The sequence below is a fragment of the Leptodactylus fuscus genome, chromosome 1 (assembly GCF_031893055.1).
Source record: "Leptodactylus fuscus isolate aLepFus1 chromosome 1, aLepFus1.hap2, whole genome shotgun sequence".
NCBI lineage: Eukaryota > Metazoa > Chordata > Amphibia > Anura > Leptodactylidae > Leptodactylus > Leptodactylus fuscus.
This window is the reverse complement of record NC_134265.1, coordinates 16,456,412-16,517,359: the sequence shown is the minus strand read 5'-3', so window position 1 is coordinate 16,517,359 and position 60,948 is coordinate 16,456,412. Positions and strand designations below refer to the sequence as shown.

General features: G+C 45.3%; 1 protein-coding gene across 1 annotated transcript; it reads left to right on the top strand.

The window, feature by feature from the left end:
• The first annotated feature begins 666 nt into the window (after positions 1-666).
• PLCXD3 (phosphatidylinositol specific phospholipase C X domain containing 3) lies at positions 667-48,268 on the top strand. Its single transcript, XM_075262354.1, has 3 exons — positions 667-801; positions 32,395-33,103; positions 47,365-48,268. The coding sequence occupies exons 1-3, from the start codon at positions 699-701 to the stop codon at positions 47,516-47,518; spliced, it is 966 nt and encodes a 321-aa protein (XP_075118455.1). The 5' UTR covers positions 667-698; the 3' UTR covers positions 47,519-48,268.
• Positions 48,269-60,948: the final 12,680 nt, after the last annotated feature.

The following is a 60,948-nucleotide window of genomic DNA, read 5'->3' as shown; positions in this document are numbered from 1 at the left end:
ATAGGTATGAGATAGATAGATAGATAGATGATAGATAGATAGATAGATAGATAGATAGATAGATAGGAGATAGATAGATAGATAGATAGATAGATAGATAGATAGATAGGAGATAGATAGATAGATAATGACATATGTAGATAATTCTGTAGATAGATATTTCTTATATGATTGATGGGGTTTTGTTATCTACCCTCACATGATATACAGTACACTATATACACTATATACAGGGGGTCTCACTCCCATATATAAATCTGCTGAGCTGTTTCCATACCTTCCAGACTTCACCCCCTGCCCCCTCCTAGTCTCCCCTGTACCCCACCACTGCTGGCACTTTCTTTGGGTTGGGGTCTCCATTCTCCTGTTTTCTGGGACAGGAGAATGGAGACCCCGATATGGGAGTATGGGGGGGGGATCAGTCAGGTAAACCCTATACATTATACACGTGATTATCCTATACTGTCCTATGGTTGTCCCCCACATTTAACCCTTCCCACTCCTCCTCCCCAGCCCCAGTCTTTAGCCCTGGTACCCGGGGCCCCAGTGTCCCCCATGTCCAGGGCAGGGGCTGCAGTCAGTGTGTGCGCCATCGTGTGGGTGTGGTGCGCCTGTGTGTGCGCACTCTCCAGCGCAGGAGCAAGCAGAAGCCACTCATCAGCCAGGCAGGCAGGCAGCAGGCAGCACAGGACAGCAGCATGGCTTCATCTCAAGGGAAGAGCGACCTGCAGTTTGCAGAATGGATGGCCAATCTGCCCGAGAGGATCCACAGGGTGCCCCTGACAAGTTTAGCCATCCCAGGTAGGTACTGCCTCCCTACCCACAACTTTCTACAGGGCACCTGGGATCTGTGCACTAACTGCCCTCATACCCATCCATGTAAATAAGGCTCTAGCACACATGCGTTATGGTAGCGTTTTCTGTGTATTCCAGATCTATAGATACAGACACGTGGAGGGAGCATGCAGCACTAACAGGTGGCTGGTATATAGCATCCACACTTAAAGGGGAAGGAAAGTCAGCCTATAGAGACCCTTGTAAATCCTTCCACTGGAGGGTCTCACCAAACCTATTAGGGGATGGGGGGATACATATTCATCCCATTGAAGGACAGAATTTAGGTAAAGGATCCCTTTAAGAGCCCTGGGTGCTTTGTCCTCAGATCAAGGTCTTTGCACCACTTGGGTCCTTGAATGTCTGGGCTGGAGAGGAAGGGTTTGCTGTGGGGTGGGACACTAAGGGTTAAACATGTGAACGAATCTGCTGAGGAGTAACATTGTATCTGTGTATAAAATGCTTGTGTGAACAGTGCCATAGGTGCCCCCTGCACCTGGCGCCATCCTATGGGTCACTATGGGACTGCTCCGCACCTTGGCTGGACGGTTAAAGGTTAAATATCTGAATGTTGTGTTTTGTTACAATGTATCTGCTGAGGAACAACATTGTATCGTATATCATATCACACATAACGATCGCAACCAATATATCAGCTCTCCTTACAAAACACGTGTGTGAACAGTGCCATATATGTACCCGCAGCACCTGGCGCCCTCTTATGGGGCACTGTGAGGGGGGTGCTGGCGTCCCTGCATGAAGGAGATGAAGGGTTTGCTGTATGGTGTTACACTAAGGGTTAAATATCGGAATGTTAGATTTTGCTACAATGTATCTGCTGAGGACTAACATTGTATCTTATATTATACATAGCTGATCAGCCCTCCTTACAAAACACGTGTGTGAACAGTGCCATATATGTAACCACAGCACCTGGCGCCCTCCTATGGGTGTCCCTGCTGTAGGATGTTACACTAAGGGTTAAATATCTGAATGTTAGATTTTGCTACAATGTATCTGCTGAGGAACAACATTGTATCTAATATTATATGTAGCTGATCAGCCCTCCTTACTAAACACGTGTGCCACATATGTACCCCCAGCACCTGGCGTCCTCCTATGGGGCACTATGGGGTTCCTGGGATCCCTGGAGAAAGGACTATGCTATAGGATGGCACACTAAGGGTTAAATCTCTGACTGCTATATTATGCTGCAATGTATGTGCTGAGGAGTAACCTTGTATCTTATATTATATCCCACGTGCCATATCTGTACCCCCTCCTATGGGGCACCACGAGGTGCCATATCTGTACCCCCTTCTATGGGGCACCACGAGGCTGCGCCCCCATCACACGGCCCAGGATCATTAATATTCTCCTCCAGTCTCTGCTATATGGAAGTTTCATCTGAGAAGAGGCTGCAGCACAGGAGAGGCGGCTGGGGGGCAGATACGGGGCAGGGGGCTACACTTGGGGGGCAGATACCAGGTAGGGGCTGCACTGGTGGGCATTGACCCCACCAGGGGGTAGGAAATGCTGCCTAATGTGTACAAGGAGCAGGAGACGTCTGAGAATTAATGAGATGTGAATCTATCGCCTGGAGGAGGGGGGGGGGGGGGGGCACGGTTTAACCCTTCACAGGACGCAGGGGATTGCTGACTAATTTGTAGGGAAGTGAAGGTTAACGGGGATTAGTCGCTTAAGCCTCAGTGGATAACTAGTCAGCGACTATTGATTGGGATATAATGGGCTGTAATGTGTGTGTGTTTTTTAACGCATAGATTATACATGGCGGGGGGGGGGGTGTCACTTTTAGGTAGGTTTTATTATGTCGCCTTTATTTTCCATCGCCTGCTCCTTGTATAAGGTTCCTTATAGGGTTATAACGCACCAGGGGGCTCCTATATAAGTCCTATACGCCCTACTATTACCCTACATGTGCCCTATTATTACAGCCCTATATGTGCCCTATTATTACAACCCTATATGTTCCATATTATTACAGCCCTATATGTGTCCTATTATTACAGCCCTATATGTGCCCTATTATTGCAACCCTATATGTTCCCTACTATTACAACCCTATATGTTCCATATTATTACAACCCTATATGTGCCTTATTATTACAGCCCTATATGTGCCCTATTATTACAACCCTATATGTGCCCTATTATTACAGCCCTATATGTGCCCTATTATTACAGCCCTATATGTGCCCTATTATTACAGCCCTATATGTGCCCTATTATTACAGCCCTATATGTGCCCTATTATTACAGCGCTATATGTGCCCTATTATTACAGCCCTATATGTGCCCTATTATTACAGCCCTATATGTGCCCTATTATTACAGCGCTATATGTGCCCTATTATTACAGCCCTATATGTGCCCTATTATTACAGCCCTATATGTGCCCTATTATTACAGCGCTATATGTGCCCTATTATTACAGCCCTATATGTGCCCTATTATTACAGCCCTATATGTGCCCTATTATTACAGCGCTATATGTGCCCTATTATTACAGCCCTATATGTGCCCTATTATTACAGCCCTATATGTGTCCTATTATTGGATCAATATTCTCACCTCCATTTCTATAAAATAAATGTAATCTGAAAAAGGCTGAGCTTGCATTGGGGACATGTGGACTGTCATGTGGCCATGCCCAGCTAAGTGAATGAGTGCCTTGTGTACAGATCAGACTGGGAGTGGGGGGAAGGGTGGGGTGTGTGTGTGTGTGTGGGGTGTCTGTGTATACTTGTATGGTGTTTGGTGACTGGGTGATCAGAAGCTGCGAAGGAAGAAGAACAGCTCTGGAGCACAAAGTGTTATTCCAAGCCTATGGAAATATTACTATATGATTAGACTGCTGCTTGTTATTATTATACTATTAGACTGCTACTATATACTATTATACTATTATACTGCTACTATATACTATTAGACTGCTACTATTTACTATTATACTATGAGACTTCTACTATATACTATTATACTATGAGACTGCTACTATATACTATTATACTATTAGACTGCTATTATATACTATTATACTATTAGACTGCTACTATATACTATTATACTATGAGACTGCTACTATATACTATTATACTATTAGACTGCTATTATATACTATTATACTATTATACTGTTACTATATACTATTATACTATGAGACTGCTACTATATACTATTATACTATGAGACTGCTACTATATACTATTATACCATGAGACTGCTACTAGATACTATTATACTATGAGACTGCTACTATATACTATATACTATTAGACTGCTACTATATACTATTGTACTATTAGATTATTGTTTGATACTATTATAACATAAGCTCCTCAGTAATACATCTATTTTTGCTCTGTTCGCCCTCACCTGCACGCCACTACTTTGCACCTAGAACATACTAAGGACTTAAAGGGAACCTTCCACCTTCTCCACCAACTCCATCTCTTTACATCCTTCAGTAGCCGCCCCTGTACAGATTTTGGCGCAGTTGGAATTTTTTCTCTAGCTCCCTCAGATCCTGAGCAATCAAGTGTTTAGTTTCAGCGCCTGATAAGCTGACTAGGCTTTCTACTGTTAGGTGGGCGGGTCCAAGCAGAGGCAGGTAGTCTGAGACCGCCCACCTTACAGTAGAGACCCTAATTAGCACATCAAGTACTCAAAGTAATAGCGCGATTGCTCAGGGACAGAGGGGGCTAGAGAAAAAATTCCAACTGCGACAAAATCCATGGATCGGCACCTATTGAAGAATGCAAAGAGATCGAGATAAAAGGTAAAAGGTCTTCTTTGACCCCTTAGTTAAAGAGGCCTGTTTTAGGACTTTATGACCAAACCTTTTTTTCGTTTTTCTGTTATCACATGCCAAGTCCTACAACTTTTGTTTTATTTTTCCCTTAATTTAACAGTATGAGGACTTGTTTTTTGTGGGACAAGTTGCAGTGTTCAATGACACTATTATGGGGTAGATATATCATGTACCATAAATTTCATGCCTTTTACCAAGTGGCTTAACTAACTTGATCAATTTTGTTTCGAAGACCCATAACCTAATTTTTTTTTTTTTTTGTTTAATTGTGTGAAGGTTTATTTTTTGCGGGAGGACCTTACGTTTTTATTACGCCATTTTGAAGAACATTGTACTTCCATTTTATGAAAGGCATTATATTACAGTAGGCAATGCCTTTGGCAGGGCCTAATTGGATTATACCTAGACAGTCCTAGGGGTCTTCATTAGGCCCCTAGTTGCCATGTTAAGGCATCAGTCCCATGTGACCTTGGAGTGAGCCCCCTTCCTCCAGAACTCTTTAGAAGCTGCAGTCACTATTAACAGCAGCATCTAAGGGGATCGATGGTTTGCTGAGTTTGGGCGTAAGGAGGAGGTGGATGACCTGGCATTGTCCAGGCGCAACTGACGTAGAAAGTCAATTGTGGTGGAATTCTGCCGACAAACCGCCGGGTATTAAAGCCACAAACATTTAACACTTATTCCCTGGATAGGCGTCAGATTGTTGGGGGTCCAACCACTAGGACTGCCACAGTCCTCCATTCCCACCCAGCCACATAAACATGGCGTGGTTCGGCCAACAAACCTGAGCAATTCTATAATGACTGATAAAACATATATCAGCTATCCAGTAGGTAAGTGATACATTTTTGTGGGTAAAACTCCCCTTTAAGGAGGACCATTCTCCAACTCCATCTCTCTGCATCCCCCCATAGCTTCTACTCCTTTGTAGTTAGATTTTTTTCTCTAGCTCCCACCGTTCCTGAGCAACAAATTCTTAGTTTCAACACCCAATATTAAATGTATCTTGCCTACTGTCATATGGACGGTCCTACACTCTGCTCCCACCCAACCACACCCTTATTGAGTGTTCAGAGTAACTGCACTGATCGCTCAGGATCATTGGGGGCTGTACGGTGCCAAAATCAGTGGAGGATGCAAAGAGCGGGAGGCGGTGGATATGGTGAAAGCTCCTCTTTAATGAATGCTTAAAGGGATTGTCCACTTTGGGAAATCGTAACAATAAATGAACTAATCTGTAGCAAGTTGATCCCTAGTGTTCAGTTTACCTACAGCGCCTCTGCAGGAGGATTAAAGCATTGCACTCCTCCTATTAAAACCAATGGACAGTCTATGTGATCCATAGCTAGATTGGGTCCTCCAAAGATAAAAAGGAGGATCTCTGGAGGACCCAACATCTTTGTATGGATAATAATTAGCTTTACGTTGGGTTTTCTCCACTAGACATCCCCTTTAAGAGAATTTATTACGCAGTTCGCAGAGCAGGTGGCGGCACGGGCCGATAGCGACAGAGGGTATTATTGTCGTCGTGTGCCTTGGCATCTGCTATGGAACTCTAGGACATTGCCAGGGACAATGGGAGCCGGCGCCGCACAGACCCTGCCGAGGGAGCCGGAACGTGGAACGTATATTACACATGTAGGATATCGCAGTCTGTCTTGTATATACGTCTGGGCCGCGATATAATACATAAGGCCGATTTCCCAAATATGCTAATTTGTCCATAACTTTCTGTTCCCTTTCGATCCACATTATATGCGTCATTTTTTTATCATTATTTTGATATTTTTGCCGTTTTTTTGGCGCCGGTGCCAGATGTACGTAATAAGGGAAGAAAAGCGAAGGATGGCGGGGAGCGTAATCTATTCCTTTTATTTTATTCCTGTATTCACGGAAGGATAATTGCTGTTTATTAAATATATGGTAATAAGGCTGATAAGCGCCGAGCCTGGAATTACCGCCAACAGCTGGAAGGTGCAGCTGCCGATTTATTTATTTGCCGTAATGTTTCTTTACGGAAAAAAAAAAAGATGCAGATTTGTTTCTGGCTCCATCTTACATGGAAACCTATTATTCCATGTGTCACTGACAGCTGAGCGACTCCGCAATATTCTGTGGACATTTTTAATCAGATAGGGAAAAACATTGTGAAACGCGTCGAGGAGGAGAAATGGAGACGTTTGGGGAACTTAGCGGAGGGGGTTTGGCGACTTTTACCCCTAGAAAATTGGGAAAACACCGGCACGGAGCCATAAGAACCGATTGATAATATTTTGTATTATTGTAGCAAGCGGAGATCTAGAAAATGGAAAGGAATTGAAACATAAAGGGGAAGTGTATGGAGCCATGGAGTTGGGAGGCCGAACCTCTGACTACGACGACAACGACGGCGACTTTGTAAGGCAAAACAGCAAAGCTCCTCTAGTTGATTGATTCCTATGGAAGTGAATATGTAACACAATATGTATCTAATGAATTCCAATAGAGTTGAGCGATTGGAAAAGACCGGATTCCGATCGGCGATCGAGTAAATTTCATGATCGGGATACGGCTGGAAAATGATCGAAAATCGGATTTTAAAAACGATCCTGAAATCTCAAGATCAGCACCAGAGAGAGGAAGAAAACATGAAGTGTCTTAGAGAGGGTCAGACCCTTAGTACATAGAGCCTTCGGCTATGGCTGTGCGGTGGAAGGTCCCTTTAAGAGCCACCAGATCCCTCACAAATCACAGTTGACTGCTCACCCTGGTTTGCAGGGAGTCTCCCAGTTTTGTCACCCGGTCACCCTATCGGTCACACTTCTCGCCAAGGCTCCTGACAGTTATTACTCAGATAACGGCAGAACTAGTCTGAGACCAAAGTGACGGCAGGAGGAGCGAGGACAAGTGGAGACAGTAAGGCTGGTCTTACACGACCGTAGTGGTTTTGCGGTCCGCAATTTGCTGATCAGCAACACTAAATTTCAGTCCAAAAAGTCATTCCGCAGACGTCTGTGTCCATCGGCACACGCCCGTAGAGTTCTATGGGACAGTCCGTGCCGTGCCGTGATGTCCGTGACTTTGTGGACCTGCGATATTCAGTGCGGAACCGATGTAATTAGGAAGTCAGATGCTGCCTCATTGTTGCAAACCAATAGAGGGCGCTCACTGGAATGTGCAAGCCTATCTTCCCTGATGTAATTGGAAAGACAGAATTCCAGTGAAATAACCCAATAAAGGCTGCTCCCTTTTGCATCATGCACGACCTTCCAAGAGGCCTTTGTTTTGCAATGACGCTGGGATTATTACCAGGTATAGTCTCTCAATCGAGGACAGCTGTTTCGATATACTTGCATCTCTTCAGCTCGATGTAGAGAGGACTATAACCTAGTAGAGGTGAGAAGCTTAGACAGGGTTAAGGGGATATTGTCATTCCTTGGGGAGAGACCACCATCACCTCTACTAGGTTATAGTCCTCTCTACATCGAGCTGAAGAGATGCAAGTACATCGAAACAGCCGTCCTCGATTGAGAGACTATACCTGGTAATAATCCCAGCGTCATTGCAAAACAAAGGCCTCTTGGAAGGTCGAGCATGATGCAAAAGGGAGCAGCCTTCATTGGGCCATATCACTGAGATTATGTCTTCCCAATTACATCAGGGAAGACAGGCTTGCACATTCCAGTGAGCGCCCTCTATTGGTTTGCAACAATGAGGCAGCATCTGACTTCCTAATTACATCATGGAAGACAGATTTGCATATTCTTCCCATGGTCCTTTGCAAAGTGGAGTGCTAAAGGCTTAATGAGTCTCCACACACCTATATGGTGGTCTCTCCCCAAGGAGTGACAATATCCCCTTAACCCTGTAAGACCAGCCTAAGAGATGAGAAGGGGTTTATATAGAAGTTAGTGAACCCCTGCCTGCTGTACAAGGGGTTAATACAATGTATAGGGAGACACAGGGGATAATACAATATATAGAGATACACAGGGGATAATACAATCTATAGGGATACATAGGGGATAATGCAAGCTATAGGCAGACACAGGGGATAATACAATGTATAGGAAGGCAATGGGTTTAATATAAATTTTTAGGATTTTTGCAGGAAGGAGATTTTTCCACTTTGATGTGAATTTATTATGATATGTGATTTGGGGATTCATGTTTTTGCCTTTGGCCACTCCCTTTTATATTAACCACACCCCTTATATAGACCGCACCTATGCAGATATTACCCTATAACACAATCTGCCCCTGTAAATTCTGTTATATTATCCATGACGGGCGCCATATTGGAAAGCTGACGGGTCCCAGTATAACCAACAGGATCTCTTTATGTGCCCCAATAATAGACTAAAGCTTCAGTAATTGCCCCCCAGCGCCCGTCTAGTCGCCCCCGGTAATATCTGTGACTTCTGATGGATCCGTACGTCTTCTGCTCCTCTTTTGTGCCCTGGTTGTTTTTCGCCGCCGCTCCCGCTTGCTCAGAGAGTGCGCAGGGATGAAAGGAGTGAATGGAGCGCAATATGTATCTCTTTCATGTAATATCACGCAGGATTCCTCTTACAAATGGAAATTGAAAATTGGCGTTCTGCCTGTATTTCTTGCTAATTTCGGAATTGATAACGGTAATGTTTAATGGATTGGCTTCTACCGATCCCGCCAGACACAATCGCTGCCATTCACCACTTAATGAGCTTTTCTTATCCTTCTCTGAAAAAGAAATGAAAAACAGGAAAAAAAAGAGAATTTCAATTAGAAATAAAACAGAGAAGGTAATTATTAGGATTAACCCCGCGTGAACCTCCCCCGCTCGGGATGACATGGTGTTGACCCCATTTCCACTGACGACCCCCATCTCTATGTCAGGGCGGACACCCTCCCTGCACCCAGACCACGACACAGGTCATTTAGCATGCCCACAACACGGGCTATCTAGGGGCCATGTGGCTGCTGTAAAGCAAACCTCTAGATCTAGAGCGCAGGCAAGATGGCTGCCGTCACGATCACAGGCCGAAATTAGAAACGAGAAAAAATTTGAATCAGGAAGTGAAAACAAACTAGAAATAAGAATACGTGTCACTATCTGGTGGAAATTAGTTAAAATAATAAGTGACATTCCCTTTAAGGGCAACGTTTCCAAAAGGAAATTTCTGCCCACTCTTAGAATCTGGGCTGGGATCCTGTTCTCGCCTACGGGAGTCCTTGTAGTATTGGGTTTCCCTTGTTCTGTTTTGTTGGTTTGAGTCTTTATCGCTGCTGTCTCATTCTGACCATAATACAGGGGAGTAAATATGGCAGCTGCCACGGGGCCCTGCAAGGAAGGAAAGGTAGAGGCAAGATGACTATGGGTAAGAGAGAGTGGAAAAATCAGTCAGTGACCAAGGAAAAACATGGAGGGCAATGAACTCTCTACTCATGGTTGGTGAGGGTGTGACAGCTCAGACCACCATCGGTCCCATGAAGAGCATCTGGTCTCCTCGTCCCAATGGTGCAGTTATCTCCGGTGCTCCCATACAGAAGGTATGAAGTGGCAGGGGCATGCTCGGCCTATTTCTCCATCAGGGTGAGGGAACCAGTCCAGAGTCCAAGTGACTGGCCGCCATCGGTCTTTCAGTTATTCTTTAGTCTACCAATAGGGGATACGTTATAAAATTGGTACAACCCCTTTAATGTTACCCCCTATGTTAGATGATTCTAATTTTAAGAATAGTAAATAAATCTCCATGTCTCCGAGAGGTTCTAGAACTTTCCCCATGTACTAGATCTCTGCTTGCTGTCAGTGATAACCCTGCTATAGCCCTGCCCATTAAGATGTCTCTGTTGCCCCTTCCCACTCTCATACACAGTCTGGGGCAAAGAATGTCAGACGATCTCCCTCCCCCTCCCCTCTGACAACACACAAAGTCATTAGAGAAGAAACCATCTGCACCTGCATCCCCCTCCTCTCCCTTCTCCCTGAATATTATGATGACTGAGGATAATGGTGAACATTTATAGAGAACCTGCAGACAGGTTAAGGTAAAGCTGAGTGTCACCAGAACCAGCATATCACCCCAGCCCTGCAGATAGATAGGTTAGTGTCACCAGAACCAGCATATCACCCCAGCCCTGCAGATAGATAGGTTACTGTCACCAGACCCAGCATATCACCCCAGCCCTGCAGATAGATAGGTTAGTGTCACCAGAACCAGCATATCACCCCAGCCCTGCAGATAGATAGGTTACTTTCAACAGAACCAGCATATCACCCCAGTCCTGCAGATAGTTAGGTTACTGTCACCAGACCCAGTATATCACCCCAGCCCTGCAGATAGATAGGTTAGTGTCACCAGAACCAGCATATCACCCCAGCCCTGCAGATAGATAGGTTAGTGTCACCAGAACCAGCATATCACCCCAGCCCTGCAGATAGATAGGTTAGTGTCACCAGAACCAGCATATCACCCCAGTCCTGCAGATAGATAGGTTAGTGTCACCAGACCCAGCATATCACCCCAGCCCTGCAGATAGATAGGTTAGTGTCACCAGAACCAGCATATCACCCCAGCCCTGCAGATAGATAGGTTAGTGTCACCAGAACCAGCATATCACCCCAGTCCTGCAGATAGATAGGTTAGTGTCACCAGACCCAGCATATCACCCCAGCCCTGCAGATAGATAGGTTACTGTCACCAGAACCAGCATATCAACCCAGTCCTGCAGATAGATAGGTTAGTGTCACCAGAACCAGCATATCACCCCAGCCCTGCAGATAGATAGGTTAGTGTGACCAGAACCAGCATATCACCCCAGCCCTGCAGATAGATAGGTTAGTGTCACCAGAACCAGCATATCAACCCAGTCCTGCAGATAGATAGGTTAGTGTCACCAGAACCAGCATATCACCCCAGCCCTGCAGATAGATAGGTTAGTGTGACCAGAACCAGCATATCACCCCAGCCCTGCAGATAGATAGGTTAGTGTCACCAGACCCAGTATATCACCCCAGCCCGGCAGATAGATAGGTTAGTGTCACCAGAATCAGCATATCACCCCAGCCCTGCAGATAGATAGGTTACTGTCACCAGAACCAGGATATCACCCCAGCCCTGCAGATAGATAGGTTAGTGTCACCAGACCCAGCATATCACCCCAGCCCTGCAGATAGATCGGTTACTGTCACCAGAACCAGCATATCACCCCAGCCCTGCAGATGGATAGGATAGTGTCACTGTAACCAGCATATCACCCCAGCCCTGCAGATAGATAGGTTATTGTCACTAGACCCAGCATATCACCCCAGCCCTGCAGATAGATCGGTTAGTGTCACCAGACCCAGTATATCACCCCAGCCCTGCAGATAGATAGGTTATTGTCACTAGAACCAGCATATCACCCCAGCCCTGCAGATAGATCGGTTAGTGTCACCAGACCCAGCATATCACCCCAGTCCTGCAGATAGATAGGCTACTGTCACCAGAACCAGCATATCACCCCAGCCCTGCAGATAGATAGGTTACTGTCACCAGAACCAGCATATCACCGCAGTCCTGCAGATAGATAGGTTAGTGCCACCAGAACCAGCATATCACCTCAGCCCTGCAGATAGATAGGTTAGTGTCCCCAGAACCAGCATATCACCCCAGCCCTGCAGATAGATAGGTTACTGTCACCAGAACCAGCACATCACCCCAGCACTGCAGATAGATAGGTTAGTGTCACCAGACCCAGCATATCACCCCAGCCCTGCAGATAGATAGGTTAGTGTCACCAGAACCAGCATATCACCCCAGCCCTGCAGATAGATAGGTTACTGTCACCAGAACCAGCATACCACCCCAGCCCTGCAGATAGATAGGTTAGTGTCACCAGACCCAGCATATCACCCAGCCCTGCAGATAGATAAGTTAGTGTCACCAGAACCAGCATATCACCCCAGCCCTGCAGATAGATAGGTTAGTGTGACCAGACCCAGCATATCACCCCAGCCCTGCAGATAGATAGGTTAGTATCACCAGAACCAGCATATCACCCCAGTCCTGCAGATAGATAGGTTAGTGCCACCAGAACCAGCATATCACCTCAGCCCTGCAGATAGATAGGTTAGTGTCCCCAGAACCAGCATATCACCCCAGCGCTGCAGATAGATAGGTTAGTGTCACCAGAACCAGCACATCACCCCAGCCCCGCAGATAGATAGGTTACTGTCACCAGAACCAGCATATCACCCCAGCCCTGCAGATAGATCGGTTAGTGTCACCAGACCCAGCATATCACCCCCAGCCCTGCAGATAGATAGGCTACTGTCACCAGAACCAGCATATCACCCCAGCCCTGCAGATAGATAGGTTACTGTCACCAGAACCAGCATATCACCCCAGTCCTGCAGATAGATAGGTTAGTGCCACCAGAACCAGCATATCACCTCAGCCCTGCAGATAGATAGGTTAGTGTCCCCAGAACCAGCATATCACCCCAGCCCTGCAGATAGATAGGTTAGTGTCACCAGAACCAGCATATCACCCCAGCCCTGCAGATAGATAGGTTACTGTCACCAGAACCAGCACATCACCCCAGCACTGCAGATAGATAGGTTAGTGTCACCAGACCCAGCATATCACCCCAGCCCTGCAGATAGATAGGTTAGTGTCACCAGAACCAGCATATCACCCCAGCCCTGCAGATAGATAGGTTACTGTCACCAGAACCAGCATACCACCCCAGCCCTGCAGATAGATAGGTTAGTGTCACCAGACCCAGCATATCACCCAGCCCTGCAGATAGATAGGTTAGTGTCACCAGAACCAGCATATCACCCCAGCCCTGCAGATAGATAGGTTAGTGTGACCAGACCCAGCATATCACCCCAGCCCTGCAGATAGATAGGTTACTGTCACCAGAACCAGCATATCACCCCAGCCCTGCAGATAGATAGGTTACTGTCACCAGAACCAGCATACCACCCCAGCCCTGCAGATAGATAGGTTAGTGTCACCAGACCCAGCATATCACCCAGCCCTGCAGATAGATAGGTTACTGTCACCAGAACCAGCATACCACCCCAGCCCTGCAGATAGATAGGTTAGTGTCACCAGACCCAGCATATCACCCAGCCCTGCAGATAGATAGGTTACTGTCACCAGAACCAGCATACCACCCCAGCCCTGCAGATAGATAGGTTAGTGTCACCAGACCCAGCATATCACCCAGCCCTGCAGATAGATAGGTTAGTGTCACCAGAACCAGCATATCACCCCAGCCCTGCAGATAGATAGGTTACTGTCACCAGAACCAGCATACCACCCCAGCCCTGCAGATAGATAGGTTAGTGTCACCAGACCCAGCATATCACCCAGCCCTGCAGATAGATAGGTTAGTGTCACCAGAACCAGCATATCACCCCAGCCCTGCAGATAGATAGGTTAGTGTGACCAGACCCAGCATATCACCCCAGCCCTGCAGATAGATAGGTTACTGTCACCAGAACCAGCATATCACCCCAGTCCTGCAGATAGATAGGTTAGTGCCACCAGAACCAGCATATCACCTCAGCCCTGCAGATAGATAGGTTAGTGTCCCCAGAACCAGCATATCACCCCAGCGCTGCAGATAGATAGGTTAGTGTCACCAGAACCAGCATATCACCCCAGCCCTGCAGATAGATAGGTTAGTGCCTCCAGAACCAGCATATCACCTCAGCCCTGCAGATAGATAGGTTAGTGTCCCCAGAACCAGCATATCACCCCAGCCCTGCAGATAGATAGGTTAGTGTCACCAGAACCAGCATATCACCCCAGCCCTGCAGATAGATAGGTTACTGTCACCAGAACCAGCATACCACCCCAGCCCTGCAGATAGATAGGTTAGTGTCACCAGACCAAGCATATCACCCCAGTCCTGCAGATAGATAGGTTACTGTCACCAGAACCAGCATATCACCCCAGCCCTGCAGATAGATAGGTTAGTGCCTCCAGAACCAGCATATCACCTCAGCCCTGCAGATAGATAGGTTAGTGTCCCCAGAACCAGCATATCACCCCAGCCCTGCAGATAGATAGGTTAGTGTCACCAGAACCAGCATATCACCCCAGCCCTGCAGATAGATAGGTTACTGTCACCAGAACCAGCATACCACCCCAGCCCTGCAGATAGATAGGTTAGTGTCACCAGACCAAGCATATCACCCCAGTCCTGCAGATAGATAGGTTACTGTCACCAGAACCAGCATATCACCCCAGCCCTGCAGATAGATAGGTTAGTGTCACCAGAACCACCATATCACCCCAGCCCTGCAGATAGATAGGTTAATGTCACCAGAACCAGTATATCACCCCAGCCCTGCAGATAGATAGGTTAGTGTCACCAGAACCAGCATATCACCCCAGCCCTGCAGATAGATAGGTTACTGTCACCAGAACCCAGTAAATCAACCCAGTGACCCCATAATACATTTTGTGCATGGACCCCTGTAGACTTTGGTCTGGGTATGGCTTCCAGGCAAAATCTTTAGCAGTTACTATTGGGTATTGGTGAATTCACTGTTACTGTGTTTAACCCTGTAGCTTCAGAACTATTTCCTTGGGAGGGTTTACAGTAGGAAATTGTTGCTCGTGGTGCATTTGTCGGGATCCTCCATCCCCTGTAATAGAGATAGTTGATTTCGTGTATATCAAAGCCTAATCTTTCTTGGCGTCTCTCATTACCGCAATAAGTTCGGTGACTTTTCGGAGTTGAGTCTATGACATTATAGCTGAGAACTTCATGGAGCAAATCATTGGCGCGCCCGACCCTATAATCATCCATTTGTGTTCCTATGTGGGATGCGTCCTACTCTATATTTATTAGGCTCAAGCAGCTAAAGCCTCTATAATTTGGAGCCGCACATCGCCGTAAATTCTCTCTGCCTGTCACTATAAAGCGGCGGCGGAGTGAAGGGATGATGGGAGTTAAGTCGGCTCCTCCTTTCATATTCAGAATTATGCATTTCCTACCAAGAACAAAGGATCAAGGCGAGCGGCTTTTTGTTATAACGCCGTGTTTTTTATTCAACACGTACAGAGATCCCGGCAAAGAATGCAAATATATTATAAGTTTCGGGTTGCCGTAGCAACAGTCAGACTTCAAATAACATTAACAAATGATTGGTAAAGCGCTATTTAAGAAAACGGTGAATTTCATACATTAGGCTCCGGTTGTAGTAACCCTTTCACCACCTCGTAGCGTAAAAACAGAACGTGAAAATGTAAAATTTGAAAATAAATTATATTTTATCTGTATCTGTAAGTGAACACAGGGCACATTGAGAAAGTGCCAACAGGCACAGTGGGTACCCTTGTCGATCGCGCAGTGGATGGCACTGTTTATGGCTCACTGTCTATTACTGTTGGTGTCTCTGTAGTTGGCCCTGTTAGTGGCTCAGTGGTTAGCGCTGTTGGTGGCTCAGTGGTTAGCACTGTTGGTTGCTCAGTAGTTAGCACTGTTAGTGGCTCAGTGGTTAGCGTTGTTGGTTGCTCAGTGGTTGGCACTGTTAGTGGTTCAGTGGTTAGCGCTGTTGGTGGCTCAGTGGTTAGCATTGTTGGTGGCTCAGTGGTTGGCATGGTTTGTGGCTCACTAGATAGCACTGTTTATGGCTTAGTGTCTATTACTGTTGGTGCTCAGTGGTTAGGATTGTTGGTGTCTCAGTGGTTACCATTATCAATGGCTTAGTTATTAGCACTGTTAGTGGCTCAGTGGTTAGTGCCGTTGGTGGCTCAGTGGTTGGCATTGTTTGTCGCTCAGTGATTAGCACTGTTGGTGGCTCAGTGGTTGGCGTGGTTTGTGGCTCACTAGATAGCACTGTTTATGACTTAGTGTCTATTACTGTTGGTGCTCAGTGGTTAGGATTGTTGGTGTCTCAGTGGTTACCATTATCAATGGCTTAGTTATTAGCACTGTTAGTGGCTCAGTGGTTAGCGCCGTTGGTGGCTCAGTGGTTGGCATTGTTTGTCGCTCAGTGATTAGCACTGTTGGTGGCTCAGTGGTTGGCGTGGTTTGTGGCTCACTAGATAGCACTATTTATGACTTAGTGTCTATTACTGTTGGTGCTCAGTGGTTAGGATTGTTGGTGTCTCAGTGGTTAGCATTATCCATGGCTTACTTATTAGCACTGTTGGTGGCTCAGTGGTTAGCACGGTTTATGGCTTAATGTCTATAATTGTTGGTGTCTCAGTGGTTAGGATTGTTGTTGTCTCAGTGGTTAGCATTATCAATAGCTTAGTTATTAGCACTGTTGGTGGCTCAGTGGTTAGCACTGTTTATGGCTTAATATCTATAACTGTTGGTGTCTCAGTGGTTAGGATTGTTGGTGTCTCAGTGGTTACCATTATCAATGGCTTAGTTATTAGCACTGTTAGTGGCTCAGTGGTTAGCACCGTTGGTGGCTCAGTGGTTGGCATTGTTTGTCGCTCAGTGATTAGCACCGTTGGTGGCTCAGTGGTTGGCATGGTTTGTGGCTCACTAGATAGCACTGTTTATGGCTTAGTGTCTATTACTGTTGGTGCTCAGTGGTTAGGATTGTTGGTGTCTCAGTGGTTACCATTATCAATGGCTTAGTTATTAGCACTGTTAGTGGCTCAGTGGTTAGCGCCGTTGGTGGCTCAGTGGTTGGCATTGTTTGTCACTCAGTGATTAGCACTGTTGGTGGCTCAGTGGTTGGCGTGGTTTGTGGCTCACTAGATAGCACTGTTTATGACTTAGTGTCTAATACTGTTGGTGCTCAGTGGTTAGGATTGTTGGTGTCTCAGTGGTTACCATTATTAATGGCTTAGTTATTAGCACTGTTAGTGGCTCAGTGGTTAGCGCCGTTGGTGGCTCAGTGGTTGGCATTGTTTGTCGCTCAGTGATTAGCACTGTTGGTGGCTCAGTGGTTGGCGTGGTTTGTGGCTCACTAGATAGCACTGTTTATGACTTAGTGTCTATTACTGTTGGTGCTCAGTGGTTAGGATTGTTGGTGTCTCAGTGGTTAGCATTATCCATGGCTTACTTATTAGCACTGTTGGTGGCTCAGTGGTTAGCACTGTTTATGGCTTAATGTCTATAACTGTTGGTGTCTCAGTGGTTAGGATTGTTGTTGTCTCAGTGGTTAGCATTATCAATAGCTTAGTTATTAGCACTGTTGGTGGCTCAGTGGTTAGCACTGTTTATGGCTTAATATCTATAACTGTTGGTGTCTCAGTGGTTAGGATTGTTGGTGTCTCAGTGGTTACCATTATCAATGGCTTAGTTATTCGCACTGTTAATGGCTCAGTGGTTAGCACCGTTGGTGGCTCAGTGGTTGGCATTGTTTGTCGCTCAGTGATTAGCACCGTTGGTGGCTCAGTGGTTGGCATGGTTTGTGGCTCACTAGATAGCACTGTTTATGGCTTAGTGTCTATTACTGTTGGTGCTCAGTGGTTAGGATTGTTGGTGTCTCAGTGGTTAGCATTATCCATGGCTTAGTTATTAGCACTGTTGGTGGCTCACTGGTTAGCACTGAAGTCATTGGGAATAGTACCATAGAGATGACAATATCTGGGTGTAATCGGTAGAAGCTGATAACATGAAGAAAAGTTCCTGTACATTTAAGACTATACAGAGGGAAAAATGGCAGCAATTGTCTCTGATTGGTAAAAGGGCGCCATAACATGAAGAGACATTTCTGTATATATCCCCCTGGAGTCACTGGGTGATATTCAGAAGCAGAGAGGTTTTTTAAATGTTTTTTTTCCCAGAATCACAGTAGGTTAAATGGGTAATAACATATAGAAAACTTCCTTAGTAGCTCACTGGTTAGCCCTGTTGGTGACTCAGTGGCTATTACAGTTGGTGACTCAGTGGCTATCACTGTCAGTGCTCATTGGTTTTCATTGTCGGTGCTCATTAGTTATTATTGTTGGTGGTTCAGTGGTTAACACATTTGGTGGCTCAGTAGTTAGCACTTTTGGCTCAGTGGTACACAGTGTTGGTGGCTCAGTAGCTATCACTGTAGGTACTCGTTGATTATCATTGTTGGTGGTTCAGTGGTTAGCACAGTTGGCGGCTCAGTGGTTTGCACGGTTGACGGCTCAGTGGTTAGCACGGTTAGTGGCTCAGTAGTTAGCACTTTTGGCTCAATGGTAAACAGTGTTGGTGGCTCAATGGCTATCACTATCGGTGATCATTGGTTATCATCGTCGGTAGTTAGCACTGTTGGTGGCTCACTGATTAGCACGGTTGGTGGATCAGTAGTTAGCACTTTTGGCTCAGTGGTAAACAGTGTTGGTGGCTCAGTGGCTATAACTGTCCGTGCTGATTGATTATCATTGTCAGTTGTTCAGTGGTTAGCACTGTTGATGGCTCAGTGGTTAGCATGGTTGGTGGATCAGTAGTTAGCACTTTTGGCTCAGTGGTAAACAGTGTTGGTGGCTCAGTGACTATAACTGTCAGTGCTCATTGATTATCATTGTCAGTGGTTCAGTGGTTAGCGCTGTTGGTGGCTCAGTGGTTAGCACTTTTGGCTGAGTGGTAAACAGTGTTGGCTCAGTGGCTAGCATTATCTGAGTTCATGGATTATGATTGCAAAAGTTTGCAATTTTTGTGCAAACCCCCCGCCCCCAGTGATTCTGATTCTGATTTTCTGTAACAACCTGGAAAGCAAATAAAAGACAAAATAAAATGCACAAAGTTAATCATTCTATTTTTTTAGAGTTTTTTCACTCATCGCCAGCTGCGGTTTTGTAAGTCCCCGCCTGGTCCTAATGACAGTTATTTCCAGCCTTTTAGTAGTAATCCTATTTCTCAGCAGAAAAGGATAAATCTTGGCAAGGAAAGAAGTAACTTGACATTTTCCAATGGCTTCTTGTAACGCTGTGTGATCTCTGGACGCTGTCGGGCGAGTTCGATGTAGCAAAGAACTGCTAATAAAAAAAAAAAACATCCCCCTAACAAAAAAAAATCACTAATTTGGAACATATGGTCCATTAGACTAATGACTAAGTAGGTAAATAAGGTTTTCTCCAAGAGGCAGAAGGTCGTGAATGTCTGAGGGCGGCCGCTTGGCCGTTACTTTTCATTAGCTCCACAATTAGTTCTACATATGGAATGGAAGTAACTGGGCTCAGCTGCAATACATGGGCAGGAGGGGGGGGAGGGGACCTGTCGTGTCGGGAAAACCTGGTGAGATGCAGGTATGAAATCTTTTAATGCAGAAATAAGATGGCGCTCCAAAATCAACTAATTAGATGGCGCCCCAAAATGAAAAATTAGAGGATACTATAAAATAAAAAATAATATGGCACTAAAATAAATGGTGGAGCTCCAAAATAAAAAAAAAGCAAAAAAACATGAAACTCCAAAATAAAAATAAACTGGAGCTCCAAGATAAAAAAAAAAATTAGATGGCGCCCAAAAAATGAAAAATTAGAGGATACTCTAAAATTAAAAAAACAATATGGCACTCATGTAAATATTAAGGTGGAGCTCCAAAGTCAACAAATTAGATAGAAATTAAATGAAATTAGAAGTAAAAAGTAAATTGAAGAAAAAGAAATAAAAATAAATTAGAAATTAGAAAAAATAAATTAGAAATGAAAAATAAAGGTATACTCGAAAATAAAAAAAATATGAGACTCAAAAATAAAAATAAACCGGAGCTCCAAAATAAAAAATAAATAAATAAGATGTCAATCCAAAATAAAAATAAAAAAATTACATTCCCAAACAAAAAATAAGATTGAGCTCTAAAATAATAAAAAAAAAGGCTCACCCAAAAAAATAAAGATGGCTCTCCGGAATAAAAAAAAAAAAATGACACTCAAAAATAAAAATAAACGGGAGCTCCAACATAAAAAAAAAAAAAAAAAATGAGATAGCACTCCAAAATAAAATAAACTCCAGAATAAAAAAAATATGACTCTCCCAAAAAAATTCAGGTGGAGCTCTAAAATAAAACTGGTATAATAAGATAAGAAAAAAATTAGATGGACCACCGAAATAAAAAAAAAGAAGATAACTCACCAGAATAAAAAATAAGATGGAGCTCCAAAATTAAAATAAAAAATGGAGGCCTAAAGTATAAAAAAAAATGTCTCACCTGAAAAAATAAAGATGGCTCTCCGGAATAAAAAAAAAAAAAAAAAATTACACTCAAAAATAAAAATAAGTGGGAGCTCCAACATAAAAAAAAAATTGAGATAGCACTCCAAAATAAAATAAATACGATGAAGCTCCAGAATAAAAAAAAATATGACTCTTCCGAATAAAAATTCAGGTAGAGCTCTGGTATAATGAGATAAGAAAAAATTAGATGGACCGCTGAAATAAAAAAAAAAAAGATAACTCACCAGAATAAAAAATAAGGTGGAGCCCCAAAATAAAAAATAAAAAATGGAGGCCTAAAGTAAAAAATTAGATGGCTCACCAGAATCAAAAATTTAAAAAAAACGGAGCTTTAAAATAAAAATTTAGATGGCTCGCCAGAATTTTAAAAATCCTGTATTCTGTGTATTGGTACTCGGTAGTCCCTGTAGGTTCTCTTTGCTTGGAAGGTGCAGTTTTTGACATGGAGCTGGATGTTGTCCGTGACTACAAGCAGGACCTTGCATTTGGCCACAAGTGGACGCCCCAAAGATGTAAAAGTCAGGAAGCAAAATCAGGTCTCCATGGCCGATTTGTCATCTTCTTCGGTGACCGAGATCTGGATTTGGTTCAGGGTTTCCGAGCTACAATTGGAAATGCTTCTTTGCATAGACTAAATAGCGCAGAGATGACAACTGATGACACTTCCTCCATCTCAGCAGCTTCTAGTCAATTATTAAGTAAAACTCTATTATCGTGCGGTGCAGCGTACGGCGTAGTCATTACTTAGTCGCCATTATAGCGCCAGTCACACTAGAAGAATTCCTCATCATTTAAGGGTCAGAATTTCCCATAATGAACGTTTTCGATCTTCAGCAGAATATTTCTATCTCAGAATAATCCAGACTTCTTGGAAATGATGTGACACAATTGCTGATGGCACGAAAAGAAATCTGCCGAGGAGAAAATCATTAGGTTTATAGTAATAGAAATGAAGGCAAAATAGAAAATTTTCTTCCCCTGATGGAGAAAACTAACAATCTGTGGAGACCGAAATGTAACATAATATCAGCAGAAATAGGAAGAGCGATGAGCAGCGGGGCCCGATAATAAGAGGAATAATCCAAAAAGAAAATCAAAAAGTTTCCCAGGAAGTGTCCACCGGCCATGTGTTATTTTAGGCCTTGCCAGGAGGGATCCGTCACTACCAAACTTGGAGGCTTTATACTAAGAACAGCGCCCCACCTGCTCAGAACTGGTGGCACTAAGGGACAATGTCAAGTCTGGCAATTCTTGCCTACTGACCAAGGTTCATCCGAGCATTTTGTCTAACATTTTGACTTTGACCTTAACCTTGTCTCCAGACCTTATCTTGTTTGTGGATTGCATTTGTTGCCTAGCACTTGTTGTTTGATCTCCCAATCTTGCTACCTGGACCATCCTCTTATAACATGTTCACCTGATCTTCTGGCCTTCATCTTGCTCCTTTGGATTTGTTGCCTAACACTTGTTGTTTGACCTCCTGGTCTTGCCCCTGGACCATCCTCTGGCTTTCATCTTGCTCCTTTGAATTTGCTGTCTAGCATTAACCTCCTGGTCTTGACCCCTGGACCATCATCTTATCACATGTTCACCTCATCTTCTGGCCTTCACCTCGCTCCTTTGGATTTGTTTCCCAGCACTTGGTGTTTGACATCCCGATCTTGACCCCAACACCATCCTCTTACCACACATTCACCTGATCTTCCGGCCTGTAGAATCGTCTTTCAGTGGTGACCTCAGGCTTTGTTCCGGACTTCGCTCTTGCCTCTACTCCAGATGTTCCTATCAGTGTACCCACCTTTAACTAATGACTACGCCAGGGACCCTGACCCAAAATGTCCAGTCCAACTTGTAAATGTTAAGGATGAAGAACTTGATTCACCTGTTCACCTGATCTTCTGGCCTGTTGACTCATCTATCAGTGGTGACCTCAGGCTTTGTTCCTGACTTCGCTCTTGCCTCTACTCCAGATGTTCCTATCAGTGTACCCACCAACAACTAATGACTATGCCAAGGACTATGACCTAAAAAGTCCAGTCCAACTTGTAAATGTTAAGGATGAAGAACTTGATTCACCTGTTCACCTGATCTTCTGGCCTGTTGACTCATCTATCAATGGTGACCTCAGGCTTTGTTCCTGACTTCGCTCTTGCCTCTACTCCAGATGTTCCTAGCAGTGTACCCACCAACAACTAATGACTATGCCAAGGACTATGACCCAAAAAGTCCAGTCCAACTTGTAAATGTTAAGGATGAAGAACTTGATTCACCTGTTCACCTGATCTTCTGGCCTGTTGACTCATCTATCAGTGGTGACCTCAGGCTTTGTTCCTGACTTCACTCTTGCCTCTACTCCAGATGTTCCTATCAGTGTACCCACCAACAACTAATGACTATGCCAAGGACTATGACCCAAAAAGTCCAGTCCAACTTGTAAATGTTAAGGATGAAGAACTTGATTCACCTGTTAACCTGATCTTCTGGCTTGTTGACTCGTCTATCAGTCGTGACCTCAGCCTTTGTTTCTGACTTCGCTCTTGCCTCTACTTAAGATGTTCCTACTAATGTACCCACCAACAACTAATGACTACACCAAGGACCAGGACCCAAAAAGTCCAGTCCAACTTGTAAATGTTAAGGATGAAGAACTCGATTCACCTGTTCACCTGATCTTCTGGCCTGTTGACTCGTCTATCAGTGGTGACCTCAGGCTTTGTTCCTGACTTTGCTCTTCAGATGTTCCTAGTAATGTACCCACCAACAATTAATGACTACGCCAAGGACCCTGACCCAAAAAGTCCAGACCAACCTGTAAATGATATGGTGAAGAATTAGATTTTTGAACTTGGTATCTTTGTTTACTTGCGCCAAACCAAACACATCTTAGAAGATCCACTTCTCTGGTGAGAACCGTAACCCTTCCGCAGCTCGTTTCGCCTACGCACACCCTTAGAACTGTAAAACCCTGTTGTTTATGGGCTGAACAGAAAATATCATTGCAGCTTTTAGTTGTTTTTATCATTATTTTCCTATTTACAATATAAGTTATCTTCTTGTGACTCGGCTTCTCCCCTTTTCTGAATATTTGGGTTTAAATACAGTATTTAGAGTCTGGCAGAGTGTGTGGGTGGTGACATGTACGCCACTTATTATAGGCTTCTAGTAACTATGATTGAGCGCTACTTCTAGCTGAAAGCATTCGAGAGCCAGCTGGATTTTCCAAATTATAATTCTCTAAGTTTTGACGTTTCGGGCAACGACTTCCCAAGTGTTATTTCTACTAAATATTTGGCTGTAAAGAAATTTAAGAAGCATTCAAGTAAACTTTTTTCTACTCCCTCTCTTTGAAATTGAGCCTGCATAGGGTATAATTCTATTGAATAGCTTAGGGAAAGCTTTAGTTTTAAGTTAGGTGCTCTCCTCTGGAGCATTGACCTGCTCCTCTGTTAGATCCTTGGTCTGACTTCCATAGACCTACAAGGAATTTGACTCCTGTTGTATACAGGAAACATTGTGTTCTTCAGAGGAACAGAGAAGAGGTCAGTGCTCCAGAAGGGAGCACATAAATTTATAATAAAGCAGTCAGTAAGTCACTCTTCAGCTCGATAAAGTGTGTGATTGGGCCTGGGGCACACGATGTCACCCAGTAGGTCAGCAGAGGACCCACTGGGAGTCCCAAAAGAGATGACAGAAGGTGAGTATAAATATTTGTTATCTTTTCACACCTCCACCTACTATACTCTCAGCCTGAAGAGATCGTAGAGTATATAGTAATAATATCACTTCCAGTTCATGGGTAAAGAACCTAAAACTTTTGGGAAAATTGTGTTGATTCCGGTTCTATCTGAACCAGTTTGTCCTTCCATACACCTGAGCCTTTTATATCAGGTCTTCATAGGATGAGGGTTCTTTACGGTAACAGAAGTACCGTATAATACAATAGTACAATATTATAGTCAGGTCTGTAGTATGCCCCACAGTGGCCCCTTCACACAGTATTATGTCCCATAGTGTCCCCTGCACACAGTATTATGTCCCATAGTGGCCCCTGCACACAGTATTATGTCCCATAGTGGCCCCTGCACACAGTATTATGCCCCACAGTGGCCCCTTCACACAGTATTATGTCCCATAGTGGCCCCTACACACAGTATTATGTCCCATAGTGGCCCCTGCACACAGTATTATCCCCCATAGTGGCCCCTGCACACAGTATTATGCCCCATAGTGGCCTCTGCACACAGTATTATGTCCCATAGTGGCCCCTGCATACAGTATTAGCCCCATAGTGGCCCCTTCACACAGTATTATGCCCCATAGTGGCCCTTGCACACAGTATTATGTCCCATAGTGGCCCCTGCACACAGTATTATGTCCCATAGTGTCCCCTGCACACAGTATTATGTCCCATAGTGGCCCCTGCACACAGTATTATCCTCCATAGTGCCCCCTGCACACAGTATTATGTCCCCATAGTGGCCCCTGCACACAGTATTATGCCCCATAGTGGCCCCTGCACACAGTATTATGTCCCATAGTGGCCCCTGCACACAGTATTATGCCCCACAGTGGCCCCTTCACACAGTATTATGTCCCATAGTGGCCCCTGCACACAGTATTATGTCGCATAGTAGCCCCTGCACACAGTATTATCCCCCATAGTGACCCCTGCACACAGTATTATCCCCCATAGTGGCCCCTGCACACAATATTATGTCCCATAGTGACCCCTGCACACAGTATTATCCCCCATAGTGGCCCCTGCACACAGTATTATGCCCCATAGTGGCCCCTGCACACAGTATTATGTCCTATAGTGGCCCCTGCACAGTATTATGTCCCCATAGTGACCGACCCCTGCACACAGTATTATGTCCCATAGTGGCCCCTGCACACAGTATTATGTTCCATAGTGGCCCCTGCACACAGTATTATGCCCCATAGTGGCCCCTGCACACAGTATTATGTCCCATAGTGGCCCCTGCACACAGTATTATGTCCCATAGTGGCCCCTGCACACAGTATTATGCCCCATAGTGGCCCCTGCACACAGTATTATGTCCCATAGTGGCCCCTGCACACAGTATTATGTCCCATAGTGGCCCCTGCACACAGTATTATGTCCCATAGTGGCCCCTGCACACAGTATTATGTCCCATAGTGTCCCCTGCACACAGTATTATGTCCCATAGTGGCCCCTGTACACAGTATTATGTCCCATAGTAGCCCCTGCACACAGTATTATACCCCATAGTGGCCCCTGCACACAGTATTATGTCCCATAGTAGCCCCTGCACACAGTATTATCCCCCATAGTGGCCCCTGCACACAGTATTATCCCCCATAGTGTCCCCTGCACACAGTATTATCCCCCATAGTGTCCCCTGCACACAGTATTATCCCCATAGTGGCCCCTGCACACAGTATTATGCCCCATAGTGTCCCCTGCACACAGTATTATGTCCCCATAGTGGTCCCTGTACACAGTATTATGTCCCATTGTGACCCCTGCACACAGTATTATCCCCCATAGTGGCCCCTGCACACAGTATTATGTCCCCATAGTGGCCCCTGCACACAGTATTATGCCCCATAGTGGCCCCTGCACACAGTATTATCCCCCATAGTGGCCCCTGCACACAGTATTATCCCCCATAGTGGCCCCTGCACACAGTATTATGCCCCATAGTGGCCCCTGCACACAGTATTATGTCCCATAGTGGCCCCTGCACACAGTATTATGTCCCATAGTGGCCCCTGCACACAGTATTATCCCCCATAGTGGCCCCTGCACACAGTATTATGCCCCATAGTGACCCTTGCACACAGTATTATGCCCCATAGTGGCCCCTGCACACAGTATTATCCCCCATAGTGACCCTTGCACACGTATTATCCCCCATAGTGGCCCCTGCACACAGTATTATGCCCCATAGTGACCCTTGCACACAGTATTATCCCCCATAGTGGCCCCTGCACACAGTATTATGCCTCAAAGTGAACCACCCATAAAGAGTTATTATACTCTGGGGGGGGGGGGGGGGGGGTTCTGACACCAGAGTATAATATTTGGAGACCCATGTGGGGGATACCAACATAAAAAACACTGTTACTTACCTCCCCCTGGCTCCAGCGCATTCCCCGCAGATGTCAGCCATCTTCAATGATGTACGGGACGTCACCTGAGCAGGAGCCTGCGTCACGACACATAAGGACGTGAGCCCCGGCCCATACGGTATAAAGAATTGTGTCTGATATAATTAAAATTACAAATTATCCTTCAGCGTTCCGGCCCAATTCTCTCATTCCTCTCCTATACTATTCTATACAGTTACTTCTTGTTCCATAGATTTCCGAACATTAAGTTTTCGCTCTCTCCCCGTCCCTTAGGAGCTGCGGAGAGGAGAACATTATGTAGACGACAAGCAGAAGGTTTGGGATAATTCAATTACGTCTCATGTTTTATTTCATTAGATGGACAGTAACATCCAGAACATTGACAGGCCTTATGTACAACTAATATACAGCGGAGGGGAGGGGGATACACGTCTAGTGACAGTGACAAATCGCACAATACGAGATCGACGACCGCGCTGTGTAAGCAAATCCCAACTCCATCGAGTTTAACCAGTGAGGGTGAAGTTTTCGGTGAGGTAGCAGAGCTGGGTATGACCTCTGGTACGACTCAGTGTCATATAACTGGACATTTACATGGGACTGCAGGTAAACCTTACGCATGGCGATACCGATAATAGTATACACCGCATTTTTGCTAATAGTTCCGGCTTTTTTTGAGGTATACGGCTATTCTTACAGTCAGATACTAGTATGATAGAAACCTGATGGATAAGTCAGTTGGATCAGCGCTTTGCTCCTCACTGCAGGACCTTCACCCCTCCGGATCAGCGCCCACACTGTGTTCTCATAGCTCTGCATTGTATTGATGGGGCATTGATTTTGGTTACGACTACCTACCTGGGGAGCGCAGATGGCCGTCATCCAGACCACACTCTGCCATGTCCCAGGCTCTGGTTACACATTAGATAGAGCTCTACAGAGAGGACGAAAACTCCATCAACTTCTGGCTCTTATAATGAAAGATCAAATCTGCAGAATGAGGCAAGTAAGTTAATTACAGGAGCCGTGTCCTCCGAGCGGCCATGTCTGCAGCCATGCTCCTAACTCAATGTAAAGCTTTGTAAGAGGTTTTCTGTAGAAGACGTGTAGAGATCTGACTGCTGCCTCCCCCCTCCCACGATCACTAGAACAAGATGGTGGACATAATATCACGTCTCTCCTTCCAATGTTTTCTCTTCCTGGGGATTTAGTTCTCTTTCATCTTCATACTTTCTTCTTCTTCCTCTTCTTTAGCTCTTCACCCTCTTCCTTACTTCTTCCCTTCCCCTCTCCACTCATCTGTCCCTTTTCTTTCTTCCTTCACTTTTCCATTCACCTTCTTCCCTTCTCCCCCCCTGTTCCATCTCTTCTCTTTTTCCTTCTTCCTATTCTATCTGCCCCTTTCGCTTCTCCACCCCTTCCCTCTCTTTCCCTTCCTACCTTTTCCTTCCCTTTGCTTCTGTCCCTACTTGTTCCTTCATTTTATTTCTCCATCCATTTTCTTCTTCCTCTGTTACCAATCCCTCTGGTTTTTTCCTCCCTTCTCCCTCCTTTTTCCTTATCTCTCCGCCATCTCCATTTCTTTTGCTTTTCCCACATTTTTTCTTTCTTCTTCCACTCTTCCTTTCTTTGTTTATCCTTCTTCTTTCTTTCCTTTTGTTCTCCCTTCTCTTTCCTCTAATTCCATCCTCCTCTGACTTACCGTCACTTCCCCCTTCCTTTACATTTCATTTCATTCACTTCCCTTCTTCTTCTCCTTTCTTTTTACTTCCTTTTCCTCTCCCTTCCTCTCTTCCTTTTACATCACCATCTTTTCCTCTCCTTTCCCCCCCTTCCTCTGTATTCCTTTTGGTTTCTCTCCTTTCTTCCCTCCTTCCCCTTTCTTCTTTCACTCTATCCTTTTTCTTTCTTCTTCTTTTTCTTCCCCCCTTCTTTTATCCCCCCTCTCTTTCCTTCCTTCCTTCCTCCTTCCTTCCTTCCTCCCTCCCTCCTTCCTCCCTCCCTCCCTCCCTCCCTTCTTCCTTCCTTCCTTCCTTCCTTCCTCCCTTCCTTCATTCCTTCCTCCCTTCCTGACTTCCTCCCTTCCTCCCTCCCTCCCTCCCTTCCTTCCTTCCTCCCTCCCTCCCTCCCTTACCTCCCTCCTTCCTTCCTTCCCTCCTTCCTTCCTTCCTCTCATTCCTTCCTTCCCTCCCTCCTTCCTTCCTCCCTCCCTCCTTCCTTCCTCCCTCCCTTCCTTCCTTCCTTCCTCCCTTCCTTCCTTCCTTCCTGACTTCCTCCCTTCCTTCTTTCCTTCCTTCCTTCCTTACTCCCTTACCTCCCTCCTTCCTTCCTTCCATCCCTCCTTCCTTCCTCCCTCCTTCCTTCCTCCCTTCCTTCCTTCCTTCCTTCCTTCCTTCCTTCCTCCCTTCCTTCCTTCCTTCCTTCCTTCCTCCCTTCCTTCCTGACTTCCTCCCTTCCTTCTTTCCTTCCTTCCTTACTCACTTACCTCCCTCCTTCCTTCCTTCCATCCCTCCTTCCTTCCTCCCTCCTTCCTTCCTTCCTTCCTTCCTTCCTTCCTCCTTCCTTCCTTCCTTCCTCCTTCTCCTTCCTTCCCTCCCTCCTTCCTTCCTTCCTTCCTTCCCTCCCTCCTTCCTTCCTCCCTCTCCTCCTTCCTTCCTTCTTTCCTTCCTTCTTTCCTTCCTTCCTTCCTCTCCTCCCTCTGCTTCCTTCCTTCCTTCCTTCCTTCCTCCCTCCTTCCTTCCTTCCCTCCCTCCTTCCTTCCTTCCTTCCTTCCTTCCTCTCCTTCCTTCCTTCCTTCCTTCCTTCCCTCCATCCCTCCTTCCTTCCTTCCTTCCTCCTTCCTTCCGTTCTTCCTTCCTTCCCTCCTTCCTTCCTTCCCTCCATCCCTCCTTCCTTCCTTCCTTCCTTCCTTCCTCCCTCCTTCCTTCTGTTCTTCCTTCCTTCCCTCCTTCCTTCCTTCCTTCCTTCCTTCCTTCCCTCTTTCCTTCCTTCCTTTTTTCCTTCCTTCCCTCCCTCCTTCCTTCCTTCCCTCCTTCCTTCCTTCCTTCCTCCCTCTCCTTCCTTCCGTTCTTCCTTCCTTCCCTCCTTCCTTCCTTCCTTCCTTCCTTCCCTCCTTCCTTCCTTCCTGCCTTCCTTCCTCCCTCTGCTTCCTTCCTTCCTTCCTTCCTTTCCTTCCTTCCCTCCTTCCCTGGTTACTTCCGCTCCCTCTCCATTCTCTTTCCCTTCCTACTCTTCCTTTTGCTTCCCCTTCATCTCTTTTCATTTGTCTCCCTTCCTTTTTCTTGTCTTTCTCTCCTCCATTTTCTTCCCCTTTTCACCTCCTTCCCTTTTATTTCTCACCTCGTCTTCTCTCTTCCCTTCTCCTCCAGTTATCACACTTATCTTCTCTTCCCTTTGTCCCCGTCCTCTCCCTTTCCTTCCCTTCATCCCCTTCCTCTCCCTGCCCCTATATTTCAGCGTCTCCCCCAGATCACCGTCGTCTTCCCCTCCATGTTCTTCCTCTCTCGCGCACTCGCTCCTTGAGCCTCTTGCAGACCTGGTTGCTATTTCTGTTCTAGTTCCTCTTACTATCCACCGCTCCCTCGTTCTGATGATGAGAACAATAGTCTTCTTGCTCTGTCAGAGATCTGTCAGCTCCTGCAGGGTGAGATAGGAATAGACAGTAATAAGCAGGATTTTGCTGATATCATTTAGAAGTGTTGGGCTCGGAGCACGATATGGCTTTCATGCAGTAAGGGTCGCTTTTTCTTTATCCTCTAAATAACTGGGCTCTTGGATTGTCAGACGTGCGGCGCTGCTGAGGATTACTATCACAGTACTGGAGGCTGCGCACTTCACTACATAGATATAACCTGGATGGTGAGATAAAGCATAGCATTAAACCTACTAGAAACTCCGCCCACATGACACATATCCGCAGTGAAATCTGGGAACCCCTTTCATTGGTGTAGTCTGATCCTGTAGTCATCTCTTCCATCAGTCCCTGTTTTACTGGCTCTAGAGCATATAAAAAATACCAGGAAGATGACTTATCACGGCTCGTGCACTTGAAAACTGGTCTACAAACCATGAAAAAGTCACAGTTTTTTATTGCAGGTCAGAATTTTTGCAAAATTTTTGCAAGATTTACACCCTGAACACTTTCTTCAAAGGGGGCAGATAGAGTCATCATCATATATATGCAAGGTTTTAGGTACAAACTTAGGTAGTGCAGGATCATCTAGATCGGAGTGGAAATCAGAACAGTAAGTCATCTGCAGAGTGTGACTACGTGCAGTTTGTAGTCTACAACCATGATGACACCGGAGTCTGTCTCCAACCATGATGACACCGGAGTCTGTCTCCAACCATGATGACACCGGAGTCTGTCTACAACCATGATGACACCGGAGTCTGTCTACAACCATGATGACACCGGAGTCTGTCTCCAACCATGATGACACCGGAGTCTGTCTCGAACCATGACGACACCGGAGTCTGTCTAGGACTCGTATACACAACGAGGCAGGATTTTTTTTAAACACTGTTTTTGAAAAGTTCCTCATTCTTCCGATGCTTTGGAACACTTTCATTGAGATTGCGACACCTTCCCTTACATGTGATGTTTTTGTGTACGCGCCATAAACCGTTCTCACCGAAAACAATGGGATGAGAAAGGTATAATCAGGAGGCCGCGAAGACAAGGCTTGTAGATCTGACAGTCGCACATTACCCTGTTGACGCCTGTCACCTTCCCTCTAATGATCGCCCATTGTAACGCATATGGAGATACTTACCAGTGCCGAGTAATTGTCGCCCCAGCAGGTCGCCCCTTTACATTTGCTGCGGCAGGTGGAGGTGGGGATGTCACTGTCACCGCCGCTGATCACCGACTTGGGATCGCTGTTGTTCTCCGCGCACTGACAGATCATTAGTCAGGCTGGAGATAACGGATGCGCTGAAAAGCCGAGCCAGAACTCCAGACTGACAATGAAGACTTACAAAAAAAAGTAGAAATCTTGTAATTTATTGTTGTTGACAAAAAAGTGCAACTTTTTACTGCAGAGGAGAACGGAGTCGGGGGGAAGTTGGAGGCTGGGGATGAGAAATGGAAAAACGCTTCGTGGGGGATTGTTGGGTAAAAGTGACATGGAAAACGTGGATGTAGTCACTAGTGTCAGGAGGCTGCTGCAAAGGTAAGAGGGGGCATAAACGGGAACATGGGCGTATGGAGTGCTGGGGCAGATGTGCCAATATTCGGCACCCTAGAACTAGACTCCACATGATGTATTTTCCCTATTGTGTCCGAGAAGAGCTCGATCTTGTAGGATGGCTTCTTGGCCATCAGGTTCCTTGCCCCGTTTCCCTAACCGTGAAGAATTTTTGGTGGTAGACTATTTAAAGAATTCCAAATAACCGCGACAGAATCCAGACAAACCCATCATGGTTCACTCGAAGCCAGTGGGGTTTGTCAGGTTCTTCAAAAACATTGTTGCGCCATAGTGTCATGGCTTCCGTTAACCGTACTGATTTCAGAATTCCTTGTATTCCAGGCTCACACGACTCCTTCAGCTTCTACATCGACGAAGCTTCTCCCGTTGGACCAGAACAACCGGAAACTGTCCAGAACTTTGTCTCCGTTTTTGGAACGGTTGCCAAAAAACTCATGAGGAAATGGTTGGCCACTCAGACCATGAACTTCACGAGCCAGATGGAGTCCGGCATAAGGTATTTCGATCTTCGGATTTCAACAAAACCCAGAGACCCCGATAATGAGTTGTACTTCGCTCATGGATTATTTAGTGCCAAAGTCAACGAAGGTCTTGAGGAGATCAACTCCTACCTGTGCGACCACAAGAAGGAGGTGGTGTTTTTGGACTTCAACCATTTTTATGGCATGCAAAAATCCCATCACGAAATGCTGGTGCAAATGCTCAAGGACATATTTGGGAACAAGACTTGCCCGGCCATCTTTGCCCAGGAAGTAAGTCTCCAGTACCTTTGGGAACGGAATTACCAGATCTTGGTGTTCTACCACAGTCCCGTCGCTCTCGAGGTTCCTTTCCTCTGGCCCGGGCAGATGATGCCAGCTCCTTGGGCCAATACGACAGACACAGAAAAATTAATTCAGTTCCTACAGTCCTCCATTACCGAACGCAGGAAGAAAGGCTCATTTTTTATATCTCAAGTGGTATTAACGCCAAAAGCTAGTACTGTGGTCAAAGGGGTCACCAGCGGGCTGAGAGAAACCATCACAGAACGGTAAGAGAAAGTCTATAATGTTCATATTATTTTCCCCTCTGCAGGCCCTATCTACAATATCAGTTCTCCCTGAGCCGGGGAGTGTAGACTACCATAAACAGCACAAGGAGGAGATCCTGCTCCTTAAAGGAGTTTTCCTGAGACTGTAGCATTAATTTACGTGGCCTCTTCACTACTTACTAAGCACAGTGCCATGCATTGTATAGTGGCTTTATTTGGTATTGCAACTCAGCATATGGGACAGTATAGAAAAATGCTGAGCCATACTGATGGGGGGAGACTGAAAACTTACTATTGCTGCAGCTCCTCCCACTCCCCTCTCCATAGACTTCTATGGGCAGCTGTAATCGGATCTATCTTGAGAGGACACTCTCTCAAAATGGATTCTGTGAAGATTTCAGAGTCAGAACACAAGGCCGATAATTGGAGAAAGAAGCATTTTTCACCGATAAGATAGATTTTCTTGTACTATTGGCAAAGTTTGTAGTAACCCTTTAAGGGCAACTGAACCATAAGAAAAGTCAGATAGTCAGGCCTGACGTTAATAAAATGTGTTTTTTCTGCTTCTACATGGCCAGGCTTTTTTTATGATATGCTAATGAGCTGTTTGGTGCAACGAGGACGTCACCATTGCTCTCATTCCACCATAAAAGCTGTGCTTTCCAGACCCCAATCCCTCCATCCTCGCCCATGACTGCCACGTACACTCTCAGCCCTGTCAAACGCTATGGTGTGAAGAGCACAGACCATAAAAATGATACGTTAGTTTTGCAATTCTGACTGTTGTCCAATTTTACACAGCTCCCCCTTTCTCTGCACATGGTGTTGTCCGTCATCTGTTGTCTATTTCTGTGCACAGTGTTGTGGGAATCAAAGCACTTGTGTCTAGGTTAGGATATTATGAATGCATGCTTTATATAGTTAAGGCAAGGAACAGGTATGGTGTAGCAATTCTGATTGGAAGCGACGCTTATAAGGCATCATTCCTATTGGATAGGACATAGTTGGCTTGTAAGGCCTGATACTATCAAATAAGCCATTGCTGTGAAGTCATTATGATCGATTTCTGTGTCTGTCGTCTTGTTCTGCCAAACATTTTCCCTTTCCTTAAAAGGATTCTACCATTAAAGCAACTTTTTTTTCTAATTACCACGTCGGAATAGCCTTAAGAAAGGCTATTCGTCTCCTACCTTTAGATGTGGTCTCCGTCGCACCGATCCTTAGAAATACCGGTACTTACCGGTATGCTAATGAGGTCTCGGCAGCAATGCCTCCTCCCCTTGTCTGTCGTCTTCTTTCTTCATCATGTCTGAAGCCTGCGCAGTTGGCTGCAATTGCACGCATGCGCAGTACGCTCCTCACATCTTCGCCGAACAGAGTGTACTGCACATGCTCAGTAAGGTCCGTACAGCCCTCCGACGCCTGGATGATTTCACTCGCGCGTCGGAGGGCTGTACGGACCTTACTGAGCATGCGCAGTACACTCTGTTCAGCGAAGATGTGAGGAGCGTACTGCGCATGCGCGCAATTGCAGCCGACTGCGCAGGTGTCAGACATGACGAAAAAAGAAGACGACAGACAAGGGGAGGAAGCAGATGAAGAAGAAGGACGCCCCCATTGCTTCCGAGACCTCATTAGCATACCGGTAAGTACCGGTATTTCTAAGGAACGGCGCGACGGAGACCACATCTGAAGGTAGGAGACGAATAGCTTTTCTTAAGGCTATTCCGACGTGGTAATTAGAAAAAAAGTTGCTTTAATGGTAGAATCCCTTTAAAGGTCACTTACCATTGAAAAGTTCGTAGACAATAAGGTGAGATCCCTAATTTTGGGATCATAATAAAATTCTACAGTCGTCGCAGGAGGGTTTTTCTCCGATGTAACGAGAGCCGGATTCTTTCCATTCCATTCCAATTCCAACTTACTTGTATTGCCCCATTCAGTATGGAGTTGTCACACTGGACACCTATGGACTCCATACTGTCTATACATAAGGTGGCATTTACCTAAAATGGAAGGTATCTCCGTACACACAGAACTGTGCAAAACTTTTAGGCACAATGCTGCAAAGTAAGAATGCTTTTGAATGTAAAACTTGCGGTTTACGTTCTCCTCTGAATTGCTTGATCTGTTCTTCAGGTCCGTTGTAGGATCAGAACGTCTTAAGCAGTGAGGACTGTAATGAGGTCCTTCGGGTGTCTGTTGTTTAATCCTTGACATTGCCCAAGGAGAAACAAATAAGCATCAGTTCTTCTCGGGACCTGCAGACAGTTTTCGTTAGCACAGATCTCCTGTGGGTGTTGCTTGCTCCAATCCGTCTCTCTCTTCATGTCCTCCAAGACAGACTGGATGATGATGAGATCAGGGCTATATCTTCGGGGACCAAAGGTCAAACCAAATATTGATGGGATTTACATTTCCCTTTTGTTCATTGACAACAATAACCTATTAACCCTTCTATTTCTGGAATCATTGTTATAGTGCAGCATTGTACCCCACACCTACCTAAAACTTTTGCACAGGACGGTGCGTTGTCTGATCCCTTGACCTTGGAAGGTTATCGTTCCCCTTTCCGTCTGGCCCACGTACGTGCGCAGGGAATGTTATTTATGTTTTCGCCCGTCTCCGTGGATTATTACTATCCGCTAATTCGCTATTTGGCACCATCGTACGGATTTCACGCCGCGCGGGTTTTAATTTGTTTGTACAGCGGCTAAAATCTATTTTCTGCGATGGCAGCTGAGGGAAAACAGGGAGAAGCGTCCAAAAGCGACTCGACACAGGCGGCAGGTGAAAAATAAACCGGCGCTATAGCAGGCGCAGGGACGGAGCAGGAGTTTTTCTCTTTTTATTCTGTAGAATTCCATAATTCATGAGCAGAATTTTGCTGACAACAGACACGATGATATTTGCAGCCGAGCTGTCACCGCGCAAAACACCCGATTAACGGAACGTTCTCAGCACAACATAATGGGGGCCGACAGATGGGATTACCTTCATTTACTGCAGATCCTTGGTAAATACCTGTCACATGTAGAACCGTAATGGGCTTCATGTATCCGCGACGTCCCGGGAACAGACTGAGCCTGGCGCAGCGCACATGGCACGTATGTCAGCTCGCCCGGATTTACCATCAGTCACCCTATTTATAGCCTCCCCCTCCAGTTATATAGAGAGTAGATGAGTCTTTAGAAATCGGACTATTAGTCATTGGATTATTCTAATGGACGTGTTAATATGGGGGTGGGAATGTCTAATATTAAAGGGGTTGTGCCAAATAACAAAGGATATGGGGAAGATCATTGAGGTCCGACCATTGGGACCATAGTCATCAGAAGAGGACCCCAATGTTCAGTGTGGACTGAACACCAGTGCGCATGCGCGGCCAGCAGCAGTCCATTCACCTCTATGGGATTGGGGATGGTTATTTCTGGTAGCCAAGTCTGTACATCACATGGAGCATCTCCTGGTCCTTGTTAATGGGGGATAAGTGCAATTTGTGATACCACCCCCTTAATATATGGGTCATATCTATAATGCCCCCCATAGGTGTCAGTGGCCGCACCTAACTAGCCCCACAGCCCCATACACTCCGATATCATGGAGGATGGAACATGGTAATAGACAAACTCCTCTCTGCTACTTCCCCGCGCCTTCCATCTAAAGGCACCTGACACGTAATGATGTATTTCAGGTGGTGGCGGCTTTTATATGGCGGACGGCTATACCGTATTATTCTCTCCGGGTTCTTCCTGCCAATTCCTGACTTGGCATAAACTCCTCGAAGTGATCGCTCCATGAGATGTCGCCTTTTGTGTAGCGACATAGGAACAAATCCATGAGCGTGGCGGGTACAAGGTGTCCCTATAAATAACGCTATGGAAACTCGCGGCCCTGACGCTTGTCCCCACCACAATAGCGATTTGTCAATACACAAAAGACTCGACAGGCTGCCGACTAAAATAAGGAGAATACAAAGAGACAAAAAGTCCTGGAGGCGTCTACCGTATACTGGAGGCTTGTATACAGACATGGACGCCTACATGTGCACCCTATATACACCCATACAGCTATATATAGGGATCGGATCAGGTGGGAAAGCTAAGAATAGAATGGTATCCAGTCTAGACAATGCTCTGTGAGCTAAACACTGCAGCCACACCATCCTCTGTGATAGTTTGCTACAATGTATCAGTGTGTAGTCCAGGCTGTTGAGCTCACAGAGCATTGTCTAGACTGGATACAATGTATCAATGTGGAGTCCAGGCTGTTGAGCTCACAGAGCATTGTCTAGACTGGTTACATCAACAGCATGTGCACAAATCTCTCTGCTAATTTGTTACAATGTATCAGTCTGGGGTCCAGGCTGTTGAGCTCACAGAGCATTGTCTAGACTGGATACAATGTATCAGTAGAGTCCAGGCTGTTGAGCTCACAGAGCATTGTCTAGCCTGTATACATCAACAGCATGTGCACAAATATCTCTGCTAATTTGTTACAATGTATCAGTCTGGGGTCCAGGCTGTTGAGCTCACAGAGCATTTTCTAGACTGGATACAATGTATCAGTGTGGGGTCCAGGCTGTTGAGCTCACATAGCATTGTCTAGACTGGATACAATGTATCAGTGTGGAGTCCAGGCTGTTGAGCTCACAGAGCATTATCTAGACTGGATACAATGTATCAGTGTGGAGTCCAGGCTGTTGAGCTCACAGAGCATTGTCTAGACTGGATACAATGTATCAATGTGGAGTCCAGGCTGTTGAGCTCACAGAGCATTGTCTAGACTGGATACAATGTATCAATGTGGAGTCCAGGCTGTTGAGCTCACAGAGCATTGTCTAGACTGGATACAATGTATCAGTGTGGAGTCCAGGCTGTTGAGCTCACAGAGCATTGTCTAGACTGGATACAATGTATCAGTGTGGAGTCCAGGCTGTTGAGCTCACAGAGCATTGTCTAGACTGGATACATGTATCAGTGTGGAGTCCAGGCTGTTGAGCTCACAGAGCATTGTCTAGACTGGATACAATGTATCAGTGTGGAGTCCAGGCTGTTGAGCTCACAGAGCATTGTCTAGACTGGATATAATATATCAGTCTGGAGTCCATACTGTTGAGCTCACAGAGCATTGTCTAGATTAGATACAATGTATCAGTCTGGGGTCCAGGTTGATGAGCTCACAGAGCATTGTCTAGACTGGATATAATGTATCAGTGTGTAGTCGAGGCTATTCAGCTCACAGAGCATTGTCTAGACTGGATACAATGTATCAGTCTGGGGTCCAGGCTGTTGAGCTCACAGAGCATTGTCTAGACTGGATACAATGTATCAGTGTGGAGTCCAGGCTGTTGAGCTCACAGAGCATTGTCTAGACTGGATACAATGTATCATCTGAGAACAGGACTAGCTATGTACAGGGTTACTGCCTCTGAATGGACACAAGAGTCTTCTCAGTCACTGACAGCAAGCAGAGATCTTGTACATGGAGAAGAATAGAAACACAAAGTCTATTAGAATGTTCTAGAACTTTCCATGATATGAAGATTCAGGTTCACTTGTATAAAACTGGAAAACCTCTTTAATCTCTAAATACCTTAAGTACTAGGGGGTGAACCTGCTAGAAAACAATAATAATATACAGAATATACAGACCTGATTTTTACACACCATCGGCTGGACCACTTGTCTGTGCTATGTGTAGATATTTTATTACATTTTTTGGAAATTTTTTACAGTTTTTAACTATATTTTTTTTCTGTAAATCTTCCGATTTTTTTCCCCCATTTTCGCCTGCGATTTCTCTGATTCCATTCCGCCAGTCCCAGTCTATAAACCCTTTGGCCGTCATGTGACAACATTCGGCTCCGGCTTCTCCTCTCTGCCTTGACTGCTAATCAGCGGCGCGTCGTAATGAGAATGACTGAGCCGCTGAGCGGTACGGCGGCGGTACACAATGTGCGCAAAACCCTCTCCCAAATTGGATTTTTATTCCCCATTAAACCCCGCAGGAGGCTCCAAAACATTTCACTATTAAAAATAAGAAAAAAAAAATTGCAAAATTTCAAAAATTTTCCATTGCTGTCTTTGGATTAACCCCGTCCGCTTCATCCTTCCAGACGCTGAAGGGATCAGACAAGCACAATCTGAACTCATCAGCGTCTGGAGACTTCGCCCTTCCGTTAATAGAGGGATTGCGAACGTCTGAACGGGGGAGATGAATTATGTGACTGATGAACAATTATTTTTCGGCCTGTTGTACGGACTCTCCGCGGCGATTCTGTATGTGTTGCACGTCCGCACAATTACCTTTGTCTGATTACCTCTCTCATCGTCCTGACTGGCCGCGCGGCTACCGGAGGGGCTCTTCTCTCCTGACCTGTCTTGGCGGAGTTAATTTAAAAAGAAAGCACCGGTCTTCCGGATAACGGGGTATTTTTAGCAGGGTCAGTGCGAGGCCTCGTCTACATGCAGCGCACGCTTTATGTGCTTGGGTGACTTATCTATGGACGAGAAGAAGTCATTAGGGAGACGGCGGCTGTTACTTGGTAGCTCGGGACGCTCGGCATGTGGGCGCTGCGCCCCGCCGGCTACTGTGTCAACTGACGGAAGATTTTTATTACTAAATGGAAGGTAATTTTGCTGAGAAATTGCTCAGATCGTAAAAAAATTCATCCGTGGCTGGCGAGGAGAAGGATCGCGTGAGCCTGGTGACAATGGAGGGGAGGGGGCGAGTCTCTTCAACCTTATTGAACTGGGAAAATGGGGCAAATTGTGACAAATGTTTCAACACGGCGCAGGCGGAATGATACATTGTTACAGAATTCACTTCACTCTATACCCAAATCTTTAGAACAATATTAATTTGCTCCGATATTTTGCAGCCAAAAAAATTTGGTAAAATTTTACGACTCTTCTAAGCCACGCCTCTTTTCTGGGGAATTTTTGGAAACTATTGAGGAGAATGCAGAATATACAAAAATGAGATTTCTTGTCACTGACGCATCGGGCACCGCTCCGGCCCACTTTTTCCAAGGTCAAGCACAGGGTCGTAGATGGGACTTTTGGCCCGAGCGCCATGTTTGTCTACGTAGTTATGGCAGACTGGGGTAAATACAGTGAGAAGTCTTAAGGAGATTTAAAATAATGTCTTGTTACATAACATGTAAATAAAACCTTTGGTTGCAAATCATTTCCCATGACTTTGCTTTAGTAACTCCAGTGCAAAAGGGATATTACCCTCTATATCCATAGTAACAGACTACAAAGACTACACAGCACCTCCTCCACACAAACACCTCCTGCAACACCAATATCCTCACTGAAACCTCCTGCAGCAGCACACCCTCCACACACCCGCCTCCTGCAGCAGCACACCCTCCACACACCCGCCTCCTGCAGCAGCACACCCTCCACACACCCGCCTCCTGCAGCAGCACAATCTCCACACACCCGCCTCCTGCAGCAGCACACCCTCCACACACCCGCCTCCTGCAGCAGCACAATCTCCACACACCCGCCTCCTGCAGCAACACAATCTCCACACACCCGCCTCCTGCAGCAGCACAATCTCCACACACCCGCCTCCTGCAGCAGCACACCCTCTACACACCCGCCTCCTGCAGCAGCACAATCTCCACACACCCGCCTCCTGCAGCAGCACACCCTCCACACACCCGCCTCCTGCAGCAGCACACCCTCTACACACCCGCCTCCTGCAGCAACAAATTTTGTACACTTCCACATTCTGCAGCTGCATATCCTCCACACTCCCCCTCCCTACAGCTGCATATCCTCCACACTCCCCTTCTCTGCAGCTGCATATCCTCCACACTCCCCCTCCCTACAGCTGCATATCCTCCACACTCCCCCTCCCTACAGCCGCATATCCTCCACACTCCCCCTCCCTACAGCCGCATATCCTCCACACTCCCCCTCCCTACAGCTGCATATCCTCCACACTCCCCTTCTCTGCAGCTGCATATCCTCCACTCTCCCCCTCCCTGCAGCTGCGTATCCTGCACACTTTCACCTTCTGCACCAGCACATCTTCCACATACCCATCTCTTGCAGCAGCATATCCTCCACATCCCCACCTCTTGAAGTAACAAGTCCGTTCCACCTCCTACAGTAGGATATTCTGCAAATACCTACCCACCGACTACAGCTGTAAATCCTGCACACTTCCGCCTTCTGCAGCAGCACATTTTCTTCACAACCTCCTCCTGCAGCAGCACATCCTCCCCACTTTTACCTTTTGCAGTAGTGCAATCTCCACACACCCACCTTCTTCAGCAGCACACCCTCTCTAAACCCATTTCCTGCAGCAGCATATCCTCCACACTCCCCCCTCCTGCAGCAGCACATCCTCCACACTCTCACCTCCTGCAGCAGCACATTCGCTACACTCTCACCTCCTGCAGCAGCACATTCTCTACACTCTCACCTCCTGCAGCAGCGTATCCTCCACACTCCCACCTCCTGCAGCAGCACATCCTCCACACTCTCACCTCCTGCAGCAGCGTATCCTCCACACTCTCACCTCCTGCAGCAGCGTATCCTCCACACTCTCACCTCCTGCACCAGCACATCCTCCACACTCCCACCTCCTGCAGCAGCTCATTCTCTCCACACCCATCTCTGGCACTAGCCTGGAGAGCACAATATAGTAACACAATTTTGTGTACCATGTGGTGAAATCTGCCCTGGAGGTAACAAAGGGGCCGGCAGTATAGCAGCAGCCCAGAGTAGGAGCTCTAGTGGTACCAATCCTAATTCCACTGTTTCTTATTGCTATCCGTACCTGAGAAAGCTGGGTGGCAGCCATATAACTATAAATATAGATGCCAGACTCCTGAATACTCGGGCTCTCCAGGTGAACAGTAAACATAGCCTGTTACTTTAAGTAATCCCCAGCGCTGGCCCCAGACAATCTCTTTGTTGCGGATTTCTGGCACCCTGCATTAGTCAGTAATGGCCGAGTGGAATCGTCTCAGCCCGCGGCGGCTCCTGTAATAATTATAAATTATAAATAATTATAAATTCACCGACAGTAGGAGCAGCCAGAGTCCCCGGGATCGCTGCACATGTTGTTTCTGACATTTCAGGCTTATAATTAACTTTCCTTATTATTTCTTTTAGATTTTAGACTTTTTCCTTTCATTAACTGTGAATATGGTATAGAGCGAAGGGTCAGATGTCAGTGAGCGTACAATGGCGCCCCCTGTGATCAGAAGTAATCTGAAATTATAGGGTCCTAATGCACTGTTAGGAATGTGACCCATGTTAACTAAGCCCGCTGATGAATCAGTCTTGGAGACAGACCCTGTGTTATTCTTATTGAACCTCAACTTCCCTTTGTAGCAGCACAGATATCCTCTGCTACAGTAACACATCCCCCAGACTCGCATCTCCTGCAGTGGCCCCTCCATGCCCATAGACTGCAGCAACACCCCCACTACCATCTACTGCAACAACACCCCCACTACCATCTACTGCAACAACACCCCCACTACCATCTACTGCAGCAACATCCCCAATACCATCTACTGCAGCAACATCCCCACTACCATCTACTGCAGCAACACCCCCACTACCATCTACTGCAGCAACATCCCCACTACCATCTACTGCAGCAACACCCCCACTACCATCTACTGCAACAACACCCCCACTACCATCTACTGCAGCAACATCCCCAATACCATCTACTGCAGCAACATCCCCACTACCATCTACTGCAGCAACACCGCCACTACCATCTACTGCAGCAACATCCCCACTACCATCTACTGCAGCAGCACCTTCACTACTATCTACTGCAGCAACACCCCCACTACCATCTACTGCAGCAACACCCCCAATACCATCTACTGCAGCAACACCCCCACTACCATCTACTGCAGCAACACCCCCACTACCATCTACTGCAGCAACATCCCCAATACCATCTACTGCAGCAACATCCCCACTACCATCTACTGCAGCAGCACCTTCACTACTATCTACTGCAGCAACACCCCCACTACCATCTACTGCAGCAACACCCCCAATACCATCTACTGCAGCAACACCCCCACTACCATCTACTGCAGCAACACCCCCACTATCATCTACTGCAGCAACACCCCCACTATCATCTACTGCAGCAAGACCCCCACTACCATCTACTGCAGCAACACCCCCACTACTATCTACTGCAGCAACACTCCAACTACTATCTACTGCAGCAATACCCCCAATACCATCTACTGCAGCAAGACCCCCACTACCATCTACTGCAGCAAGACCCCCACTACCATCTACTGCAGCAAGACCCCCACTACTATCTACTGCAGCAACATCCCCAACTATTATCTACTGCAGCAACATCCCCACTACCATCTACTGCAGCCACACCCCAACTATTATCTACTGCAGCAACACCCCCACTACCATCTACTGCAGCAATACCCCCACTACCATCTACTGCAGCAATACCCCCACTATCATCTACTGCAACAACACCCCCACTACCATCTACTGCAGCAGCACCCCCAATACCATCTACTGCAGCAAGACCCCCACTATCATCTACTGCAACAACACCCCCACTATCATCTACTGCAGCAACACCCCCACTACCATCTACTGCAGCAACACCCCCAATACCATCTACTGCAGCAGCACCCCCAATACCATCTACTGCAGCAAGACCCCCACTATCATCTACTGCAACAACACCCCCACTATCATCTACTGCAGCAACACCCCCAATACCATCTACTGCAGCAAGACCCCCACTACCATCTACTGCAGCAGCACCCCCACTATCATCTACTGCAACAACACCCCCACTATCATCTACTGCAGCAACACCCCCACTACCATCTACTGCAGCAACACCCCCAATACCATCTACTGCAGCAAGACCCCCACTACCATCTACTGCAGCAACACCCCCACTACCATCTACTGCAGCAGCACCCCCACTACCATCTACTGCAGCAGCACCCCCACTACTATCTACTGCAGCAACACCCCCACTATCATCTACTATCTACTGCAGCAGCACCCCCACTACCATCTACTGCAGCAGCACCCCCACTATCATCTACTGCAGCAACACTCCAACTACTATCTACTGCAGCAACACCCCCACTACCATCTACTGCAGCAACACCCCCACTACCATCTACTGCAGCAGCACCCCCACTATCATCTACTGCAGCAACACTCCAACTACTATCTACTGCAGCAACACCCCCACTACCATCTACTGCAGCAACACCCCCACTACTATCTACTGCAGCAACACCCCCACTACCATCTACTGCAGCAGCACCCCCACTACCATCTACTGCAGCAGCACCCCCACTACTATCTACTGCAGCAACACCCCCACTATCATCTACTATCTACTGCAGCAGCACCCCCACTACCATCTACTGCAGCAGCACCCCCACTATCATCTACTGCAGCAACACTCCAACTACTATCTACTGCAGCAACACCCCCACTACCATCTACTGCAGCAACACCCCCACTACCATCTACTGCAGCAGCACCCCCACTATCATCTACTGCAGCAACACTCCAACTACTATCTACTGCAGCAACACCCCCACTACCATCTACTGCAGCAACACCCCCACTACTATCTACTGCAGCAACACCCCCACTACTATCTACTGCAGCAGCACCCCCACTACCATCTACTGCAGCAACACCCCCACTACTATCTACTGCAGCAGCACCACCACTACCATCTACTGCAGCAACACCCCCACTACCATCTACTGCAGCAGCACCCCACTACTATCTACTGCAGCAAGACCCCCAATACCATCTACTGCAGCAACACCCCCACTATCATCTACTGCAGCAACACCCCCACTACCATCTACTGCAGCAGGAAATCCACCATTACCATCTACTGCAGCAGGAAATCCACCATTACCATCTACTACAGCACGGAATTCGCCATTACCATCTACACCTGCATCATACCTCCTCTACCATCTACTGCAGTATCACACCCCAATATCATCTTCCGCAGTACATCTCCCTACTACTATCTACTGCGGCACACAACCCCATTACCATGTACTGCAGCATTACACCTCCACTACCATCTACTGCAGCAGCACAATTCATATCTCCCATCTACTCCCGGTCCCAGGTGTCATAACCCTGCTACACAATGTCCATGTACATCAGTGGGTTATCTGAGTAATACAGGGCAGGTATTCCAGAGAAAGAAAAGTCTAAAGTCTGGCCAAGAGATGAGAATTCTGAAGCCCCGGCCCCCTTATTAACCTAGACATCCCCTTTAAGCCTAGATATAATTACTTTTTCTTCAGTCTTCCACTTGTAGGTCTTGAACCATGCATAAGGTGTATCTTTAAGAAATGCTATATTACTGTGCACCACTAGGTGGCGGAGCAGCCTTTGCAATATAGTTTCAGGATGCATCTAATAGCCAGGACTTGACCAAGATTTAGGACTGAAGACTGAGAGTGACCCTTAGACCCTTAGAGTTCAAAGCTGTAATCCTAGTTCTGCCCCTTGATTCTTTGTATCAGTCAGACAACCCCCCCTCCCCCATCTCCAATGCACTGACATCGTTTCCCATATGGGATTACCATAGACTCGCACCTGCACTTTGCAGAATTCACCTTTTGAGTTGCCAAAGTATACACACCCTGCTCCGTGTATACTGATACAAGCCGCCACTTCTGTCTCCATCTAGGCGTTCAGGTCCCGGGGAGATGAGATGTGCGATGACTGAGCAGCCTCCATATTACAGATGCGCAGCGTGAAATCTTAGTTTTGTTATTTTATTCAGATTTATTTTTTTTGGCCGTAATATTTTCAATCAAGAGCAGCGCAGATCAGCGAGGCGTCTCGTGTAGAGAGGAGGACGATGAGACGTTGGGCTGAATGTATTTGGCGGCGCTCTCGTGGGGCTCGGAGGATTCGGCTCCAGTAATTCCATTCTCCGCAGGATTTTATACTTCCAGAATTGGCCGGAAAATCCTCTGTTGGTTCCAGCGCTGCGTAGTGTGGAGGATTAGAGGATTGGGTCTCCAGATACCGGCACAGCCGTGTCATCCATAGTGCCGTGTCATATATAGGTGGTTGTGATATATGTATCTACAGGAGATATAGATGTATAGTGTACAGCAGTATATAGTATACCATATGTATTCAATATAATATATCAATATATAGTATATGTATGTAGTCACTGAAATATATATATATATATATATATATATATATATATATATATATATATATACTGTGTCAGTATGTACCACGACCCAACAAAAATCAGTACGGATTAAAGTTTTATTAATTTCTTACTATATATTTCCGATACAAAGCTCCAAATCCCCTACATAGATAGGATAAAATTTGCTCTACCGAAAATCACCACTAGGAGGAGCTCAGGAGCATACTGAAGACTGTTTATCCATTGTGCTCTATTGTAACATAGTCTGCAATAAGCTTTTGAGCTCCCCCTAGTGGTGCTTGCAGGCAGACAGAATTTTATTGTGTAAGTCATTGTCTATGCAGGAGATTTGGAGCTCTGTATCAGGAAAATGAGGCTTCAGTATTTATAAAGATATATAGAGAAATCAGAGACTTACAGAGTCATAAATCTGATATGTAAAAAAGTATTAATATGGCGACCCCTGGCGGTATTTTATAAGTAACTGGATGCAAAACTTACCAAGTACCCAGCTGCAACTAATGTAAATGAATGTGGTTGACCTCAGCCTATTATTTGTGGTCACCTCATGATGGCAATGGAGCCCATCCACTGAAAAATGTGCAACGTGATACAGTGACGGGTCATGTGATAGGTATTGCTGTATAGCCTCAGACTGGGAAGAGGATTGTCTACCCTGGCCTGGACCAGAGGCCTCACGTCTGATGTGGCCGAATACGTTGCATTCTTCTATTATGTATTCTTCACATTATGTATGAAGCTGTCACTTGGTCACTGTATGGCAGTATTATCAGTGCACTATGTTGCGGTATTAACTTTGCGTGCTCCTGTGCTGTATAACATTTGTGCAGTGTATGGTACTTTATATGAGTAGTAAAGAGGAAACAGGGGGAACCGGCAAAAGTCTTGCACAAGACAGTCCCCAACAAGCCTGGAGCCGGCTGCACTGTCCAGCGTGCTAATAATAAATCGGATCCCATTGATGTATTAGGAATCAGTGTGTTCTCCTGTTTTTGATGTTTTTGTTGTTTTTGTCTCCTCTGCAGCGCTCTCCCCTCCATGATGCAGTGGGTGCGGACGCAGAAGCCGGGCGAAAGCGGGATCAATATCGTAACGGCAGATTTTGTAGAATTAGGAGACTTTATCAGCACGGTCATCCGGCTAAACTACCTGCTGGATGAAGAGGATAACACCACTTGATACAAGTGCCGGAAACCTCCTCCAAACACATGAAATGCTGCAGTGTAATTGTCTTAGCGATGTTTTATTGTACCACACAGAACTCTTCCTACTAATTTTCCGTGTTTCTTGGGTCCGATATCCAGAGGTTCATTGGGGGGGCAGTATACTTCCCCATCTTGTAAAAGGAAAACATTAAAGGGGTTGTCCAGAATTAGCCACACCTCTCCGCGGGTTGTATGTGGTATTACGCCTCAGCCTCATTCTCTTCAATAAAACTGAGTTGCAATACCAGGTGCAGCCTGTGGTCAGAGGTGGCACTGTTTCTGGAAGAGAGCAGCCATAGTTGTCTCATCCTGCACAACCCCTTTAATAACATCAGAGAGTAGATGGCGCTCTTCTATTTGTTATCTTTTGGATTTTATCTTTTAAACCAAAGTATAAATGAGTTACAGTTTTTGGACTTTTTGCTCGTCGTCACGTAGAATCTTGCAATTTTTTGATAATGTTTTTAGAGCCTCAGTGGTTTTGCTCCTTTTTTTTTTTTGTAAATGAAAGTGACATCTTACATCCAAACATCTGCTGGACATTTCTGGATCTAGATCCTCGCAGGAGTGGCCGCAAGCACATACCTTGGGTCCTATTTGCATAAGCCCGCCCCCGAGGTGCATTTTATGTGACGTGCAGTGAAAAATTTGTGGTTAGGAAGGATGGTAAAATAGTAAAGACCTTGTATGTACGGCACCTGGACCTCATGATACTTACACCCTTACCCCCAAATTATTCAGCTTCTTATCCAATCACAAGTGCTGTAGGGGGTCACGTGGTACTTCGGATAAGTCCAAGGGACTCTGTATACACCCACAAGGTTCTCTCCAGTAGTTTCTAGGTGTCCTAAGACAGTGATCTTCAACTGGTTGCAAAAGTGTACACATATTTGCCAACATTTGATCGGGCAAGTGAGGCCACACCCATATGATGGGCTACACTCCCTATGGGTGGAGGAACGCCCCCTTTTGTGCCCACTTCTTTGTCCCCAAGTAGCCCAGGACACTCATCCGCTCTTCTTGGAGTCCGAGGGGTCACCCTCCTGGACATTCTGAATTGACAAGTATGGCATAACTCCCATCATGCAATGGAAACCAACGGTTGACACGGCATGGTGGAAGTCGTGGTCTTCATAACAATTGGAGAGCCAAAATTTGTAGATCACTGCCAACGGGGAATATTACCTAATAGGGAATTGTCTATCCCATTCATTGCTGTATAATGCCAATTTTTTGGATTCAGAGTTTTTGGATTTATGTTGCACCATTGGTAAGACGATACAAGTATCGGTGTTTAGTCTTGTAGCACGTGAGTTCTGTAACACCACAATGACGGCCAGTGCGGAGGATAGAGACGTGAGTCCAGTGGGGCACAATGTGGCGGATGTTCCAGGACCTGACTACGACTGTGTAGTCTGGACAACCCTCCAAGCCACATTCCCTGTCGTCCCACCAGCGGCACAAGGCTCGTACTGTGCTGCTGTTGGGACTAAGGGGAAACAGATTATCTACATAATCATCCATTATTTATCACAATACTGGGCTATGGGGTGAGATTACTATACAAAGCCAATGGCTTACAGATGGACAGCGTATATCTGAGGCATGCGTGTTACTGTGTGTCATTGGGGCGTGTTCCCGTGTGTCGCTGGGGGTATGTTACCGTTTCTGTTTTGTATAGAAGTCTTTACATAATGTTGAATGTTTTTTATTTCTAATCTAACGCTAAGCGTGCGGCTTGTCCCGTGCTCTTTTTCTCGGAGTCACTACGTGGCTCATAAAGAAGCTCATGTATGATGTCACTGACTTCTTATATTTTTTACATGTCTTGTATGGATTGATAACGACTTGGATTTTCCATTTAAACAACGTTTTAGAAAGTATGCCTGATTTCTTCTAAAAACAGCGCCACAACTGCACACAGGTCATAGGTGGTACTGCAACTCAGCTGCATTCACTATAATGGATTTAAGCTGTAATTCCAGATTCAACCTGTGGACAGTTGTGGCGCTGTTTCAGAGAGGAAGCAGCCAATTTTTTCTAAACCCGTACATTTCAAAACAATGGAACGCTAAATTAATCCTAGACCACAACTGGGGAGGGGGGTGGGAGGAAATCCGCTGCTGAAAAACCTGAAAGGAAGGGGGGGGTTCATAAAAACAGCTTGTTGCTCCCTAACAAACGATCATAATGCAGTTTTTCGAGTGTCATGAGCGGTGTAAGGATTGAAGTCTATTAAAGGGAGATGTCTTTTAATAAACAGCGCCACATCTGTCCACTGGCTGTTTATGGTATTGCAGCTCCTCTACATTCACTTGTACAGACACAATCCTAAGACAGGTGAGGCGCCATCTTTATCTAATACTGACATTAGGGCAGCTTCAACAGATTAAGTCTTCTATGCAAAGGCATCTTGTCATGTGACCGGTTCTAAGAACATATTTAGAACAGTTGAGGTCACATGACAGGATATCCATACACAGGACCTTTAATCTCTTGAAGTCGCCATGGCAACCCCAGAGCAAGCACAATACCCACATCAATATAGCTGATTGACAGGATATCACAGTGCGCGCGTCTTCTCTCGGCCGTGTAGACCATGCTGGGTGAGAGTCTTACGTTTTATTTCATCCATCTATATTACGCCTTGAGTATAATTCATAATCTTAGAGCTCAGTATTTAAAATGCAAAAAAAATTCATCAATTTTTTATACTTCAAGGCTGAAAGACAAAGAGGAAAGCGAGAACGAGACGCTGAGAAACGGTTCGCAATCCTTTTCTCCCGATATTTTCCTGTGTGCACGTTCATGTGAATGGAGATCTATGGAATGGGATTTATAGAATATCTTTACTTTATTACATGTGTAAGTTTTTGGACACAGAGCTACAAATCTGTCACAAAGCCATTCTGTCGGCCACTAGGGGGCACTCACAGATCTGTCACATAAGAGCACAGCCGTATTATAGAACTACATGACAGTGTAGTAACACTAGATGGCGCTATCCTACTGCACAACCCCGGGGCGAGCATGTCCTTATAGATAACCTATAGGAAGTGTCACAAATAAGCACCAGATTAAGCACAAAGGTCATAGACGTGGTCATCGAAGGACCCAAAAAACACCTCACATGGAGGCTATATAATATATCTATGTATCGTTCTGACCACCATGACGTATCCGCCATCATGGCAGACTTGGTGGGAAGGGGCTGTCAGTGAAATATGAATTTAAACAGACACCACTAGGGGGAGCTCACTGCAAGAGGAAGCAGGAAGTACAATGGGCAGGGGGACTGGGAAGAGCTGGAGAGGGGCAGGAGAGTATCAGTGAGAGGATCAGTGAGTATGACGTATTTTATTAATTTATACCATTTAACTGGCCTGACAACCCCTTTAAAGAAGACATTTTACTACTTTGAACCGTTAAATTGCCACACCTCCTGGCTCCACAAATCGCCTTTCCCCACCTCACCAAACTCCAACGCTTTTAATTATTTCATAGGTACAGTTCTTCTGATTCTGGCGCAGTTGGAATTTTCTCTGTAGCCCGCACCGTTCCCGAGCAATCAGTGCAGTTATTTTTGGTGTCTGATAGGTTAACTAGACTCCCTCATAACGAGTAGGAGGCGTCAGACAGGAGCATCCACATGACATTAGGGAGTCTAGTTAGGATATTAAGGCACCCAAACTAACTTCACTGATTACTCAGGAACGGTGCGGGCTAGAGAGAAAATTCCAACTGCGCAGGAATCAGAGGAGCAAGAGGAATCGGAATGAAGAAAGGTTGTGTAGGTGGCGAAAGCCCCTCTTTACCACATGATGTTGCAACTGGAACATCCTAGCTAGGATCTCGAGATTTGGGTTTCCTGATCTGAGCCAGTTGACAGACATTTAGTCATGTGACTATAGTATGGCCCTGTATCCGAATGGAAACCACAATGGTCACCAATTCCATAATAGGAATTTAACCCCTGGAAAAAAAACATCAGCAAAACAGATTTTTGGATATTAAGTAACGAATCTCCCTCATATATTTTTTTTATCTCTGACTTTACCTTTAATATTTTATCCATGTTTTCTTATCTAATTTTTTTGGGACTTTCAAGATTTAGTATTGGGTAAAGAATCCGAATCCGAAAAAATGATCTCAGTATTTTTTTTAATATCATTATAGCTAAATTAAAATTGCACAAAATTTCTCGTTCTCTTTTTGTGAATGTAACTCGTGTAGATCTGCGTTCCGATTTTCAGTTCGGTTTCTGTATATTTTGTAAAATAATTTGACAATTTATTTTTTTATCATTTCAAAGATGGACGACTAGAATTTGCATTTACTTTGGGATCTTAGCTTATGTTTTCTTGTAAAAAAAAAAAAAAAAAAAATTATGCAATTGTTATTGATGGATTGAAAGAGCACAACCCCCAAAATTTAAAAAAATTAAAAAAAAAAAAAAAAAAAAGTAAAAATCAAAAATATAAATTTGTGGAATTCAGATTTCAAAAAATTCTATTTAGTTGTCCTAATGATTTCGTAAATATTGGATGTTTTTAGACAGATTTGGGGGGATGGGGGTAGCAAATGGTCACACTTTCCCAGGAACAGATACAAAAACTGAATAGAATTTGACAGGTTAAAGGTATCCTTATCTTTCAAACCCGTTTTTTTTCTAACACGTAGGAATAGCCTTAAGAAAGGCTATTCATCTCCTACCTTTCGATGTCTTCTCTGTGCCGCCGTTCGCTTCAAATTCCGGTGTTTGTCGGTATGTAAATGAGTTCTCTCGCAGCACTGGGGCGGCCCCAGCGCTCAAACAGCACTGGGGGCGGCCCCAATACTGTCAGAAAACTCTCCCGTACCGCCTCCATCTTCTTCTGGAACGAGGTATTCACCACGTCTTCTTCCAACGGTGTCTTCTAACTTCTAGGCCTCGGGCCTAGGGCAAGCCAACTACGCATGCCCACCGCCCACAAGAAAATGGCCGCTTCCAATACTGTGTAAGCGACCATCTTTCTTTTGGCCGGCAGGCATGCAAGGCCTAGAAGTTAGAAGACACTGCAGGAAGAAGACGCGGTGAATACCTCGTTCCAGATGAAGATGGAGGCGGCACTGAAGAAAGTTCTCTCGCAGCATTGGGGACGCCCTCAGTGCTGCGAGAGAACTCATTTACATACCAACAAGATCTGGGATTCCTACAGAACGGCGGCGCAGAGAAGGCAACGAAAGGTAGGAGAAGAATAGCCTTTTTAAAGGCTATTCCGACGTGTTAGTCAGAAGGAAAAGGGTTTGAAAGATAAGGATCCCTTTAATAATTTTTGGCTGTTTTTTTGTTTTTTTTATTATAGCTTGATAGAGGATGGAGTTTTGTTTTTCAGATCCACGACTCCGAATCCTCTACATAGCCATAAAGTAAAATGATAAAGTTGTGTTTACTCATAGCCACCACTAGAGAGAGCTCAGAAGCTTACTGCATACTGTGTTATGATAGAGATCAGTGTATAAAGAGTCTGCATAAGCTCCTGAGCTCCCTCTAGTGGTGCCTGCTGGCAGACAAATTTGTATCATGTAATTCTAGATGTATGCAAGAGGTTTGGAGCTTTGTATCAGGAAAACAAGACTCTGATGGCTAGAGAGATATATCAAGAATGAATCGGCACAGAATTTTGAACCTAGAATATAAGATGATAAACGTCGGCCTTTACCTTTAAGGGAAATATTCTTTAACCCTTTGTGTACTTTGGGATATTTTTATTATTCTTTCATTAGAAAGAAGTAATTGTAAGACTTTCATGATGAACACGTGGCCTCTATTTTTTGTGAATGTTCCTCAGTTGAATCTTAAGGAACGGTCTATATTTTGCATTATTTTTTATCGAATTTCAGTATAAAATGTGTAAAAATGGTGTTTTTAATTTCCCCTTTGACTTTGGATTTTGTTTCGGTTGTGATATGGCTGACTATGGTTGGGGTCGCTGTGAGGGGGAGGGGCCTGTATGGGGGGGGGCAATGTTGGACTTCTGTTGTTTTTGTAAATAATAATGATATATTTTTGTCCAACGGAGGGAAAAAAATCTAAAAAAAAAAAAAGAAAAAAAACTTAAGAGAAAAGGTGAGTCTTCTTGAACCTGCCTTAACCTATGGACCTATTGTGAATGCTCTGCGAGCAGGGAGTGTGCAGACTGTGCAGAAGCCTGGAAAAGAAGGGTTAAACAGTAAAACAACAAGAAATTATTAACGCAAATATTATAAGAATTCATTCCGAAATATCCCGCTCTCTCCAATGTAACTGCGGTCTATAGCACAAGATATATATATATATACAGTATATACCGAATAAGCACAAAGATACAGAGAATAATAGAAGCAATCAGGGAAGATCCAGAGAGAGGCCAGAAAATATTCTAGAATATTCTATACCATATCCCATAATATAGTCTGTACATGTATATAGAAGAATCTTGTTAGTCAGGTCATGGAGTTGGACGTGTCTGTCTGTCTGTCTATTTATCTATCTATCTATCTATTTATCTATCTATCTATCTATCTATTTATCTATCTATCTATCTATCTATTTATCTATCTATCATCTATCTATCTCCTATCTATCTCCTATCTATCTTCTATCTATCTAGCTATCTCCTATCTATCTATCTATCTATCTATCTATCTAGCTATCTCCTATCTATCTAGCTATCTCCTATCTATCTATCTATCTATCTATCTATCTATCTATCTAGCTATCTCCTATCTATCTATCTATCTATCTATCTATCTATCTATCTATCTATCTATCTATTTATCTATCTATCATCTATCTATCTATCTATCTATCTCCTATCTATCTATCTTCTATCTATCTATCTATCTCCTATCTATCTATCTATCTATCTATCTATCTATCTATCTATCTATCTATCTATCTATCATCTCCTATCTATCTATCTATCTATCTATCTATCTATCTCCTATCTATCTATCTATCTATCTATCTCCTATCTATCTATCTATCTATCTATCTATCTCCTATCTATCTATCTATCTATCTATCTTTCTAGCTATCTCCTATCTATCTATCTATCTATCTATCTATCTATCATCTATCTATCTATCTATCTCCTATCTATCTATCTATCTATCTATCTATCTAATTATCTATCTCCTATCTATCTATCTATCTATCTATCTATCTCCTCTCTATCTATCTATCTATCTATCTATCTATCTATCTCCTATCTATCTATCTATCTATCTATCTATCATCTATCTATCTATCTATCTATCTATCTATCTATCTATCTATCTATCTCCTATCTATCTATCTATCTATCTATCTCCTATCTATCTATCTATCTATCTATCTCCTATCTATCTATCTCCTATCTATCTATCTATCTATCTATCTATCTATCTATCTATCTATCTATCTATAGTATCTATCTATCTATCTCCTATCTATCTATCTATCTCCTATCTATCTATCTATCTCCTATCTATCTATCTATCTATCTATCTCTCTTTCTACCTATTTGTCTGTCTGTGACCTCCTCCTTCCCGCTCAGAGTATATGGATACCAGGCAGGGTTCGCGCTCTGGCAGACGAGGTCTGGACATGCATTACTCTGTCCTCCATTGACTTCATTGGTGCATGTAATACTTCATCTCCCCTGTAGTGGCCATTGCAGGGCAGATAATGAGTTGAGCAGTTGGGGGCGCCAGTGGCCAGACTATTGGTGAGCACCTTCTCACCTCAATGCCATTAAAGGGACCATCCCTTTAACAGCACCCATGTCACAAAGGTCATACATGACAACTATTTGACTTTTCAGTTCTTATTTCCTATGTTATTTTTAGATAGAAAGTTCCAGAATTACTGAATCGGTAAAATGTCCTCATACTTGGGTAAATGACTGGGCCGTGAAGAGGTAACTGCAAAGTGTCACATTTCGGAGTCAGAACTTTTAGTAAGCGGCCTCTTGCTGGTGCGTTGCATTGACGTTTGAGTTCTTTGTCTTGTGAGTTCACGCTTGAGTGTGAGTGTCCGTCCGGTATACAAGGCTGTGCCTTCTCTTTAGGAACAAGTAAGTGTGTGCTACAACATGTAAATGTAACGAAACCAACACTATGGATAATATCTGTGAATTTCTATGATGAGAATGTGCAATCTATGTAAGAATTTGTATTCAGTGAAAAGTCTCAATAAACTTGGTACTTGTAGCTTCCTGTGCTGTGCCGGCTGCTTCATGGGAAGGGAAGGGGACAATCCATACCAGGAGCAGAAGGGGTTAAATGGATGGAATGTCCAAGATTCCAAAAATGGAAGATTCCGCCAAGAACACTATAAGGAATCTTCAGCCATGAGTGTCCTAAGGAAACCAGAGTTCTTCACTTTGCCATGCCCCACACTCTCATTGTATGGCGGTATGATATAGGCATTCAATTATTCAGACATTGCCCCGCCCACTCATGTATAGGCCACACCTCCCACTGCTTTTATAGAAGAACTGTCACCAGGTCTGAAAAGCCCAATGACGTCCATCATCTGATCAGCTCTGTCACTCCCACCAGTCCAAATCCATTCAGCTACTCCACAGATATAAGCCTTTCTAATATTGATACAGATGTGGTTTATTAGGCAGGGGGGTAACACATCACAAAAACGTCCCGCCCTCACAGAAACCACAGTGCTCACTTGGCTAGTAGACCCTAATTTGCATCAACGCCCCGAGACATATCTGTGGAATAGCTGAATAGATTTGGATAAAACCTCAAAATCAGCGCCGATCAGATGATGGATGTCAGTGGGCTTGTCACTAACAGGTTCTCTATAAATCACGTCTTTGTGTGTAGCCAAAATCTAAGATTCCACACCCCAGCATCTTTAAGGAGGACGCAGCATCCTGCATTGTACAGAGTTCTGCCTCCTCTGACCATACTGCCACTTCTACGTTCATGTTCTCCCCCACACACAACTTACCTGATTTACACACCTACACACACAACACTGCTGCTTCCATGTTTCCTTCCTTCGCACGCAGCTCTTCTACCTCCATATTTCCTACCCTATAGCTGCCACTTTGTAACTTTCATGTTTCCTCCCTACACACAACCTGCTACCTCTGTGATTCCTCCACACTCAGATCTGTACCCTTAATGTCCCCCACACATCTTTGCTACCGTCACCTCCCCACACTCAGCTCTGCTACATCCACATCTGCCCCCACATTACCTGAACTTGTTGGACCCGAAACTTCCAAATACTTTCTGTAAGTTTCTTTTCCGGATTCCAGTGAGTTTAAGCTCTTGCGAAACGTTAGATTTGGTGTTTGTTCACAATGTTTACAGATCAATGTGAAATACGCCCAAAGATTGGAGTGAAACCAAGATGACCGCACGCAAGAACTACTACTCCCAGCTGGCGCCAACTGCAGGAAGTTGGCAGAAATCTGAGGGTCACTGCCTGGTTGGTATGAAAAGCTTCGCATTACTTTCCTCATAGCTGTCAGGGGTCAGGAGCGGCACAGTGTTCCGAGTGCTGGTGAGTAGTCTCAGCTTTGTACTCCACTTGGTAAAATGATTTTACTTAGAAGATTCCCTAAATATAAGTTGATCACATGGTTGTCCTACCCTGGGGGCCTCCAGCAATCCGCTGTCATCTGCAGGGCAACCCAACAACAAGTGTGCAAATGTCCTACAGCAACCCCAGAGGTGAACTGAAGAATTACACACTGCTCGATGAAATCATTAGGCTGTCCATACAGGAGGCGCTCTTGGAAGTTTCTCTCTGTTCTTGCTAACTGAAGTTTGTTACGAATGGGTGGCAGGACTCTCTGAATTCAGAATGGGCTAGTAGGGTCTTTTTTTAGAGGATTAGATGGATTATACCTGGGACGAAGTCAGAAGATTGGAACACGATCACATTTACTGTTATATAACATCTGCCATGTATGTGAACTGGACTTAGATCACCACAGGGGATGTACAATGAAATAACCATATACCCAACTATTACTATATTGCACCATGACAGCACAGGGGCAATCACTGCGGTGGGATACGACACCACATTGGACAAAACATAAGCCATAAAGTTGTCAGAATTGTAGAGCCATGTCTTATACGTACACTTCCTTTCTGTATTGTCTGTATAGGGGCGGACACAGTGGTGAACCCCCCCCCCCCCCCAGGTATTGAGTCCGGGGCGGGGGGATGTTCATCTTTTTAACGTCCACCTCAGACAGCGGGGAGGTTGGGGGCGCTAGTGGTAACATTACAATAAATACAATGCAGTAATAATCACAGGAGACGTCTTCCCACATTTTCAGGCCCCGAGTATAATAATCGGAGCCCATGGGGAGATGAGGGAACATAATAAACACTATTACTCACCTCTCCGGGATCCAATGTTAATCCTAGCAGGCTTTGGGCCTGTATGGTAATGTCCCAGATGTCACGTGGTCTGGGATATTACCATATAGGCCCAAGGTTTTGTGCTATCAGTAACAGCCTGTTTCCCTACAGGCCCAAAGCCTGTGCTACCAGTAACAGGCTATTACTACTAGCACAGGCTTCGGGCCTATATGGTAATATCCCAGACTACGTGACGTCTCGGAAATTACCCTATACTCGGACCCCTGTGTATAATAATAGTGGTAGTGAGATCGCGGCCTGGGCCCAGGACTGCTCACTGACGCCCTCCACGGCCTATAGTAAAAGGGAAGCGGGGCAGGCAGTAAGCAGGCCCTGGGAGGTAGGTGAATAGGGATACTCCAGCAGGTAGCGGCCTATTATAAAGCAAAAAAAAAAGTATGTTACTTACCGACCTCACCGCTTCTCCCACAGCGCTGAGACGCAGAGGTCTAAAACATTGCAGAAGAGGGGTCGTTCTTAGAGCAGCCTTCTCCTGCGCTAGTTTAGGGAAAAAAAGTTAAAAAACAAAATTGCCGCAGCTGCCACCCCCTTCAGAGTGCCACCTGAGGCCATTGCCTCGCCTCATTAGAGGTGCGGCGCTCGGCGGGCCATATTGTACACACACACCTCCGTCCTGTATTGTCTGTATAGGACCGGCCATATTGTAGACACACACTTCCTTCCTGTATTGTCTGTATAGGGGCGGCCATATTGGAGACATGCACTTTCCTCTTGTACTGTCTGTATTGTACTCAACTCTGCATTTGGGTGACACAGATAATGTTGAAGCCAGGTCATGCTTCCTGCAGCTCAGCACCTAAAATCTGAGACTGTCCCATTGAATCTGGGAAGTTTGAGATGTAGTCTATATGAAGTAATGGAGTACAGCCCTTACTTTAGTGATCAGAAAGTGACAGGTAGGCTCTATACAGAGCCTTATCTGTGTTTATAGCATTACTATTCTGCCTCATTTAGGCCTACACTACAATAAAAGAGCCATGAAGTCTCCCACCAGCTAATGATAATGAGATGATTCTGCAAATATGTCCAATGTTATACAGTAAAGCTGAGAAGTGAACTGCATACAGAGACTTATCTGTCTGGATAGTGTTACTATCTTATCTTATCTACATTTCCAGCAGCACAATAGATTTGCCATTACCTATCCCTTCTTTTAATGATAATGAGATGATTCTGCTCATTCTATCCCAATCTACACAGCAAAGCTGACAATTGAGCAATGTGCAGAGAATTATTGGTGTGTATAGTGTTACTATCCTGTCTTATCTAGGCCTCCAGCAGAACAATAGAGCTGTCATTGCCACCACTAATAATGATAATAGGGTGACTCTGCCCACATGTCCCAGTCTATACAACAGAGCTGAGAAGTGAGCTGTATACATTGCCTTATCTGTGTATTGCTATTGCTATTCTGCCCTATGGATGATTCAGCAGTGCTATAGAGCTGTCAGTAACTCCACCTATAATGATAGTGAGATGACTCTGCCCACATGTCCCAGTCTATACAACAGAGCTGAGAAGTGACATACAGAGCCTACATCTGTGTGTAGTGTAACCTATCTAAATCTCAAACCCTACAATAGAAATATCATGAACTCTCGAACCCACCACTGATAATGAGAGGACTCTGCTCAAATGTCCCAATCTATACAGCAAAGGCAAAAAGCCAATTGTCTAGTCTAATTGCAATATTCATCATAAAACTAAGATACATTTCGGTATTTATCTTGTTTTGCTTATTCCTGACCCCAGTAATGAAAAAACCCCACAAAGTACTGTCACTTACAGAACAATGGCGTCCTCTGCATGTACCGTACAGAATTGCGCGGCCCTTAAAGAACGTTCCTCTTTGTGGAGACTGTTTGACTCAAGTCACATTTTGTTCCCGATACATAAAAGTTCATCTTTTACCATTCCATAAAACTGATTTGTATAGAAGTACGAGCCGCGTCCTTGCTATTGAATAGGCAGAGGATACGGTTGCTAGGCGACGGGAGAATAACGCGGCGATACGTGCGAGGGCCACAACTCTGACATGATGGAATGGAGCGCCTAAATGTCCTATGGGCTGTTAACCTTTTCTCTCTCATATTTCAGAGATGTCTATGGAGAGGAGAGGGTCCTCCGGATAATTCATGAATATATTAGTCGCCGGCGCCGCTCTCAGTCGGAGGGATCCGTAATTTTCTGATGAGATCCTTCTGCTTTATAGTCCACCTGAACTTTCCATCAATCTCGTATTAGTCATGCTCTCCTCTCCTTGGCGACTTTATCAAGACTCTTACGGAAAAATTTCCTGACATTTCCGTTAATGGTGTTACTGATGGGGAAAGCGAATTATAAGCGATGACATTTAAAGGGGTCCTCCGAGACGTTAGCATAGATGGCCTATATTTAGGGTAATACCTCCTCAATGGTGGTTGCACCTCCAAGAGCAGCGCGGTCGACAGGGCGTAGGCCATCGATGTTAACCCATTGCCGCCTTGTGAAGTAACTATACGGTCCTAGGGGCCTCCATGATAGGTCTGACACTAAAGCCCCTGACTCTTAAGGGTCCTGGTTCCTCATCCTTAAAACCACTTAGTCATTACTTCTCGCCTACGACTCCTAGACATGGCCATTTTGACTCAAGGAATATCTGTGAGCTTCAGCCCTCAGGGATCTTTTGATCGAGGGTTTATTGAGATCCCATAGTGTAACAAGTGGAGACCTCCTTGGTTCTCTTGCAGTGTCTGGTGGTCCCTTGGTGTCCTCTTCCAGCCTCTGACTAATATCACCTCGGGGTCACCGATGAGGCCCCCTGTACATGTTGTTGTGTCCATGACCCCACCAGCTGTCATATATGGTGTAACGCACCCCCGGCCGCCTCCATAGTAGTGAATGTTACGAGTTTTGTTTGCAGTTTTGCCATTTCTCTTCTCTTTGGCACGTGGCCAGAGCTCTGGAGAACATTGCAATGACCACGAGCAGTCTGAT

Coding starts and splice junctions, on each gene's coding strand:
- PLCXD3 (XM_075262354.1), top strand. CDS start 699: ATGGCTTCATCTCAAGGGAAGAGCGACCTGCAGTTTGCAGAATGGATG. Junction 802..32,394: donor GACAAGTTTAGCCATCCCAG/GTAGGTACTGCC, acceptor CTTGTATTCCAG/GCTCACACGACTCCTTCAGC. Junction 33,104..47,364: donor AGAGAAACCATCACAGAACG/GTAAGAGAAAGT, acceptor TCTCCTCTGCAG/CGCTCTCCCCTCCATGATGC.